The sequence below is a fragment of the Dendrobates tinctorius genome, unplaced genomic scaffold (assembly GCF_039654945.1).
Source record: "Dendrobates tinctorius isolate UK_male_01 unplaced genomic scaffold, ASM3965494v1 ptg000501l, whole genome shotgun sequence".
Classification (NCBI taxonomy): Eukaryota; Metazoa; Chordata; class Amphibia; order Anura; family Dendrobatidae; genus Dendrobates; species Dendrobates tinctorius.
The window spans coordinates 888,192-960,280 of record NW_027362160.1 but is presented as its reverse complement, the minus strand read 5'-3'; the positions used below and the strand labels follow the sequence as shown (position 1 = coordinate 960,280).

The 72,089-nt window shown below is 48.9% G+C and overlaps 1 protein-coding gene across 1 annotated transcript; it reads left to right on the top strand.

Moving 5' to 3' along the window:
* Positions 1-26,840: 26,840 nt before the first annotated feature.
* On the top strand, positions 26,841-51,043 carry MYMX (myomixer, myoblast fusion factor). Its single transcript, XM_073564899.1, has 4 exons — positions 26,841-26,882; positions 48,269-48,358; positions 49,917-50,144; positions 50,584-51,043. Exons 1-4 carry the CDS (start codon positions 26,841-26,843, stop codon positions 50,605-50,607), a joined length of 384 nt encoding a protein of 127 aa, XP_073421000.1. The 3' UTR covers positions 50,608-51,043.
* The last annotated feature ends 21,046 nt before the right edge of the window (positions 51,044-72,089 follow it).

Sequence of the window (72,089 nt, the reverse complement as noted above, 5' to 3'; positions counted from 1 at the left end):
TTACAATAATGCCACACTTCAGGTCAGTGGACACATTACACTAATGCCCCACTTCAGGTCAGCGGACACATTACAATAATGCCACACTTCAGGTCAGTGGACACATTACACTAATGTCCCACTTCAGGTCAGCGGACACATTACACTAATGTCCCACTTCAGGTCAGCGGACACATTACAATAATGCCACACTTCAGGTCAGTGGACACATTACACTAATGCCCCACTTCAGGTCAGCGGACACATTACAATAATGCCACACTTCAGGTCAGTGGACACATTACACTAATGTCCCACTTCAGGTCAGTGGACACATTACAATAATGCCCCACTTCAGGTCAGCGGACACATTACAATAATGCCACACTTCAGGTCAGTGGACACATTACACTAATGTCCCACTTCAGGTCAGCGGACACATTACACTAATGTCCCACTTCAGGTCAGCGGACACATTACAATAATGCCACACTTCAGGTCAGTGGACACATTACACTAATGTCCCACTTCAGGTCAGTGGACACATTACACTAATGCCCCACTTCAGGTCAGTGGACACATTACACTAATGTCCCACTTCAGGTCAGCGGACACATTACAATAATGCCACACTTCAGGTCAGTGGACACATTACACTAATGTCCCACTTCAGGTCAGTGGACACATTACACTAATGTCCCACTTCAGGTCAGCGGACACATTACAATAATGCCACACTTCCAGTCAGCGGACACATTACACTAATGCCCCACTTCAGGTCAGCGGACACATTACACTAATGCCCCACTTCAGGTCAGCGGACACATTACACTAATGCCCCACTTCAGGTCAGCGGACACATTACACTAATGCCCCACTTCAGGTCAGCGGACACATTACAATAATGCCCCACTTCCAGTCAGCGGACACATTACAATAATGCCACACTTCAGGTCAGTGGACACATTACACTAATGCCCCACTTCAGGTCAGCGGACACATTACAATAATGCCCCACTTCAGGTCAGCGGACACATTACAATAATGCCCCACTTCCAGTCAGCGGACACATTACAATAATGCCACACTTCAGGTCAGTGGACACATTACACTAATGTCCCACTTCAGGTCAGCGGACACATTACAATAATGCCACACTTCAGGTCAGTGGACACATTACACTAATGTCCCACTTCAGGTCAGCGGACACATTACACTAATGCCACACTTCAGGTCAGTGGACACATTACACTAATGTCCCACTTCAGGTCAGTGGACACATTACACTAATGTCCCACTTCAGGTCAGTGGACACATTACACTAATGTCCCACTTCAGGTCAGCGGACACATTACAATAATGCCACACTTCAGGTCAGTGGACACATTACACTAATGTCCCACTTCAGGTCAGCGGACACATTACAATAATGCCACACTTCAGGTCAGTGGACACATTACACTAATGTCCCACTTCAGGTCAGCGGACACATTACACTAATGCCACACTTCAGGTCAGTGGACACATTACACTAATGCCCCACTTCAGGTCAGCGGACACATTACACTAATGTCCCACTTCAGGTCAGTGGACACATTACAATAATGCCACACTTCAGGTCAGCGGACACATTACAATAATGCCACACTTCAGGTCAGTGGACACATTACACTAATGTCCCACTTCAGGTCAGCGGACACATTACAATAATGCCACACTTCAGGTCAGTGGACACATTACACTAATGTCCCACTTCAGGTCAGCGGACACATTACACTAATGCCACACTTCAGGTCAGTGGACACATTACACTAATGCCCCACTTCAGGTCAGCGGACACATTACACTAATGCCCCACTTCAGGTCAGCGGACACATTACAATAATGCCCCACTTCCAGTCAGCGGACACATTACAATAATGCCCCACTTCCAGTCAGCGGACACATTACACTAATGCCCCACTTCAGGTCAGCGGACACATTACAATAATGCCCCACTTCAGGTCAGCGGACACATTACAATAATGCCCCACTTCAGGTCAGCGGACACATTACAATAATGCCCCACTTCAGGTCAGCGGACACATTACAATAATGCCCCACTTCAGGTCAGCGGACACATTACACTAATGCCCCACTTCAGGTCAGCGGACACATTACAATAATGCCCCACTTCAGGTCAGCGGACACATTACACTAATGCCACACTTCAGGTCAGCGGACACATTACAATAATGCCCCACTTCAGGTCAGCGGACACATTACAATAATGCCACACTTCAGGTCAGTGGACACATTACACTAATGTCCCACTTCCAGTCAGCGGACACATTACAATAATGCCCCACTTCAGGTCAGCGGACACATTACAATAATGCCACACTTCAGGTCAGTGGACACATTACACTAATGTCCCACTTCCAGTCAGCGGACACATTACAATAATGCCACACTTCAGGTCAGTGGACACATTACACTAATGCCCCACTTCAGGTCAGCGGACACATTACACTAATGCCCCACTTCAGGTCAGCGGACACATTACAATAATGCCCCACTTCCAGTCAGCGGACACATTACAATAATGCCACACTTCAGGTCAGTGGACACATTACACTAATGTCCCACTTCAGGTCAGCGGACACATTACACTAATGTCCCACTTCCAGTCAGCGGACACATTACAATAATGCCCCACTTCCAGTCAGCGGACACATTACAATAATGCCCCACTTCCGGTCAGCGGACACATTACACTAATGCCCCACTTCAGGTCAGCGGACACATTACAATAATGCCCCACTTCAGGTCAGCGGACACATTACACTAATGCCACACTTCAGGTCAGTGGACACATTACAATAATGCCACACTTCAGGTCAGTGGACACATTACACTAATGTCCCACTTCCAGTCAGCGGACACATTACAATAATGCCACACTTCAGGTCAGTGGACACATTACACTAATGCCCCACTTCAGGTCAGCGGACACATTACACTAATGCCCCACTTCAGGTCAGCGGACACATTACAATAATGCCACACTTCAGGTCAGTGGACACATTACACTAATGTCCCACTTCCAGTCAGCGGACACATTACAATAATGCCACACTTCAGGTCAGTGGACACATTACACTAATGCCCCACTTCAGGTCAGCGGACACATTACACTAATGCCCCACTTCAGGTTAGCGGACACATTACAATAATGCCCCACTTCAGGTCAGCGGACACATTACACTAATGCCCCACTTCAGGTCAGCGGACACATTACAATAATGCCACACTTCAGGTCAGTGGACACATTACACTAATGTCCCACTTCCAGTCAGCGGACACATTACAATAATGCCACACTTCAGGTCAGTGGACACATTACACTAATGCCCCACTTCCAGTCAGCGGACACATTACAATAATGCCACACTTCAGGTCAGTGGACACATTACACTAATGTCCCACTTCCAGTCAGCGGACACATTACAATAATGCCACACTTCAGGTCAGTGGACACATTACACTAATGCCCCACTTCAGGTCAGCGGACACATTACACTAATGCCCCACTTCAGGTCAGCGGACACATTACAATAATGCCCCACTTCAGGTCAGCGGACACATTACACTAATGCCCCACTTCAGGTCAGCGGACACATTACAATAATGCCACACTTCAGGTCAGTGGACACATTACACTAATGTCCCACTTCCAGTCAGCGGACACATTACAATAATGCCACACTTCAGGTCAGCGGACACATTACACTAATGCCCCACTTCAGGTCAGCGGACACATTACAATAATGCCCCACTTCCAGTCAGCGGACACATTACAATAATGCCACACTTCAGGTCAGTGGACACATTACACTAATGTCCCACTTCAGGTCAGCGGACACATTACACTAATGTCCCACTTCCAGTCAGCGGACACATTACAATAATGCCCCACTTCCAGTCAGCGGACACATTACAATAATGCCACACTTCCAGTCAGCGGACACATTACAATAATGCCCCACTTCCAGTCAGCGGACACATTACACTAATGCCACACTTCAGGTCAGCGGACACATTACACTAATGCCACACTTCAGGTCAGCGGACACATTACAATAATGCCCCACTTCAGGTCAGCGGACACATTACACTAATGTCCCACTTCCAGTCAGCGGACACATTACAATAATGCCCCACTTCCAGTCAGCGGACACATTACAATAATGCCACACTTGAGGTCAGCGGAAACATTACAATAATGCCCCACTTCCGGTCAGCGGACACATTACACTAATGTCCCACTTCCAGTCAGCGGACACATTACACTAATGCCACACTTCAGGTCAGCGGACACATTACACTAATGCCACACTTCAGGTCAGCGGACACATTACACTAATGTCCCACTTCCAGTCAGCGGACACATTACACTAATGCCCCACTTCAGGTCAGCGGACACATTACAATAATGCCACACTTCCGGTCAGCGGACACATTACAATAATGTCCCACTTCCAGTCAGCGGACACATTACAATAATGCCACACTTCCAGTCAGCGGACACATTACACTAATGTCCCACTTCCAGTCAGCGGACACATTACAATAATGCCACACTTCAGGTCAGCGGACACATTACACTAATGCCACACTTCAGGTCAGCGGACACATTACACTAATGCCACACTTCCAGTCAGCGGACACATTACAATAATGCCACACTTCCGGTCAGCGGACACATTACACTAATGCCCCACTTCAGGTCAGCGGACACATTACACTAATGCCCCACTTCCAGTCAGCGGACACATTACACTAATGCCACACTTCCAGTCAGCGGACACATTACAATAATGCCACACTTCAGGTCAGCGGACACATTACACTAATGCCCCACTTCCGGTCAGCGGACACATTACAATAATGCCACACTTCCAGTCAGCGGACACATTACACTAATGCCACACTTCCAGTCAGCGGACACATTACAATAATGCCCCACTTCCGGTCAGCGGACACATTACAATAATGCCACACTTCCAGTCAGCGGACACATTACACTAATGCCACACTTCCAGTCAGCGGACACATTACACTAATGCCCCACTTCCGGTCAGCGGACACATTACAATAATGCCCCACTTCCGGTCAGCGGACACATTACACTAATGCCACACTTCAGGTCAGCGGACACATTACACTAATGCCACACTTCCAGTCAGCGGACACATTACAATAATGCCACACTTCCGGTCAGCGGACACATTACACTAATGCCCCACTTCAGGTCAGCGGACACATTACAATAATGCCACACTTCCAGTCAGCGGACACATTACACTAATGCCACACTTCAGGTCAGCGGACACATTACAATAATGCCCCACTTCCGGTCAGCGGACACATTACACTAATGCCCCACTTCAGGTCAGCGGACACATTACAATAATGCCACACTTCCAGTCAGCGGACACATTACACTAATGCCCCACTTCAGGTCAGCGGACACATTACAATAATGCCCCACTTCCAGTCAGCGGACACATTACAATAATGCCACACTTCAGGTCAGCGGACACATTACAATAATGCCCCACTTCAGGTCAGCGGACACATTACACTAATGCCACACTTCAGGTCAGCGGACACATTACACTAATGCCCCACTTCAGGTCAGCGGACACATTACAATAATGCCCCACTTCCAGTCAGCGGACACATTACACTAATGCCCCACTTCAGGTCAGCGGACACATTACAATAATGCCACACTTCCAGTCAGCGGACACATTACACTAATGTCCCACTTCAGGTCAGCGGACACATTACACTAATGCCCCACTTCAGGTCAGCGGACACATTACAATAATGCCCCACTTCAGGTCAGCGGACACATTACACTAATGCCCCACTTCAGGTCAGCGGACACATTACAATAATGCCACACTTCCGGTCAGCGGACACATTACACTAATGCCCCACTTCCAGTCAGCGGACACATTACACTAATGTCCCACTTCAGGTCAGCGGACACATTACAATAATGTCCCACTTCAGGTCAGCGGACACATTACAATAATGCCACACTTCCAGTCAGCGGACACATTACACTAATGCCCCACTTCCAGTCAGCGGACACATTACACTAATGTCCCACTTCAGGTCAGCGGACACATTACAATAATGCCACACTTCAGGTCAGTGGACACATTACACTAATGCCCCACTTCCAGTCAGCGGACACATTACACTAATGTCCCACTTCCAGTCAGCGGACACATTACAATAATGCCACACTTCCAGTCAGCGGACACATTACACTAATGTCCCACTTCCAGTCAGCGGACACATTACACTAATGTCCCACTTCAGGTCAGCGGACACATTACACTAATGCCACACTTCCAGTCAGCGGACACATTACACTAATGCCCCACTTCCAGTCAGCGGACACATTACACTAATGTCCCACTTCAGGTCAGCGGACACATTACAATAATGCCACACTTCAGGTCAGTGGACACATTACAATAATGCCACACTTCCAGTCAGCGGACACATTACAATAATGCCACACTTCAGGTCAGCGGACACATTACAATAATGCCACACTTCCAGTCAGCGGACACATTACACTAATGTCCCACTTCAGGTCAGCGGACACATTACAATAATGTCCCACTTCAGGTCAGCGGACACATTACAATAATGCCACACTTCCAGTCAGCGGACACATTACACTAATGTCCCACTTCCAGTCAGCGGACACATTACACTAATGCCACACTTCAGGTCAGCGGACACATTACACTAATGCCCCACTTCCAGTCAGCGGACACATTACAATAATGCCACACTTCCAGTCAGCGGACACATTACACTAATGCCACACTTCCAGTCAGCGGACTCATTACAATAATGCCACACTTCCAGTCAGCGGACACATTACAATAATGCCCCACTTCAGGTCAGCGGACACATTACACTAATGTCCCACTTCAGGTCAGCGGACACATTACACTAATGTCCCACTTCAGGTCAGCGGACACATTACAATAATGCCACACTTCCAGTCAGCGGACACATTACAATAATGCCACACTTCCAGTCAGCGGACACATTACAATAATGCCCCACTTCAGGTCAGCGGACACATTACACTAATGTCCCACTTCAGGTCAGCGGACACATTACACTAATGTCCCACTTCAGGTCAGCGGACACATTACAATAATGCCACACTTCAGGTCAGCGGACACATTACACTAATGCCCCACTTCCAGTCAGCGGACACATTACACTAATGCCCCACTTCCAGTCAGCGGACACATTACAATAATGCCACACTTCCAGTCAGCGGACACATTACACTAATGCCCCACTTCCAGTCAGCGGACACATTACACTAATGCCCCACTTCCAGTCAGCGGACACATTACACTAATGTCCCACTTCCAGTCAGCGGACACATTACACTAATGTCCCACTTCCAGTCAGCGGACACATTACAATAATGCCACACTTCCGGTCAGCGGACACATTACACTAATGTCCCACTTCCAGTCAGCGGACACATTACACTAATGTCCCACTTCAGGTCAGCGGACACATTACAATAATGCCCCACTTCCAGTCAGCGGACACATTACACTAATGTCCCACTTCCAGTCAGCGGACACATTACACTAATGTCCCACTTCCAGTCAGCGGACACATTACAATAATGCCACACTTCCGGTCAGCGGACACATTACACTAATGTCCCACTTCCAGTCAGCGGACACATTACACTAATGCCACACTTCCGGTCAGCGGACACATTACACTAATGTCCCACTTCCAGTCAGCGGACACATTACACTAATGCCACACTTCAGGTCAGCGGACACATTACAATAATGTCCCACTTCCAGTCAGCGGACACATTACAATAATGCCACACTTCCAGTCAGCGGACACATTACACTAATGTCCCACTTCAGGTCAGCGGACACATTACACTAATGCCCCACTTCAGGTCAGCGGACACATTACACTAATGCCCCACTTCCAGTCAGCGGACACATTACACTAATGTCCCACTTCAGGTCAGCGGACACATTACACTAATGCCCCACTTCAGGTCAGCGGACACATTACACTAATGCCCCACTTCCAGTCAGCGGACACATTACACTAATGTCCCACTTCAGGTCAGCGGACACATTACACTAATGCCCCACTTCAGGTCAGCGGACACATTACACTAATGCCCCACTTCCAGTCAGCGGACACATTACACTAATGCCCCACTTCAGGTCAGCGGACACATTACAATAATGTCCCACTTCCAGTCAGCGGACACATTACAATAATGCCCCACTTCAGGTCAGCGGACACATTACAATAATGTCCCACTTCCAGTCAGCGGACACATTACACTAATGCCCCACTTCCAGTCAGCGGACACATTACACTAATGTCCCACTTCAGGTCAGCGGACACATTACACTAATGCCCCACTTCAGGTCAGCGGACACATTACACTAATGCCCCACTTCCAGTCAGCGGACACATTACACTAATGCCCCACTTCAGGTCAGCGGACACATTACAATAATGTCCCACTTCCAGTCAGCGGACACATTACAATAATGCCCCACTTCAGGTCAGCGGACACATTACAATAATGTCCCACTTCCAGTCAGCGGACACATTACAATAATGCCACACTTCCGGTCAGCGGACACATTACAATAATGCCCCACTTCAGGTCAGCGGACACATTACACTAATGTCCCACTTCCGGTCAGCGGACACATTACACTAATGTCCCACTTCAGGTCAGCGGACACATTACACTAATGCCCCACTTCAGGTCAGCGGACACATTACACTAATGCCACACTTCAGGTCAGCGGACACATTACACTAATGCCACACTTCCGGTCAGCGGACACATTACAATAATGCCACACTTCCAGTCAGCGGACACATTACAATAATGCCACACTTCCAGTCAGCGGACACATTACACTAATGCCCCACTTCCAGTCAGCGGACACATTACACTAATGCCCCACTTCCGGTCAGCGGACACATTACACTAATGCCACACTTCCAGTCAGCGGACACATTACACTAATGCCACACTTCAGGTCAGCGGACACATTACACTAATGCCACACTTCCGGTCAGCGGACACATTACACTAATGCCACACTTCCAGTCAGCGGACACATTACAATAATGCCACACTTCCAGTCAGCGGACACATTACACTAATGCCACACTTCCAGTCAGCGGACACATTACACTAATGTCCCACTTCAGGTCAGCGGACACATTACAATAATGCCCCACTTCCAGTCAGCGGACACATTACACTAATGTCCCACTTCCAGTCAGCGGACACATTACACTAATGTCCCACTTCCAGTCAGCGGACACATTACAATAATGCCACACTTCCGGTCAGCGGACACATTACACTAATGTCCCACTTCCAGTCAGCGGACACATTACACTAATGCCACACTTCCGGTCAGCGGACACATTACACTAATGCCCCACTTCAGGTCAGCGGACACATTACAATAATGTCCCACTTCCAGTCAGCGGACACATTACAATAATGCCACACTTCCAGTCAGCGGACACATTACACTAATGCCACACTTCAGGTCAGCGGACACATTACAATAATGTCCCACTTCCAGTCAGCGGACACATTACAATAATGCCCCACTTCCAGTCAGCGGACACATTACACTAATGCCACACTTCAGGTCAGCGGACACATTACAATAATGTCCCACTTCCGGTCAGCGGACACATTACACTAATGTCCCACTTCCAGTCAGCGGACACATTACACTAATGCCACACTTCCGGTCAGCGGACACATTACACTAATGCCCCACTTCCAGTCAGCGGACACATTACACTAATGCCACACTTCAGGTCAGCGGACACATTACAATAATGTCCCACTTCCAGTCAGCGGACACATTACAATAATGCCACACTTCCAGTCAGCGGACACATTACACTAATGTCCCACTTCAGGTCAGCGGACACATTACACTAATGCCCCACTTCAGGTCAGCGGACACATTACACTAATGCCCCACTTCCAGTCAGCGGACACATTACACTAATGCCCCACTTCAGGTCAGCGGACACATTACACTAATGCCCCACTTCAGGTCAGCGGACACATTACAATAATGTCCCACTTCCAGTCAGCGGACACATTACAATAATGCCCCACTTCAGGTCAGCGGACACATTACACTAATGTCCCACTTCCAGTCAGCGGACACATTACAATAATGCCACACTTCCGGTCAGCGGACACATTACACTAATGTCCCACTTCAGGTCAGCGGACACATTACACTAATGCCCCACTTCAGGTCAGCGGACACATTACACTAATGCCACACTTCAGGTCAGCGGACACATTACACTAATGCCACACTTCCGGTCAGCGGACACATTACAATAATGCCACACTTCCAGTCAGCGGACATATTACACTAATGCCCCACTTCCGGTCAGCGGACACATTACACTAATGCCCCACTTCCGGTCAGCGGACACATTACACTAATGCCCCACTTCCGGTCAGCGGACACATTACACTAATGCCCCACTTCCGGTCAGCGGACACATTACACTAATTCCCCACTTCCAGTCAGCGGACACATTACACTAATGCCCCACTTCCAGTCAGCGGACACATTACACTAATGCCCCACTTCCGGTCAGCGGACACATTACACTAATGCCCCACTTCAGGTCAGCGGACACATTACACTAATGCCCCACTTCCGGTCAGCGGACACATTACACTAATGCCCCACTTCCAGTCAGCGGACACATTACACTAATGCCCCACTTCCGGTCAGCGGACACATTACACTAATGCCCCACTTCCGGTCAGCGGACACATTACACTAATGCCCCACTTCCGGTCAGCGGACACATTACACTAATGCCCCACTTCCAGTCAGCGGACACATTACACTAATGCCCCACTTCCGGTCAGCGGACACATTACACTAATGCCCCACTTCCGGTCAGCGGACACATTACACTAATGCCCCACTTCCGGTCAGCGGACACATTACACTAATGCCCCACTTCCGGTCAGCGGACACATTACACTAATGCCCCACTTCCGGTCAGCGGACACATTACACTAATGCCCCACTTCCGGTCATCGGACACATTACACTAATGCCCCACTTCCGGTCAGCGGACACATTACAATAATGCCCCACTTCCGGTCAGCGGACACATTACACTAATGCCCCACTTCCGGTCAGCGGACACATTACAATAATGCCCCACTTCCGGTCAGCGGACACATTACACTAATGCCCCACTTCCGGTCAGCGGACACATTACACTAATGCCCCACTTCCGGTCAGCGGACACATTACACTAATGCCCCACTTCCGGTTGGACCACCAAGATGGAGGAGCGCCCCACTTCCGGTGACGCTTTGTATGCGGCATCGCCTCTTATTCCTATCAGCGAACAAAGCGCTGACCGGCGCAGCCACAACAAAGGAGACACCCATCACTACAGGAGCCAAAAAATAAGTTAACCCCTTTCTAAACCGCGTCACAAGGGCGCATCAATAGGAAATAGTGGTCCATCAAATATAGAAGGGTAAGCAGCAGGGAGTGTTCACATGACAAGTCACTGAAGTGAAATGACAACAGGAGAGACATATATGAGTGTATACATCTGTATATAAATCTGCAACTCCTGATAATAGGCGACCAAATAGTGATTTAGGCTTAATAACGTTCCTAAATGTGGGTGAAAAAGGAAAGAGGGAAAAAAGGAGGAATTCAAATAAAACCGTTCTAATTGATTTGTTCATTGCGGCCCTTAGGTGCTGCCGTGTCCAAATAAAAGGTCCACTTGGCCTCACGTTGGTCCCAGTTGCCTCCTCTCTGTGGTTTACAGACCCTGTCAATGGCAGTGAAGCTGAGGTGCGCGATCTGGCCATCATGTGCACCATGAACATGTCTGGAAATCGGCGTGTCCCTTTTATGTGTGACATCTCCCACACGTTCGCCAAACCTCCTCCTACATTCACGGATTGTTTTGCCGCCATATTCCAGTCCACATTTACAGGTGACCTTATAAATGACGCCCTTGGTGCTACAGTTCATAAAATGTTTAATAGAGTAATTCTTCCCAGTCACATTACTCACAAAATCCCTACTTGCTCCAGTGTGTGAGCCGGCCACACACTGACCACATGTGAAGCAACCCGTGACGTCACTGTGGAGCCACGTTCTATTCACAGGGGTAGAGAAATGGCTCCACACCACTCTGTCATTCAAGGACCGTGCCTTCCTACATGTGATCATAGGGGAATCACTCCGATAAGGGGAGAGGTCACTGTCCATCTGTAAGAGGGACCAATGCTTCTTGATGATGTTCCTCACAGGAATTGCACCATTGTCATAAGTTGTAATAAATCTAAGGGCATCATTCTCCAGAGGTTTCTTATTACTGGTGTTCAATAATTCAGAACGCATCCGACTCTTAGCTCCTCGGTAGGCCTGGTTTAACACCTTTTTGGGATAACCCCTATTCAGGAATCTATCCCTTAAGTCCCTAGCTTGGGACTCAAACGTCGACATATCAGAGCAGTTCCTCCGGATTCTGAGATCTTGTCCCTTAGGGATGGCTCTCTTTAAATGTTGGGGTGGTGGCTCCCCCAATGTAGTAGGGAATTAGTGGAAGTGGGTTTTCTATACGTTGAAGTCCCCACTTCTCCTTTCTCATTTTTCTCAATCAGAATATCAAGGAACGGCAATCTTGATGTCTCAAAAACAGCAGTAAAAAACAGGCCTATATCATTATGGTTAAGACCAGCCACAAATTCATCAAATTCCTCAACTGAGCCCCCCCCACACAATGAATAGATCGTCTATGTACCGTGTCCATAGCTCAGGGACATGGCACATAGATGAACCTTCATCTAACTCACCACCAAAATCCAAAGTCTCCTCCCACCAGCCAAGGAGGAGATTCGCATAAGCCGGTGCACAGTGGCTCCCATAGCAGTCCCCCTCAGCTGGTGGTAGACCTTATGGTTAAAGACAAAGAAGTTTCTGGTTAAACAAAACCGAAGGAGCTCCAATATGAAAGATCATGTTCTTGGAATTGAAACCCTCTTGTGTTCAAAAAATATCTAACCGCTTCCAAACCATGTACATGCGGAATAGATGAGTACAGCGCCTCAACATCTATACTTGCCAGAGAAGCTTTAGGATCTACACTAAGCCCCTCTAATCGACGGAGGAGGTCCGGTGTGTCCTTAACAAAAGACCGTAATGAAGAAACAAAAGGGGATAAAATCTGATCCAGATAAATCCCGACATTCTGACAGAGACTGCCCACTCCTGATACCATTGGCCTACCCTTAAGAGGACTAAACCCCTTATGAATTTTGGGTAAGCAATAGAAGGTGGCAGTGACTGGATGATTCGGGAATAAAAACTCAGTCTTATTAATGATCTTTTTGCTTAGGGCCTCTGCTAGAATTTGTCGCAGTTCTTCTCGATAAATATTCATGGGCTTGTGTGCCAGAACCTCATGAGTATCACTGTCAGGATCGTGTCACACAATTGTTGGTGATGATCCACCCCCAGGATGACCACATTGCCTCCCTCATCAGAGGGTTTGATCACGATGCCATCATCCCGCTCCAAACGCACAATTGCCTCCATTTCCTCCTTAGAACAGTTAAAGGGACAATAAAATGATTTGCTCTACACTTGTGACGCTGGTGTGGGCGGAGTGATCGCCGATTTCGGCTGCTGAACCAATGACGGACGCTTGATATTCCAGATATGGGAGTCTTTGTGCGACACTTTGATTATGGCATGGTGGATGGTTTGAGGTCTTCTTACCATATAAATCTGCCCTCCGCCCTCCACTCTCTGCAGACAGCACTGAGCACAGGAGGATCTATTGAGCTTTAGCACTATGGCAGTTTGTAACAAGTTAGTCCCCTGAAGATTTACTTGGATGAAACACGTCGGGACGCTCTTCTAAGGGAAAGTGCAGGGCATGTGCAGTACAGGGCGAGCTGTGGACTGTGCCCTTGTCAGGGCGGGAGTCTGGGGGTCCGATGATGGCTGGTTCTGGAGGGAAGTGACGGTATTGTCCTCCCATCGCCGCCTCCCTGTGTGTATACAGAGTGTCCCTGGAGACTCCTGGCGTCCGCATAAACCGGTGAGATCGTTCCTGGTTTTATATCTCATCTTCTTGCATCACGTGGCTATAAACCTTTTTGGTTTAGTCAGAAAAAAAAAAAAAAATATATATATATATATATATATATACGCAATTGGCGATGGCATCGTGTGCGACTTGTTAACCCTTTATACAAACTGTTGCCTGACATGATATATTAGCAGCATTTTATATCCTGACTGATGCGTTTGGGAGGTTCCAAGTCTCCTCCAGGGATTACCCATTAAACTGGCCTCCTTTTATAATCACTACTTGGTGACATTATTGTTTTGGAGCTTTTACGTTACATATAATAAAAGTTATATTTTATCCTCACTTATTGCTGTGTAGATATACATTTGTGGGGTGAGAGATATGTGTCATTGGCATTGTTTGCTGCATTTGTAGACTGGACTTTGCTAAAAAACATTTAAAAAAGCCAGCACAGGTCTGGAAGAACATTCTTTGGACAGATGAGACCAAGATCAACCTCTACCAGAATGATGGAAAGAGAAAAGTATGGTGAAGGCGTGGTACAGCTCATGATCCAAAGCATACCATACCACCTGTAAAACACGGCGGAGGCAGTGTGATGGCTTGGGCATGCATGGCTGCCAGTGGCACTGGGTCACTAGTGTTTATTGATGATGTGACACAGGACAGAAGCAGCCGAATGAATTCTGGAGGTATTCAGAGCCATACTGTGTGCTCAGATCCGGCCAAATGCAGCCAAACTGATTGGTCGTCGTTTCATACTAAAGATGGACAATGACCCAAAACATAAAGCCAAAGCAACCCGGGAGTTTATTAAAGCAAAGAAGTGGAATATTCTGGAATGGCCAAGTCAGTCACCGGATCTCAACCCAATTGAGCATGCATTTCACTTGTTAAAGACTAAACGTCAGACAGAAAGGCCCACAACCAAACAGCAACTGAAAACCACCGCAGTGAAGGCCTGAAAACCACCGCAGTGAAGGCCTGAAAACCACCGCAGTGAAGGCCTGGCAGAGCATCAAAAAGGAGGAAACACAGCGTCTGGTGATGTCCATGAGTCCAAGACTTCAGGCAGTCATTGCCAACAAAGGGTTTTCAGCCAAGTACTAGAAATGAACATTTTATTTACAATTATTTAATCTGTCCAATTACTTTTGGTCCCTTTAAAAACAGGGTGGCACATGTTAAGGAGCTGAAACTCCTAAACCCTTCATCCAATGTGAATGTGGAGACCCTCAAATGAAAGCTGAAAGTCTGAACTTCAACTGCATCTGAATTGTTTTGTTTAAAATTCATTGTGGTAATGTCTAGAACCAAAATTAGAAAAATGTTGTCTCTGTCCAAATATATATGGACCTAACTGTATATTTGGGGACACTGCACCTACGAGGGGTCCTATATATCAGAAGAGGGCATGGCGACTATAGGGGGTTCTGTATATGGGAGCACTGCACCTACGAGAGGTCCTGTATATGGGGGCACTGGTACTATAGGGGGTCCTGTATATGGGGGCACTGCACCTACGAGAGGTCCTGTATATGGGGGCACTGGTACTATAGGGGGTCCTGTATATGGGAGCACTGCACCTATGAGGGGTCCTATATATGGGGGCACTGGTACTATAGGGGGTCCTGTATATGGGGGCACTGCACCTACGAGGTCCTATATATGGGGGCACTGGTACTATAGGGGGTCCTGTATATGGGGGCACTGCACCTACGACAGGTCCTATATATGGGGGCAACTGGTACTATAGGGGGTCCTGTATATGGAGGCACTGGTACTATAGGGGGTCCTGTATATGGGTGCACTGCACCTACGAGAGGTCCTATATATGGGGGCACTGGTACAATAGGGGGTCCTGTATATGGGGGCACTGCACCTACGAGGGGTCCTATATATGGGGGCACTGGTACTATAGGGGGTCCTGTATATGGGGGCACTGCACCTACGAGGGGTCCTATATATGGGGGCACTGGTACTATAGGGGGTCCTGTATATGGGGGCACTGCACCTACGACAGGTCCTATATATGGGGGCAACTGGTACTATAGGGGGTCCTGTATATGGAGGCACTGGTGCTATATGGGGTCCTGTATATGGGGGCACTGCACCTACGAGAGGTCCTATATATGGAGGCACTGGTACTATAGGGGGTCCTGTATATGGGGGAACTGCACCGACGAGAGGTCCTATATATGGGGGCACTGGTACTATAGGGGGTCCTGTATATGGGGGCACTGGTACTATAGGGGGTCCTGTATATGGGGGCACTGCACCTACGACAGGTCCTATATATGGGGGCAACTGGTACTATAGGGGGTTCTGTATATGGAGGCACTGGTGCTATATGGGGTCCTGTATATGGGGGCACTGCACCTACGAGAGGTCCTATATATGGGGGCACTGGTACTATAGGGGGGTCCTGTATATGGGGGAACTGCACCGACGAGAGGTCCTATATATGGGGGCACTGGTACTATAGGGGGTCCTGTATATGGGGGCACTGCACCTACGAGGGGTCCTATATATGGGGGCACTGCACCTACGACAGGTCCTATATATGGGGGCAACTGATACTATAGGGGTCCTGTATATGGGGGCACTGCACCTACGACAGGTCCTATATATGGGGGCACTGGTACTATAGGGGGTCCTGTATATGGGGGCAACTGGTACTATAGGGGGTCCTGTATATGGGGGCACTGCACCTACGACAGGTCCTATATATGGGGGCAACTGGTACTATAGGGGTCCTGTATATGGGGGCACTGCACCTACGACAGGTCCTATATATGGGGGCAACTGGTACTATAGGGGGTCCTGTATATGGAGGCACTGGTGCTATATGGGGTCCTGTATATGGGGGCACTGCACCTACGAGAGGTCCTATATATGGGGGCAACTGGTACTATAGGGGGTCCTATATATGGGGGCACTGGTACTATAGGGGGTCCTGTATATGGGGGCACTGTATCTACGAGAGGTCCTATATATGGGGGCACTGGTACTATTGGGGGTCCTGTATATGGGGGCACTGCACCTACGAGGGGTCCTATATATGGGGGCACTGCACCTACGACAGGTCCTATATATGGGGGCAACTGATACTATAGGGGTCCTGTATATGGGGGCACTGCACCTACGACAGGTCCTATATATGGGGGCACTGGTACTATAGGGGGTCCTGTATATGGGGGCAACTGGTACTATAGGGGGTCCTGTATATGGGGGCACTGCACCTACGACAGGTCCTATATATGGGGGCAACTGGTACTATAGGGGTCCTGTATATGGGGGCACTGCACCTACGACAGGTCCTATATATGGGGGCAACTGGTACTATAGGGGGTCCTGTATATGGAGGCACTGGTGCTATATGGGGTCCTGTATATGGGGGGCACTGCACCTACGAGAGGTCCTATATATGGGGGCAACTGGTACTATAGGGGGTCCTATATATGGGGGCACTGGTACTATAGGGGGTCCTGTATATGGGGGCACTGTATCTACGAGAGGTCCTATATATGGGGGCACTGGTACTATAGGGGGTTCTGTATATGGGGGCACTGCACCGACGAGGGGTCCTATAAATGGGGTACTGGTACTATACGGGGTCCTGTATATTGGGGCACTGCACCTACGAGAGGTCCTATATATGGGGGCACTGATACTATAGGGGGTCCTGTATATGGGGGCACTGGTACTATAGGGGGTCCTGTTTATGGGGGCACTGGTACTATAGGGGGTCCTATATTTGGGGGCACTGCACCTACAAGGGGTCCAATATATCAGAACAGGGCGTGGTGACTATAGGAGGTCCTGTATATTGGGGGGGTCAGTGACAATAGAATGGCCTATACATGGAGGGCAGTAGGCAGCTATTGGAGGCCCTGTATATGGGGGTTGCCGGACTCCTCCATCCTTGGAGCTTCTTCCACCACAGTTTTGGCTTTGGACACAGTGACGGGAATGTTCCCGGAGATCCCCCTTTAATGTTGGAGTCTGCGCCAGTAACGGGGGCCGCATTCTGCAGAGATTCCCCCCATTACAGAGCAGTGAATGGCTGGATGCCTGCTACACCCTGTGGTCAGAGGCTTCACAGATGGTCGTGGTGAGGGCACAGCTGCCGCTGCCTGACTGATGGAAGGAGGAGGAGGACAGCTGTGACCGCACAATGATCCGATTGTTCCTCAGCTGCTGCGAGATGTAAATATAGAACCTGTGTCCAGGGGCGGCTGACGAGGAGGGCGAGTGTCAGCTCTGTGGGCACCAGGAACCGGACCCTCAGTGTACAAGGCCCTGAGAGTGAGAAGGGACCTCAAATACTGAGACCTGGACACAACTGATATCTGGGGAGCGGCGATGTCATCTCTGTATAATATAACTGATATCTGGGGAGCGGCGATGTCATCTCTGTATAATATAACTGATATCTGGGGAGCGGCGATGTCTCCTCTGTATAATATAACTGATATCTGGGGAGCGGTGATGTCTCCTCTGTATAATATAACTGATATCTGGGGAGCGGTGATGTCACCTCTGTATAATATAACTGATATCTGGGGAGCGGTGATGTCTCCTCTGTATAATATAACTGATATCTGGGGAGCGGTGATGTCTCCTCTGTATAATATAACTGATATCTGGGGAGCGGTGATGTCTCCTCTGTATAATATAACTGATATCTGGGGAGCGGTGATGTCTCCTCTGTATAATATAACTGATATCTGGGGAGCGGTGATGTCACCTCTGTATAATATAACTGATATCTGGGGAGCGGTGATGTCTCCTCTGTATAATATAACTGATATCTGGGGAGCGGTGATGTCTCCTCTGTATAATATAACTGATATCTGGGGAGCGGTGATGTCTCCTCTGTATAATATAACTGATATCTGGGGAGCGGTGATGTCTCCTCTGTATAATATAACTGATATCTGGGGAGCGGTGATGTCTCCTCTGTATAATATAACTGATATCTGGGGAGCGGTGATGTCTCCTCTGTATAATATAACTGATATCTGGAGAGCGGCGATGTCTCCTCTGTATAATATAACTGATATCTGGGGAGCGGCGATGTCTCCTCTGTATAATATAACTGATATCTGGGGAGCGGCGATGTCTCCTCTGTATAATATAACTGATATCTGGAGAGCGGTGATGTCTCCTCTGTATAATATAACTGATATCTGGGGAGCGGCGATGTCTCCTCTGTATAATATAACTGATATCTGGGGAGCGGCGATGTCTCCTCTGTATAATATAACTGATATCTGGGGAGCGGTGATGTCTCCTCTGTATAATATAACTGATATCTGGGGAGCGGTGATGTCTCCTCTGTATAATATAACTGATATCTGGGGAGCGGCGATGTCTCCTCTGTATAATATAACTGATATCTGGAGAGCGGCGATGTCTCCTCTGTATAATATAACTGATATCTGGGGAGCGGCGATGTCTCCTCTGTATAATATAACTGATATCTGGGGAGCGGCGATGTCTCCTCTGTATAATATAACTGATATCTGGAGAGCGGAGATGTCTCCTCTGTATAATATAACTGATATCTGGAGAGCGGCGATGTCTCCTCTGTATAATATAACTGATATCTGGAGAGCGGCGATGTCTCCTCTGTATAATATAACTGATATCTGGGGAGCGGTGATGTCACCTCTGTATAATATAACTGATATCTGGAGAGCGGTGATGTCTCCTCTGTATAATATAACTGATATCTGGGGAGCGGTGATGTCACCTCTGTATAATATAACTGATATCTGGGGAGCGGTGATGTCTCCTCTGTATAATATAACTGATATCTGGAGAGCGGCGATGTCTCCTCTGTATAATATAACTGATATCTGGGGAGCGGCGATGTCTCCTCTGTATAATATAACTGATATCTGGGGAGCGGCGATGTCTCCTCTGTATAATATAACTGATATCTGGAGAGCGGTGATGTCTCCTCTGTATAATATAACTGATATCTGGGGAGCGGTGATGTCACCTCTGTATAATATAACTGATATCTGGGGAGCGGTGATGTCACCTCTGTATAATATAACTGATATCTGGGGAGCGGCGATGTCTCCTCTGTATAATATAACTGATATCTGGAGAGCGGTGATGTCTCCTCTGTATAATATAACTGATATCTGGGGAGCGGTGATGTCTCCTCTGTATAATATAACTGATATCTGGGGAGCGGTGATGTCTCCTCTGTATAATATAACTGATATCTGGGGAGCGGCGATGTCTCCTCTGTATAATATAACTGATATCTGGGGAGCGGCGATGTCTCCTCTGTATAATATAACTGATATCTGGAGAGCGGTGATGTCTCCTCTGTATAATATAACTGATATCTGGGGAGCGGCGATGTCTCCTCTGTATAATATAACTGATATCTGGGGAGCGGCGATGTCTCCTCTGTATAATATAACTGATATCTGGAGAGCGGCGATGTCTCCTCTGTATAATATAACTGATATCTGGGGAGCGGTGATGTCACCTCTGTATAATATAACTGATATCTGGGGAGCGGTGATGTCTCCTCTGTATAATATAACTGATATCTGGGGAGCGGTGATGTCTCCTCTGTATAATATAACTGATATCTGGAGAGCGGTGATGTCTCCTCTGTATAATATAACTGATATCTGGGGAGCGGTGATGTCTCCTCTGTATAATATAACTGATATCTGGGGAGCGGTGATGTCTCCTCTGTATAATATAACTGATATCTGGAGAGCGGTGATGTCTCCTCTGTATAATATAACTGATATCTGGGGAGCGGTGATGTCTCCTCTGTATAATATAACTGATATCTGGGGAGCGGTGATGTCTCCTCTGTATAATATAACTGATATCTGGGGAGCGGTGATGTCTCCTCTGTATAATATAACTGATATCTGGGGAGCGGTGATGTCTCCTCTGTATAATATAACTGATATCTGGGGAGCGGCGATGTCTCCTCTGTATAATATAACTGATATCTGGAGAGCGGTGATGTCTCCTCTGTATAATATAACTGATATCTGGGGAGCGGTGATGTCTCCTCTGTATAATATAACTGATATCTGGGGAGCGGTGATGTCTCCTCTGTATAATATAACTGATATCTGGGGAGCGGCGATGTCTCCTCTGTATAATATAACTGATATCTGGGGAGCGGTGATGTCTCCTCTGTATAATATAACTGATATCTGGGGAGCGGTGATGTCTCCTCTGTATAATATAACTGATATCTGGGGAGCGGCGATGTCTCCTCTGTATAATATAACTGATATCTGGGGAGCGGTGATGTCTCCTCTGTATAATATAACTGATATCTGGGGAGCGGTGATGTCTCCTCTGTATAATATAACTGATATCTGGGGAGCGGTGATGTCTCCTCTGTATAATATAACTGATATCTGGGGAGCGGTGATGTCTCCTCTGTATAATATAACTGATATCTGGGGAGCGGCGATGTCTCCTCTGTATAATATAACTGATATCTGGGGAGCGGCGATGTCTCCTCTGTATAATATAACTGATATCTGGGGAGCGGTGATGTCTCCTCTGTATAATATAACTGATATCTGGGGAGCGGCGATGTCTCCTCTGTATAATATAACTGATATCTGGGGAGCGGCGATGTCTCCTCTGTATAATATAACTGATATCTGGGGAGCGGCGATGTCTCCTCTGTATAATATAACTGATATCTGGGGAGCGGAGATGTCTCCTCTGTATAATATAACTGATATCTGGGGAGCGGCGATGTCTCCTCTGTATAATATAACTGATATCTGGGGAGCGGTGATGTCTCCTCTGTATAATATAACTGATATCTGGGGAGCGGTGATGTCTCCTCTGTATAATATAACTGATATCTGGGGAGCGGCGATGTCACCTCTGTATAATATAACTGATATCTGGGGGAGCGGTGATGTCTCCTCTGTATAATATAACTGATATCTGGAGAGCGGTGATGTCTCCTCTGTATAATATAACTGATATCTGGAGAGCGGTGATGTCTCCTCTGTATAATATAACTGATATCTGGAGAGCGGCGATGTCACCTCTGTATAATATAACTGATATCTGGGGAGCGGTGATGTCTCCTCTGTATAATATAACTGATATCTGGAGAGCGGTGATGTCACCTCTGTATAATATAACTGATATCTGGGGAGCGGTGATGTCTCCTCTGTATAATATAACTGATATCTGGGGAGCGGTGATGTCTCCTCTGTATAATATAACTGATATCTGGAGAGCGGCGATGTCTCCTCTGTATAATATAACTGATATCTGGAGAGCGGTGATGTCTCCTCTGTATAATATAACTGATATCTGGGGAGCGGTGATGTCTCCTCTGTATAATATAACTGATATCTGGGGAGCGGTGATGTCTCCTCTGTATAATATAACTGATATCTGGGGAGCGGCGATGTCTCCTCTGTATAATATAACTGATATCTGGAGAGCGGTGATGTCTCCTCTGTATAATATAACTGATATCTGGAGAGCGGCGATGTCACCTCTGTATAATATAACTGATATCTGGGGAGCGGCGATGTCTCCTCTGTATAATATAACTGATATCTGGAGAGCGGTGATGTCACCTCTGTATAATATAACTGATATCTGGGGAGCGGTGATGTCTCCTCTGTATAATATAACTGATATCTGGGGAGCGGTGATGTCTCCTCTGTATAATATAACTGATATCTGGAGAGCGGCGATGTCTCCTCTGTATAATATAACTGATATCTGGGGAGCGGTGATGTCTCCTCTGTATAATATAACTGATATCTGGGGAGCGGTGATGTCTCCTCTGTATAATATAACTGATATCTGGGGAGCGGTGATGTCTCCTCTGTATAATATAACTGATATCTGGGGAGCGGCGATGTCTCCTCTGTATAATATAACTGATATCTGGAGAGCGGTGATGTCTCCTCTGTATAATATAACTGATATCTGGGGAGCGGCGATGTCTCCTCTGTATAATATAACTGATATCTGGGGAGCGGTGATGTCACCTCTGTATAATATAACTGATATCTGGGGAGCGGCGATGTCTCCTCTGTATAATATAACTGATATCTGGGGAGCGGCGATGTCTCCTCTGTATAATATAACTGATATCTGGGGAGCGGTGATGTCACCTCTGTATAATATAACTGATATCTGGGGAGCGGCGATGTCTCCTCTGTATAATATAACTGATATCTGGGGAGCGGTGATGTCTCCTCTGTATAATATAACTGATATCTGGGGAGAGGCGATGTCTCCTCTGTATAATATAACTGATATCTGGGGAGCGGTGATGTCTCCTCTGTATAATATAACTGATATCTGGGGAGCGGTGATGTCTCCTCTGTATAATATAACTGATATCTGGGGAGCGGTGATGTCTCCTCTGTATAATATAACTGATATCTGGGGAGCGGTGATGTCTCCTCTGTATAATATAACTGATATCTGGGGAGCGGTGATGTCTCCTCTGTATAATATAACTGATATCTGGAGAGCGGTGATGTCTCCTCTGTATAATATAACTGATATCTGGGGAGCGGTGATGTCTCCTCTTATTAGGAGTAATGATACTTCTTGGATATCGGTCAGACGCTTCTCTAATTAGGATTCTGGAGGAATAGAGGAGGGGACAGGAGGGTCTTGTGGTGTCTTTCGCCCCTCTGTGCCATTTGGGCCGAGCGCTGTTATTTGTGGGTGACATTTCCCTCATATTTGGCTGGATTTAGTCCCCAGGTGCGGCTCCACTGTGGGGCACGGTCCGGATGGCCGTGCACATATCTATGGCCGCCTGTGAATCTCGTCTGCACATCTCAATCACTTCTTCCACAATATAAGGCCTCGGAGTCCCGAATATATCTGTCCTGGTTAACACACAGCAACCAATCACAGCGCACCTTTCATTCTTTATAATGATCTGATAAATTGTAAGCAAAGTTGTGATTGGTTGCTATAGGAAACTAGGCAGATCTTCCTCTGTGTGAGGCCCAGGGCCTGTAATAAAAGGAGGCTGCCGTCACTACTGAGGAGTAAGAGCGGCCCTCGGTCATTGTCCCTGTGGTATAGCTGTAGCCCCCGGTCATTGTCCCCTGTGGTATAGGTGCGGCCCTCGGTCATTGTCTCCGTGGTATAGCTGCGGCCCCCGGTCATTGTCCCCTGTGGTATAGGTGCGGCCCTCGGTCATTGTCCCCGTGGTATAGGTGCGGCCCTCGGTCATTGTCCCCATGGTATAGCTGCGGCCCCCGGTCATTGTCCCCTGTGGTATAGGTGCGGCCCTCGGTCATTGTCCCCTGTGGTATAGGTGCGGCCCCCGGTCATTGTCCCCTGTGGTATAGATGCGGCCCCCGGTCATTGTCCCCTGTGGTATAGGTGCGGCCCCCGGTCATTGTCCCCTGTGGTATAGGTGCGGCCCTCGGTCATTGTCCCCGTGGTATAGGTGCGGCCCTCGGTCATTGTCCCCTGTGGTATAGCTGCGGCCCCCGGTCATTGTCCCCTGTGGTATAGGTGCGGCCCCCGGTCATTGTCCCCTGTGGTATAGGTGCGGCCCCCGGTCATTGTCCCCTGTGGTATAGATGCGGCCCCCGGTCATTGTCCCCTGTGGTATAGGTGCGGCCCCCGGTCATTGTCCCCTGTGGTATAGGTGCGGCCCTCGGTCATTCTCCCCGTGGTATAGCTGCGGCCCCCGGTCATTCTCCCTGTGGTATAGCTGTGGCCTCCGGTCATTGTCCCCATGGTATAGGTGCGGCCCCCGGTCATTGTCCCCTGTGGTATAGGTGCGGCCCTCGGTCATTGTCCCCTGTGGTATAGGTGCGGCCCCCGGTCATTGTCCCCATGGTATAGGTGCGGCCCCCGGTCATTGTCCCCGTGGTATAGGAGCGGCCCTCGGTCATTGTCCCCTGTGGTATAGCTGTGGCCTCCGGTCATTGTCCCCATGGTATAGGTGCGGCCCCCGGTCATTGTCCCCTGTGGTATAGCTGCGGCCCCCGGTCATTGTCCCCTGTGGTATAGCTGCGGCCCCCGGTCATTGTCCCCTGTGGTATAGCTGTGGCCTCCGGTCATTGTCCCCATGGTATAGGTGCGGCCCTCGGTCATTCTCCCCTGTGGTATAGGTGCGGCCCCCGGTCATTGTCCCCTGTGGTATAGCTGCGGCCCCCGGTCATTGTCCCCTGTGGTATAGCTGCGGCCCCCGGTCATTGTCCCCTGTGGTATAGCTGTGGCCCCCGGTCATTGTCCCCATGGTATAGGTGCGGCCCTCGGTCATTCTCCCCTGTGGTATAGGTGCGGCCCCCGGTCATTGTCCCCTGTGGTATAGCTGCGGCCCCCGGTCATTGTCCCCATGGTATAGGTGCGGCCCTCGGTCATTCTCCCCTGTGGTATAGGTGCGGCCCTCGGTCATTGTCCCCTGTGGTATAGCTGTGGCCTCCGGTCATTGTCCCCATGGTATAGGTGCGGCCCTCGGTCATTCTCCCCTGTGGTATAGGTGCGGCCCCCGGTCATTGTCCCCTGTGGTATAGCTGCGGCCCCCGGTCATTGTCCCCTGTGGTATAGCTGCGGCCCCCGGTCATTGTCCCCTGTGGTATAGCTGTGGCCTCCGGTCATTGTCCCCGTGGTATAGGTGCGGCCCCCGGTCATTGTCCCCTGTGGTATAGCTGCGACCCCCGGTCATTGTCCCCCGTGGTATAGCTGCGACCCCCGGTCATTCTCCCCTGTGGTATAGCTGTGGCCTCCGGTCATTGTCCCCTGTGGTATAGCTGTGGCCTCCGGTCATTGTCCCCGTGGTATAGGTGCGGCCCCCGGTCATTGTCCCCTGTGGTATAGGTGCGGCCCTCGGTCATTCTCCCTTGTGGTATAGCTGCGACCCCCGGTCATTGTCCCCTGTGGTAGAGCTGCGGCCCCCGGTCATTGTCCCCTGTGGTATAGCTGCGGCCCCCGGTCATTGTCCCCTGTGGTATAGTTGCGACCCCCGGTCATTGTCCCCCGTGGAATAGCTGCGACCCCCGGTCATTCTCCCCTGTGGTATAGCTGCGGCCCCCGGTCATTGTCCCTGTGGTATAGCTGCGGCCCCCGGTCATTGTCCCCGTGGTATAGCTGCGGCCCCCGGTCATTCTCCCCGTGGTATAGCTGCGGCCCCCGGTCATTCTCCCTGTGGTATAGCTGCGGCCCCTGGTCATTCTCCCCGTGGTATAGCTGCGGCCCCCGGTCATTCTCCCCGTGGTATAGCTGCGACCCCCGGTCATTCTCCCCTGTGATATAGGTGCGTCCCCCCCCCCGGTTATTCTCTACTGTGCCATTCATCAGTAGATGGAACTAAGAGGGGCGAGGGCAGCACCCCCAACCAGATCCCACTTGCACTCAGTGTATGTATGTAATTTGCGTGTATATGTATACACACAGTGGCATGTAAAAGTTTGTGCACCCCTGGTAACAGTTCCTGTTATTGAAGATGATCTGCACACATACGTCTGGTCATTGTAGTCACGGAGGTTGATGTTATTCTCACCGGTCCACACGACTTGTTTCCACAATGTAAACACATAGAGAGGAGGCTGCCAGCACTCGCTGAACTAGGACGCCCGTTCAGGATGCAAGGAACCCGCTTGGAAAACGGCAGCAATCAAAAGAAGGTGAGAACAGCGTCCGATCCAGGGGTCGTAGCAGAAAAACAGCTTTATTCCGCCATGATAAAATGCGACGTTTCCACCAGCAATAGGCCGGCTTCAATAGTGTGGAGCCACAACAAGCACCAATCGCCCTCACGTCACAGCCGCACATAAAATATTCACAAAAAAGCACAAATAACCTAAATCTAATATCTACAAGGTCCTAATCCATTACACTCAGTGCAAACAACATGCAAATCTCCATACATAATGTGTTATCGCAGGGTCGACAAGTAGGAAACCTGCGTCCCCATCTCCATGGTGGAAGCACTGAGACCGGATGTTCCTCCATGTATAAACCCATCATAACGATCCAATCATATTCACTGACAATAGCAGCCCATCGGTATCTACGGCTGTCTCTCAGCACCTCCATGTCTGTATGCCTACCGACCCCGCAGAGCTTTCTCCTCCCAGCGGCCATGCAGCGCACACGTCACCAGCCAGCCGGCGACTTACCCAAAGTGCACCGTCCAAGTACGCGGGTGCGCGCCGTCACCGGAGAAGCATTGCTCCATAAAGGAAGCGACATGGCAGCAAAAAAGCATCTCATAGCAAAAAGGAAAAATTATATACAGCTCTGCAAAAAATAAAAGACCACTTCTAAATTCTATATACCGTATATACACTCACTGGCCACTTTATTAGGTACACCTGTCCAACTGTGTGTTAAGACTTAATTTCTAATCAGCCAATCACATGGCGGCAACTCAGTGCATTTAGGCATGTAGACATGGTCAAGACAATCTCCTGCAGTTCAAACCGAGCATCAGTATGGGGAAGAAAGGTGATTTGAGTGCCTTTGAACGTGGCATGATTGTTGGTGCCAGAAGGGCTGGTCTGAGAATTTCAGAAACTGCTGATCTACTGGGATTTTCACGCACAACCATCTCTAGGGTTTACAGAGAATGGTCCGAAAAAGAAAAAAAATCCAGTGAGCGGCAGTTCTGTGGCCGGAAATGCCATGTTGATGCCAGAGGTCAGAGGAGAATGGGCAGACTGGTTCGAGCTGATAGAAAGGCAACAGTGACTCAAATTGCCACCCGTTACAACCAAGGTAGGCAGAAGAGCATCTCTGAACGCACAGTGCGTCGAACTTTGAGGCAGATGGGCTACAGCAGCAGAAGACCACAATGGGTACCACTCCTCTCAGCTAAGAACAGGAAACTGAGGCTAAAATTTGCACAAGCTCATCGAAATTGGACAGTAGAAGATTGGAAAAACGTTGCCTGGTCTGATGAGTCACGATTTCTGCTGCGACATTCGGATGGTAGGGTCAGAATTTGGCGTAAACAACATGAAAGCATCGATCCATCCTGCCTTGTATCAACGGTTCAGGCTGGTGGTGGTGGTGTCATGGTGTGGGGAATTTTTTCTTGGCACTCTTTGGGCCCCTTGGTACCAATTGAGCATCGTTGCAACGCCACAGCCTACCTGAGTATTGTTGCTGACCATGTCCATCCCTTTATGACCACAATGTACCCAACATCTGATGGCTACTTTCAGCAGGATAATGCGCCATGTCATAAAGCTCGAATCATCTCAGATTGGTTTCTTGAACATGACAATGAGTTTACTGTACTCAAATGGCCTCCTCAGTCACCAGATCTCAATCCAATAGAGCATCTTTGGGATGTGGTGGAACGGGAGATTCGCATCAGGGATGTGCAGCCGACAAATCTGCGCCAACTGTGTGATGCCATCATGTCAATATGGTCCAAAATCTCTGAGCTTCCAGCACCTTGTTGAATCTCTGCCACGAAGAATTGAGGCAGTTCTGAAGGCAAAAGGGGGTCCAACCCCTTACTAGCATGGTGTACCTAATAAAGTGGCCAGTGAGTGTATGTAAACAATTAATTATTCAATTCATGATCGGTATTCTTACTGAAAAATAATAATAATGCATTTTTTACATATATATATATACATATATATATTTCATCTTCTCACAGTACTAGTGTGAATTTTGGAACCACTTCTCTGGTATAATCCCTCCTTCAGATGAAGGCTCCCGCTTTCCCTCTTTGTGCTGGTGATCTGGGGTTGGATTCTCAGAATCTCGTAGGTCACAGCCCGTCCTCGGTGGGTTTGGTCGTGGATCTTCTCTGATGTTTGCTCCCTGGTGTCACGATGTGACTGGCCCTGCGTGATGCGACCTGACGATCGGTTGGTCACCAAACAACAAAACAAAACAAGGGGACACCGGGGACACAATTACAATGGTGGGCCCTGCAATAGGGAACGGGGAAAGAGACACCTCCTGCACTCTCCTGAGGCTGTGTCCCTGAATTCTCCTGATGTCCCTATACGGCTTCTTTCAAACCGTCGCCGAGCAGGATACCTCAGCCCTCACTCACCCTGCACCTAACCCTCAGTAGGGAATTGGTAAGTGCAGACACTGGTTCCACCGCTGTACTAATATAACACCAAGGAAAATGACAGACAGGGAAAACAAACAACTTAGCTTTCTCTGCTGCCAATGCTCCTGAACTCCGCTTTCAGCAGAAGCACCACCAGATAGGCTGCAGAAAGCACTGCTCCAGCGAGCTCCTCTCTTCTCAAAGGTTGGTTTGCAAAGGACCTGTATTACCAACAGTCAGCTGGTGTACCAGGTGACCTTATATAGGAAGGCGGGAGTGGTCTCCACCAGCAGACTAAACCTATAGTAACACCAGCGGCCACTGGGGGGCAAAAACTGATATTAACCCCCGAGGGCCAGAAAGGAAAAAGGATTATATCAGAGAATCCAGAATCTGACAGATCCACCTGGTAATTGGGAACGTTGCACTTGTGGGCGGCTTATTAATAAGCAGCCTGACGTCTAATAGGAGCACTAATATCCCAGGAAATCATTCATGGATGTGTTCAGCACTGATTTTTTGATGATATATTTTTTATTCCTGTAATCTGTGATTGGGATAAGATTCCCTCTCCGGAATTCTGTTATCTCCTATTCTCTGATAAAAAAGAGTCATAAAATAATTGCACAATTGATACAAAAAACACTTTATATATATATATATAATTTTTTTTTTGCTTTTTTAATAAATTAATAAATGATTATATTTTACTCCTGATGGTGGTAATCTCAGCCTTGTAAATGCGTTCTTTATTCAGCTCTTCCTCTCGTTTTCTGATCGGAGTTGGGGCTCCGTCGTCGGATCGGTCGGTGGCGCTCGGTCCGCACAGAGTCTTTGGCGCGGGCTCGTGCCTGCAGTTGCTCCTCTTCATTCTTTCTTTTCTTCTTGTAAATCCAGTGTTATCGATGGGATTGATGTTATTCCTTTGTGTTGTATGTTTCCTCTGGAGCTGTCACGTGCTGTTCTATGTGTCATGGACTCTGGCGCTGCTGGACGTGGGAGCCACAGTATGACGTCATGTTGTAGGCTTACGGCAGCTCCTGAGCAAGAAGAAGACCAAGCCCCGCACGTTACCCCCTACACGCCTGCACCGCTTCATGGTGATCACAGCCCTTCCTCAGGACGGTCTATACACATACAGGGTCTGTTATGTATAGGAGGCACATGGAGACGCCGCCATTCAAAAAACCGCCACACCCAGTGGGCGAGGAATCAGACTTAACCCCTTAACGCCCAATGACGGACATAACCCATCATTGGACATCTCCCCCGCTTTGAGGTGGGCTCCGGCGGTGAGCCCGCATCAAAGCTGCAACATAACAGCTGTTTTGAACATCAGACATTTGCCCACAATAGGCGCAGGCGGAATCGCAATCCACCCGCACCTGTTAACTAGTTAAACGCTGCTGTCAAACACTGACAGCGGCATTTAACCGGTGCCTCCAGCCGTGCAGCTGGAAATGGGTGCATTGCTGACCCCCGTCACATGATCGGGGGTCAGCGATGTGTTGGCATAACAACCAGAGGTGTCCTGGAGACCTCTATGGTTGTTGATGCCTGATTGCTATGAGCATCACCCGGTGGTCGGTGCTCATAGCAATGCTGTAAAGCTGCTACATATGGGTGATCTGACCATCGCCTCTATGTAGCAGAGCCGATCGCGCTATCGCAGCTTCTAGCCTCCTATGGAGACTATTGAGGCATGGCAAAAGTAATAAAAAATGTTTTTAAAAATATGAAAAAACTAAAGTGCAGATCACTCCCCTTTCGCCCCATTCAAAATAAAACAAAAAAAACCCAAACATACACATATTAGGTATCGCCGTGTTCAGAATCGCCCGATCTATCAATGAAAAAAGGATCAACTGGATCGCTAAACGGCGTAGCGGGAAAAAAAATCAAAACGCTAGAATTACTTTTTTTGGTCACTGTGACAGTGCATTAAAATGCAATAACGTGCGATGAAAAGATCGTATCTGCACAAAATGGTATCATTAGAAACGTCACCTCGGTGCACAAAAAATAAGCCCCCACCCGACCCCAGATCACAAAAAGTGGAGACGCTGCAGGTCTCGAAAAATGGCGCAATTTTTTTTTTTTTAGCAAACTTTGGAATTTGTTTTTGTCACCACTTAGATAAAAGGGAACAAAGACATGTCTGGTGTCTGTGAACTCGCAGTCACCTGGAGAATCAGAATGGCAGGGCAGCTTTAGCATTTGGTGAACCTAGCAAAAAAACAAACAAAAAACAAGGGTGGGACTGCACTCTTTTTGCAATTTTGCCGCACTTGGAGTTTTTTTCCCGTTTTCTAGTACATGACATGCTGAAACCAATGATGTCGTTCAAAAGTACAACTCGTCCCAGAAATAATAAGTCCTCACATATTGATGGAAAAATAAAAAAGTTGTGGCTCTGAGAAGGGGAGCGAAAAATGAAAATGCAAAACCAAAAATACCGCTGGTCGTTAAGGGGTTAAACTCATATATACATCATAAAACATAATGGAGCATATCACTTGTAATCATTGCTCATACAATAAGAATCTAAATACAGAGAAACACAATAAAAAAGTAGCTAAATAAATGCATAACTCTGTAAGCTGGGGGAGAGCGTGAACCCGTGGTGTTAACCCCTTCATCCTTTGTCAGGACCCTGCTACTGATGCTTTACACCATTGAGCCGCGGGTGGATTGGATCTCCTTATTGGGTGGAAGTTTCCCGAGAGTCTGTGCAATCAAAGTGATAATAGTGGAAAAAACACACACAAAAAAAAAATATAAATATATATGTATAAAATTTTCTCGACCATTTTCTAGAAAAATAAATAAAAACAAACCGAGAATAACCACAATGACCGGATGTCACCTCTTCATAACATCTATCACTATAAAGTGCAGAGGGGAAGGAGCAGAACCCATAGGAAGAGCCTAATCCGTGAACCATCCGCTGCTTCACCGAGTCCTCGGGATTCCTAGTGTTCCGCTTGTGGAGCCAGAAGATCTCTCCTGTTAAGAGTCTGGACTCGGCTGGGGTTATCAAGGGCGGCATGGTCAGTAGGGATCACCCTGGAGGCGATCCTTTTCCTGGGTCGGCCGTGCTGTAGAATCCTTCTTTTAGATTACACCTGTGCAAGCTTATGCTTTTATGCAGCGGTGGCGTTGTCCGGCCCACATAGCATTTCTGTATATCGCACACAGGACACTGTATATCGCACACAGGACGCTGTATATCGCACACAGGACGCTGTATATCGCACACAGGACGCTGTATATCACTGTATATCACACACAGGACGCTGTATATCGCACACAGGACGCTGTATATCGCACACAGGACGCTGTATATCGCACACAGGACGCTGTATATCGCACACAGGACGCTGTATATCGCACACAGGACGCTGTATATCGCACACAGGACGCTGTATATCGCACACAGGACATTGTATATCGCACACAGGACGCTGTGTATCACACACAGGACGCTGTATATCACTGTATATCACACACAGGACGCTGTATATCGCACACAGGACGCTGTATATCGCACACAGGACGCTGTATATCGCTGTATATCGCACACAGGACGCTGTATATCGCACACGACGCTGTATATCGCACACAGGACACTGTATATCACACACAGGACGCTGTATATCACACACAGGACGCTGTATATCACTGTATATCACACACAGGACGCTGTATATCGCACACAGGACGCTGTATATCGCACACAGGACACTGTATATCGCACACAGGACGCTGTATATCACACACAGGACGCTGTATATCACTGTATATCACACACAGGACGCTGTATATCGCACACAGGACGCTGTATATCGCACACAGGACGCTGTATATCGCTGTATATCGCACACAGGACGCTGTATATCGCACACAGGACGCTGTATATCGCACACAGGACACTGTATATCGCACACAGGACGCTGTATATCACACACAGGACGCTGTATATCACTGTATATCACACACAGGACGCTGTATATCGCACACAGGACGCTGTATATCGCACACAGGACGCTGTATATCGCTGTATATCGCACACAGGACGCTGTATATCGCACACGACGCTGTATATCGCACACAGGACACTGTATATCGCACACACGACGCTGTATATCACACACAGGACACTGTATATCGCACACAGGACGCTATATATCGCACACAGGACACTGTATATCGCACACAGGACGCTGTATATCACACACAGGACACTGTATATCGCACACAGGACGCTGTATATCACACACAGTACGCTGTATATCGCACACACGACGCTGTATATCACACACACGACGCTGCATATCACACACAGGACGCTGTATATCGCACACAGGACGCTGTATATCGCACACAGGACGCTGTATATCGCACACAGGACGCTGTATATCGCTGTATATCGCACACAGGACGCTGTATATCGCACACACGACGCTGTATATCACACACAGGACACTGTATATCGCACACAGGACGCTGTATATCACACACAGGACGCTGTATATCGCACACAGGACGCTGTATATCGCACACAGGACGCTGTATATCGCACACAGGACACTGTATATCGCACACAGGACGCTGTATATCACACACAGGACGCTGTATATCGCTGTATATCACACACAGGACGCTGTATATCACACACAGGACGCTGTATATCGCACACAGGACGCTGTATATCGCTGTATATCGCACACAGGACGCTGTATATCGCACACACGATGCTGTATATCGCACACAGGACACTGTATATCGCACACACGACGCTGTATATCACACACAGGACACTGTATATCGCACACAGGATGCTGTATAACGCACACAGGACACTGTATATCGCACACAGGACGCTGTATATCGCACACAGGACACTGTATATCGCACACAGGACGCTGTATATCACACACAGGACGCTGTATATCGCACACAGGACGCTGTATATCGCACACACGACGCTGTATATCACACACAGGACGCTGTATATCACACACAGGACACTGTATATCGCACACAGGACGCTGTATATCGCACACAGGACGCTGTATATCGCACACAGGACGCTGTATATCGCACACAGGACACTGTATATCGCTGTATATCGCACACAGGACGCTGTATATCGCACACACGACGCTGTATATCACACACAGGACACTGTATATCGCACACAGGACGCTGTATATCGCACACAGGACGCTGTATATCACACACAGGACGCTGTATATCGCACACAGGACGCTGTATATCGCACACAGGACGCTGTATATCGCACACACGACGCTGTATATTGCACACAGAACGCTGTATATCGCAGACAGGACGCTGTATATCGCTGTATATCGCACACAGGACGCTGTATATCGCTGTATATCGCACACAGGACGCTGTATATCGCACACACGACGCTGTATATCACACACAGGACGCTGTATATCACACACAGGACACTGTATGTCGCTGTATATCGCACACAGGACACTGTATATCGCACACAGGACGCTGTATATCACACACAGGACGCTGTATATCGCACACAGGACACTGTATATCGCACACAGGACGCTGTATATCGCACACAGGACGCTGTATATCAAACACAGGACGCTGTATATCACACACAGGACACTGTATATCGCTGTATATCGCACACAGGACACTGTATATCGCACACAGGACACTGTATATCACACACAGGACACTGTATATCGCACACAGGACGCTGTATATCACACACAGGACGCTGTATATCGCTGTATATCGCACACAGGACGCTGTATATCGCACACAGGACGCTGTATATCGCTGTATATCACACACAGGACACTGTATATCGCTGTATATCGCACACAGGACGCTGTATATCGCACACAGTACACTGTATATCGCACACAGGATGCTGTATATCGCACACAGGACGCTGTATATCACACACAGGACTCTATATCGCTGAATATCGCACACAGGACGCTGTATATCGCACACACGATGCTGTATATCGCACACAGGACGCTGTATATCACTGTATATCGCAAACAGGACGCTGTATATCGCACACAGGACGCTGTATATCGCACACAGGATGCTGTATATCGCTGTATATCGCACACAGGACGCTGTATATCGCACACAGGACGCTGTATATCGCACACAGGACAATGTATATCGCACACAGGACGCTGTATATCACACACAGGACGCTGTATATCGCACACAGGACACTGTATATCGCACACAGGACGCTGTATATCGCTGTATATCGCACACAGGACGCTGTATATCGCTGTATATCGCACACAGGACGCTGTATATCGCTGTATATCGCACACAGGACGCTGTATATCGCACACACGACGCTGTGTATCACACACAGGACGCTGTATATCGCTGTATATCGCACACAGGACGCTGTATATCGCACACAGGACGCTGTATATCGCACACAGGACACTGTATATCGCTGTATATCGCACACAGGACGCTGTATATTGCACACAGGACACTGTATATTGCACACAGGACGCTGTATATAACACACAGGACGCTGTATATCGCACACAGGACACTGTATATCGCACACAGGACGCTGTATATCGCTGTATATCACACACAGGACGCTGTATATCGCACACACGACGCTGTATATCGCACACAGGACGCTGTATATCGCTGTATATCGCACACAGGACACTGTATATCGCACACAGGACGCTGTATATCACACACAGGACGCTGTATATCGCACACAGGACACTGTATATCGCACACAGGACGCTGTATATCGCTGTATATCGCACACAGGACGCTGTATATCGCTGTATATCGCACACAGGACGCTGTATATCGCTGTATATCGCACACAGGACGCTGTATATCGCACACACGACGCTGTGTATCACACACAGGACGCTGTATATCGCTGTATATCGCACACAGGACGCTGTATATCGCACACAGGACGCTGTATATCGCACACAGGACACTGTATATCGCTGTATATCGCACTCAGGACGCTGTATATTGCACACAGGACACTGTATATTGCACACAGGACGCTGTATATAACACACAGGACGCTGTATATCGCACACAGGACACTGTATATCGCACACAGGACGCTGTATATCGCTGTATATCACACACAGGACGCTGTATATCGCACACACGACGCTGTATATCGCACACAGGACGCTGTATATCGCTGTATATCGCACACAGGACACTGTATATCGCACACAGGACGCTGTATATCGCTGTATATCGCACACAGGACGCTGTATATCGCTGTATATCGCACACAGGACGCTGTATATCGCACACAGGACGCTGTATATCGCACACAGGACGCTGTATATCGCTGTATATCACACACAGGACGCTGTATATCGCACACAGGACGCTGTATATCGCTGTATATCGCACACAGGACACTATATCGCTGTATATCGCACACAGGACGCTGTATATCGCACACAGGACGCTGTATATCGCACACAGGACGCTGTATATCGCTGTATATCGCACACAGGATGCTGTATATCGCTGTATATTGCACACAGGACACTGTATATCGCTGTATATCACACACAGGAAGCTGTATATCGCTGTATATCGCACACAGGACGCTGTATATCGCTGTATATCGCACACAGGACACTGTATATCTCTGTATATCGCACACAGGACGCTGTATATCGCACACAGGACGCTGTATATCGCACACAGGACGCTGTATATCGCTGTATATCACACACAGGACGCTGTATATCGCACACAGGACGCTGTATATCGCTGTATATCGCACACAGGACACTGTATATCGCTGTATATCGCACACAGGACACTGTATATCGCTGTATATCACACACAGGACGCTGTATATCGCACACAGGACGCTGTATATCACACACAGGACGCTGTATATCGCACACAGGACGCTGTATATCGCACACAGGACGCTGTATATCGCTGTATATCACACACAGGACGCTGTATATAGCACACAGGACGCTGTATATCGCTGTATATCGCACACAGGACGCTGTATATCGCTGTATATCGCACACAGGACACTGTATATCACTGTATATCACACACAGGACGCTGTATATCGCTGTATATCGCACACAGGACACTATATCGCTGTATATCGCACACAGGACGCTGTATATCGCACACAGGACGCTGTATATCGCACACAGGACGCTGTATATCGCTGTATATCACACACAGGACGCTGTATATCGCTGTATATCGCACACAGGATGCTGTATATCGCTGTATATCGCACACAGGACACTGTATATCGCTGTATATCACACACAGGACGCTGTATATCGCTGTATATCGCACACAGGACGCTGTATATCGCTGTATATCACACACAGGACGCTGTATATCGCTGTATATCGCACACAGGACGCTGTATATCGCACACAGGACGCTGTATATCGCTGTATATCGCACACAGGATGCTGTATATCGCTGTATATCGCACACAGGACACTGTATATCGCTGTATATCGCACACAGGACGCTGTATATCGCACACAGGACGCTGTATATCGCACACAGGACGCTGTATATCGCTGTATATCACACACAGGACGCTGTATATCGCACACAGGACGCTGTATATCACACACAGGACGCTGTATATCGCTGTATATCACACACAGGACGCTGTATATCGCACACAGGACGCTGTATATCGCACACAGGACGCTGTATATCGCTGTATATCGCACACAGGACACTGTATATCGCTGTATATCACACACAGGACGCTGTATATCGCACACAGGACGCTGTATATCACACACAGGACGCTGTATATCGCACACAGGACGCTGTATATCGCACACAGGACGCTGTATATCGCACACAGGACGTTGTATATCGCTGTATATCACACACAGGACGCTGTATATCGCACACAGGACGCTGTATATCGCTGTATATCGCACACAGGACGCTGTATATCGCTGTATATCGCACACAGGACACTGTATATCGCTGTATATCACACACAGGACGCTGTATATCGCTGTATATCGCACACAGGACACTATATCGCTGTATATCGCACACAGGACGCTGTATATCGCACACAGGACGCTGTATATCGCACACAGGACGCTGTGTGGGATGAATGGGATGAAGCTGAATGGGAGGAGACACAGATTAGATATTAGAAAAAACTTTTTGACAGTTAGAGTGATCAATGAGTGGAACAGGCTGCCACGAGAAGTGGTGAGTTCTCCTTCAATGGAAGTCTTCAAACAGAGGCTGGACAGACATCTAACTGGGATGATTTAGCGAATCCTGCTTTGAGCAGGGGGTTGGACCAGATGGCCCAGGAGGTCCCTTCCAACTCTACGATTCTATGATTCTATGATTCTGTATATCGCTGTATATCACACACAGGACGCTGTATATCGCTGTATATCGCACACAGGATGCTGTATATCGCTGTATATCACACACAGGACGCTGTATATCGCTGTATATCGCACACAGGACGCTGTATATCGCTGTATATCACACACAGGACACTGTATATCGCTGTATATCGCACACAGGACGCTGTATATCGCACACAGGACGCTGTATATCGCTGTATATCGCACACAGGATGCTGTATATCGCTGTATATCGCACACAGGACACTGTATATCGCTGTATATCACACACAGGACGCTGTATATCGCTGTATATCGCACACAGGACGCTGTATATCGCTGTATATCGCACACAGGATGCTGTATATCGCACACAGGACACTATATCGCTGTATATCGCACACAGGATGATGTATATCGCACACAGGACACTATATCGCTGTATATCGCACACAGGACGCTGTATATCGCACACAGGTCGCTGTATATCGCACACAGGATGCTGTATATCGCTGTATATCACACACAGGACGCTGTATATCGCTGTATATCGCACACAGGATGCTGTATATCGCTGTATATCGCACACAGGACGCTGTATATCGCTGTATATCACACACAGGACGCTGTGTATCGTTGTATATCGCACACAGGACGCTGTATATCGCTGTATATCGCACACAGGATGCTGTATATCGCACACAGGACACTATATCGCTGTATATCGCACACAGGATGATGTATATCGCACACAGGACACTATATCGCTGTATATCGCACACAGGACACTATATCGCTGTATATCGCACACAGGACGCTGTATATCGCACACAGGACGCTGTATATCGCTGTATATCACACACAGGACGCTGTATATCGCTGTATATCGCACACAGGATGCTGTATATCGCTGTATATCGCACACAGGACACTGTATATCGCTGTATATCACACACAGGACGCTGTATATCGCTGTATATCGCACACAGGACGCTGTATATCGCTGTATATCACACACATGACGCTGTATATCGCTGTATATCGCACACAGGACGCTGTATATCGCACACAGGACGCTGTATATCGCTGTATATCGCACACAGGACACTGTATATCGCTGTATATCACACACAGGACGCTGTATATCGCTGTATATCGCACACAGGACGCTGTATATCGCACACAGGACGCTGTATATCGCTGTATATCGCACACAGGACACTGTATATCGCTGTATATCACACACAGGACGCTGTATATCGCTGTATATCGCACACAGGACGCTGTATATCGCTGTATATCACACACAGGACGCTGTATATCGCTGTATATCGCACACAGGACACTGTATATCGCTGTATATCACACACAGGACGCTGTATATCGCTGTATATCACACACAGGACACTGTATATCGCTGTATATCACACACAGGACGCTGTATATCGCACACAGGACGCTGTATATCTCTGTATATCGCACACAGGACACTGTATATCACTGTATATCACACACAGGACACTGTATATCGCTGTATATCACACACAGGACACTGTATATCGCTGTATATCACACACAGGACGCTGTATATCGCTGTATATCGCACACAGGACGCTGTATATCACACACAGGACACTGTATATCGCTGTATATCGCACACAGGACGCTGTATATCGCACACAGGACGCTGTATATCGCTGTATATCGCACACAGGACACTGTATATCGCTGTATATCACACACAGGACACTGTATATCGCTGTATATCACACACAGGACTCTGTATATCGCTGTATATCGCACACAGGACGCTGTATATCGCTGTATATCACACACAGGACGCTGTATATCGCTGTATATCGCACACAGGACGCTGTATATCGCTGTATATCACACACAGGATGCTGTATATCGCACACAGGACACTATATCGCTGTATATCGCACACAGGATGCTGTATATCGCACACAGGACACTATATCGCTGTATATCGCACACAGGACACTATATCGCTGTATATCGCACACAGGACGCTGTATATCGCACACAGGACGCTGTATATCGCACACAGGACGCTGTATATCGCTGTATATCACACACAGGACGCTGTATATCGCTGTATATCGCACACAGGATGCTGTATATCGCTGTATATCGCACACAGGACGCTGTATATCGCTGTATATCACACACAGGACGCTGTATATCGCTGTATATCGCACACAGGATGCTGTATATCGCTGTATATCGCACACAGGACGCTGTATATCGCTGTATATCACACACAGGACGCTGTGTATCGCTGTATATCGCACACAGGACGCTGTGTATCGCTGTATATCGCACACAGGACGCTGTATATCGCACACAGGACGCTGTATATCGCACACAGGACGCTGTATATCGCTGTATATCACACACAGGATGCTGTATATCGCACACAGGACACTATATCGCTGTATATCGCACACAGGATGCTGTATATCGCACACAGGACACTATATCGCTGTATATCGCACACAGGACACTATATCGCTGTATATCGCACACAGGACGCTGTATATCGCACACAGGACGCTGTATATCGCACACAGGACGCTGTATATCGCTGTATATCACACACAGGACGCTGTATATCGCTGTATATCGCACACAGGATGCTGTATATCGCTGTATATCGCACACAGGACGCTGTATATCGCTGTATATCACACACAGGACGCTGTATATCGCTGTATATCGCACACAGGACGCTGTGTATCGCTGTATATCGCACACAGGACGGTGTATATCGCTGTATATCGCACACAGGATGCTGTATATCGCACACAGGACACTACACTCACTGGCCACTTTATTAGGTACACCTGTCCAACTGTGTGTTAAGACTTAATTTCTAATCAGCCAATCACATGGCGGCAACTCAGTGCATTTAGGCATGTAGACATGGTCAAGACAATCTCCTGCAGTTCAAACCGAGCATCAGTATGGGGAAGAAAGGTGATTTGAGTGCCTTTGAACGTGGCATGATTGTTGGTGCCAGAAGGGCTGGTCTGAGAATTTCAGAAACTGCTGATCTACTGGGATTTTCACGCACAACCATCTCTAGGGTTTACAGAGAATGGTCCGAAAAAGAAAAAAAATCCAGTGAGCGGCAGTTCTGTGGCCGGAAATGCCTTGTTGATGCCAGAGGTCAGAGGAGAATGGGCAGACTGGTTCGAGCTGATAGAAAGGCAACAGTGACTCAAATTGCCACCCGTTACAACCAAGGTAGGCAGAAGAGCATCTCTGAACGCACAGTGCGTCGAACTTTGAGGCAGATGGGCTACAGCAGCAGAAGACCACACTGGGTACCACTCCTCTCAGCTAAGAACAGGAAACTGAGGCTACAATTTGCACAAGCTCATCGAAATTGGACAGTAGAAGATTGGAAAAACGTTGCCTGGTCTGATGAGTCTCGATTTCTGCTGCGACATTCGGATGGTAGGGTCAGAATTTGGCGTAAACAACATGAAAGCATGGATCCATCCTGCCTTGTATCAACGGTTCAGGCTGGTGGTGGTGGTGTCATGGTGTGGGGAATTTTTTCTGGGCACTCTTTGGGCCCCTTGGTACCAATTGAGCATCGTTGCAACGCCACAGCCTACCTGAGTATTGTTGCTGACCATGTCCATCCCTTTATGACCACAATGTACCCAACATCTGATGGCTACTTTCAGCAGGATAATGCGCCATGTCATAAAGCTCGAATCATCTCAGATTGGTTTCTTGAACATGACAATGAGTTCACTGTACTCAAATGGCCTCCTCAGTCACCAGATCTCAATCCAATAGAGCATCTTTGGGATGTGGTGGAACGGGAGATTCGCATCAGGGATGTGCAGCCGACAAATCTGCGCCAACTGTGTGATGCCATCATGTCAATATGGTCCAAAATCTCTGAGGAATGCTTCCAGCACCTTGTTGAATCTCTGCCACGAAGAATTGAGGCAGTTCTGAAGGCAAAAGGGGGTCCAACCCCTTACTAGCATGGTGTACCTAATAAAGTGGCCAGTGAGTGTATATCGCTGTATATCGCACACAGGATGCTGTATATCGCACACAGGACGCTGTATATCGCTGTATATCGCACACAGGACGCTGTATATAGCTGTATATCGCACACAGGACGCTGTATATCGCACACAGGACTCTGTATATCGCTGTATATCGCACACAGGACACTATATCGCTGTATATCGCACACAGGACGCTGTATATCGCACACAGGACGCTGTATATCGCTGTATATCACACACAGGACGCTGTATATCGCTGTATATCACACACAGGACGCTGTATATCGCTGTATATCGCACACAGGACGCTGTATATCACACACAGGACGCTGTATATCGCTGTATATCGCACACAGGACGCTGTATATCGCACACAGGACGCTGTATATCGCTGTATATCGCACACAGGACACTGTATATCGCTGTATATCACACACAGGACGCTGTATATCGCTGTATATCGCACACAGGACGCTGTATATCGCTGTATATCACACACAGGACGCTGTATATCGCTGTATATCGCACACAGGACGCTGTATATCGCTGTATATCGCACACAGGACACTGTATATCGCTGTATATCACACACAGGACACTGTATATCGCTGTATATCACACACAGGACGCTGTATATCGCACACAGGACACTGTATATCGCTGTATATCGCACACAGGACACTGTATATCGCTGTATATCACACACAGGACACTGTATATCGCTGTATATCACACAAAGGACACTGTATATCACTGTATATCACACACAGGACGCTGTATATCGCTGTATATCGCACACAGGACACTGTATATCGCTGTATATCGCACACAGGACGCTGTATATCGCACACAGGACACTGTATATCGCTGTATATCACACACAGGACACTGTATATCGCTGTATATCACACACTGGACGCTGTATATCGCACACAGGACACTGTATATCGCTGTATATCGCACACAGGACACTGTATATCGCTGTATATCACACACAGGACACTGTATATCGCTGTATATCACACAAAGGACACTGTATATCGCTGTATATCACACACAGGACGCTGTATATCGCTGTATATCACACACAGGACACTGTATATCGCTGTATATCGCACACAGGACGCTGTATATCGCACACAGGACGCTGTATATCGCTGTATATAGAATCATAGAATCGTAGAGTTGGAAGGGACCTCCTGGGCCATCTGGTCCAACCCCCTGCTCAAAGCAGGATTCGCTAAATCATCCCTGTTAGATGTCTGTCCAGCCTCTGTTTGAAGACTTCCATTGAAGGAGAACTCACCACTTCTCGTGGCAGCCTGTTCCACTCATTGATCACTCTAACTGTCAAAAAGTTTTTTCTAATATCTAATCTGTCTCCTCCCATTCAGCTTCATCCCATTGCTTCTAGTCTTTCCTTGTGCAAATGAGAATAAAGTTGATCCTTCTACAATGTGACAGCCCTTTAGATATTTGTAGACAGCTATTAAGTCTCCTCTCAGTCTTCTCTTTTGCAAACTAAACATTCCCAAATCCTGCAACCTTTCCTCATAAGACAGGGTTTGCAGACCGGTCACCATTCTGGTCGCTCTTTTCTGAACTTGCTCCAGTTTGTTGATGTCTTTTTTAAAATGTGGTGCCCAAAACTGGACACAATATTCCAGATGAGGTCTGACCAAAGAGGAGTAGAGGGAAATAATGACTTCACGTGATCTAGACTGTATGCTTCTGTTAATACATCCTAGAATTGCATTTGCCTTTTTTGCTGCTGCATCACACTGTTGACTCATATTCAGTCTGTGATCTATTAGTATACCCAAGTCTTTTTCACATGTGCTGTCACTTAGCCCTATTCCTCCCATTCTATATATGCTTTTTTCATTTTTATTGCCCAGATGTAGTACTTTGCATTTCTCCCTGTTAAAAACCATTCTGTTAGTTGCTGCCCACTTCTCCAGTTTATTTAAATCTTTTTGAATCCTCTCTCTCTCTTCTCTTGTATTAGCTATCCCTCCTAGCTTTGTGTCATCAGCAAATTTAATCAGTTTACCCTCAATTCCTTCATCTAAATCGTTGATAAAGATGTTGAACAATACAGGGCCCAGGACAGAGCCCTGTGGTACCCCACTTGAGACATTCTTCCAACTGGATGTGCAGCCATTTACGACCACTCTTTGGGTCACTGGTCGCTGGTCGCACACAGGACACTGTATATCGCTGTATATCACACACAGGACGCTGTATATCGCTGTATATCACACACAGGACACTGTATATCGCTGTATATCACACACAGGACACTGTATATCGCTGTATATCACACACAGGACACTGTATATCGCTGTATATCACACACAGGACGCTGTATATCGCTGTATATCGCACACAGGACGCTGTATATCGCTGTATATCACACACAGGACGCTGTATATCACTGTATATCGCACACAGGACACTGTATATCGCTGTATATCACACACAGGACGCTGTATGTCGCACACAGGACACTATATCGCTGTATATCGCACACAGGATGCTGTATATCGCTGTATATCACACACAGGACGCTGTATATCGCACACAGGACACTGTATATCACACACAGGACACTGTATATCGCTGTATATCGCACACAGGACGCTGTATATCGCTGTATATCGCACACAGGACGCTGTATATCGCTGTATATCACACACAGGACGCTGTATATCACTGTATATCGCACACAGGACACTGTATATCGCTGTATATCACACACAGGACGCTGTATGTCGCACACAGGACACTATATCGCTGTATATCGCACACAGGATGCTGTATATCGCTGTATATCACACACAGGACGCTGTATATCGCACACAGGACACTGTATATCACACACAGGACACTGTATATCGCTGTATATCGCACACAGGACGCTGTATATCGCTGTATATCGCACACAGGACACTGTATATCGCTGTATATCACACACAGGACGCTGTATATCGCACACAGGACACTGTATATCACACACAGGACGCTGTATATCGCTGTATATCGCACACAGGACGCTGTATATCGCTGTATATCGCACACAGGACACTGTATATCGCACACAGGACACTATATCGCTGTATATCACACACAGGATGCTGTATATCGCACACAGGACACTGTATATCGCTGTATATCACACAGGACGCTGTATATCGCACACAGGACGCTGTATATCGCACACAGGACGCTGTATATCGCTGTATATCGCACACAGGACGCTGTATATCGCTGTATATCGCACACAGGACACTGTATATCGCACACAGGACGCTGTATATCGCTGTATATCACACACAGGATGCTGTATATCGCACACAGGACACTGTATATCGCTGTATATCACACACAGGACGCTGTATATCGCACACAGGACACTATATCGCTGTATATCGCACACAGGACGCTGTATATCGCTGTATATCACACACAGGACGCTGTATATCGCTGTATATCATACACAGGACGCTGTATATCGCACACAGGACACTATATCGCTGTATATCGCACACAGGACGCTGTATATTGCTGTATATCACACACAGGACGCTGTATATCGCACACAGGACACTATATCGCTGTATATCGCACACAGGACGCTGTATATCGCTGTATATCGCACACAGGACACTGTATATCGCTGTATATCATACACAGGACGCTGTATATCGCACACAGGACACTATATCGCTGTATATCGCACACAGGACGCTGTATATTGCTGTATATCACACACAGGACGCTGTATATCGCTGTATATCGCACACAGGACGCTGTATATCGCTGTATATCGCACACAGGACGCTGTATATCGCACACAGGACGCTGTATATCGCTGTATATCACACACAGGACGCTGTATATCGCTGTATATCGCACACAGGACGCTGTATATCGCTGTATATCGCACACAGGACGCTGTATATCGCACACAGGACGCTGTATATCGCTGTATATCACACACAGGACGCTGTATATCAGACACAGGACGCTGTATATCGCTGTATATCGCACACAGGACGCTGTATATCGCTGTATATCACACACAGGACGCTGTATATCGCTGTATATCACACACAGGACGCTGTATATCCCTGTATATCGCACACAGGACGCTGTATATCGCTGTATATCGCACACAGGACGCTGTATATCGCTGTATATCACACACAGGATGCTGTATATCGCTGTATATCGCACACAGGACGCTGTATATTGCTGTATATCGCACACAGGACGCTGTATATCGCTGTATATCGCACACAGGACGCTGTATATCACACGCAGGACGCTGTATATCGCACACAGGACGCTGTATATCGCTGTATATCACACACAGGACGCTGTATATCGCTGTATATCACACACAGGACGCTGTATATCGCACACAGGACGCTGTATATCGCACACAGGACGCTGTATATCGCTGTATATCGCACACAGGATGCTGTATATCGCTGTATATCGCACACAGGACGCTGTATATCGCTGTATATCACACACAGGACGCTGTATATCAGACACAGGACGCTGTATATCGCTGTATATCGCACACAGGACGCTGTATATCGCTGTATATCACACACAGGACGCTGTATATCGCTGTATATCACACACAGGACGCTGTATATCCCTGTATATCGCACACAGGACGCTGTATATCGCACACAGGACGCTGTATATCGCTGTATATCACACACAGGACGCTGTATATCGCTGTATATCACACACAGGATGCTGTATATCGCTGTATATCACACACAGGACGCTGTATATCGCTGTATATCACACACAGGACGCTGTATATCGCTGTATATCACACACAGGACGCTGTATATCGCACACAGGACGCTGTATATCGCTGTATATCACACACAGGACGCTGTATATCGCTGTATATCACACACAGGACGCTGTATATCGCTGTATATCACACACAGGACGCTGTATATCGCTGTATATCGCACACAGGACGCTGTATATCGCTGTATATCACACACAGGACGCTGTATATCGCTGTATATCACACACAGGACGCTGTATATCGCTGTATATCGCACACAGGACGCTGTATATCGCTGTGTATCACACACAGGACGCTGTATATCGCTGTATATCACACACAGGACGCTGTATATCGCTGTATATCGCACACAGGACGCTGTATATCGCTGTATATCACACACAGGACGCTGTATATCACACACAGGACGCTGTATATCGCACACAGGACGCTGTATATCGCACACAGGACGCTGTACGTTACACACCGTGTGTTCTCTCCTGTGCTCATTAATATTTGGGGTTTTGTTTCCTTCTCCTACTAATATCAGGAGGCTGAAGGTTGGGAGCAGCTACAGGGGGCTGTGGGGTCTGCCGATGATCAGCCTCTCCCGCAGGGCCCCACCGCCCACCCACCCCGGCAGCGTAGGGGTTAATCCTCAGCTGTTCCCCCATCACAGGGGGCGGCGGGGTATAAAGGCCGGGAGCCCCCGGGGTCGGAGCACAGCCGCACACAGGGTCTGCAGAGACGGCGCCGCGTGACTGAGGAGGTGAGTGAGGCCGCGGGGACTCTGGAGCGGGAGGACTGGGCGCCGCGCTGGGAGGACTGGGCGCCGCGCTGGGAGGACTGGGCGCCGCGCTGGGAGGACTGGGCGCCGCGCTGGGAGGACTGGGCGCCGCGCTGGGAGGACTGGGCGCCGCGCTGGGAGGACTGAGCGCCGCGCTGGGAGGACTGGGCGCCGCGCTGGGAGGACTGGGCGCCGCGCTGGGAGGACTGAGCGCCGCGCTGGGAGGACTGGGCGCCGCGCTGGGAGGACTGAGCGCTGTGCTGGGAGGACTGGGCGCCGCGCTGGTTTTGGCTGATACTACTGCCCGGCTGTGAGAGGTGCACCTGGCACACTGTGACGCCCCCTCAGCTGTGTGCAGGGCCAGGCTTCATTCCTGCTCTTCTTTCACAGTTATTGGCGTTTAGGCCGTGTGCACACGCTGCGGATTCTGCTGAGGTGTACAGAACCATGATTCCCTATGGGAATAAAAAACTGCTGTGCAGATGATGCAGATTTTTCCGCGCGGTTTTCCTGCAGTTTTCAAACCGCAGAAAGAATTGACATGTGACTTCTTTCTGCAGATTCCGCTGCGGTTTGCCATCTCCTCCATTGTAGAGATGAAAATCCGCAGCGTGTGCACGTAGCCTTAGACTCTGGGAGAAAATCCATCAGGAAGTTGCGGGATCCGACCCCCAGTAACCAGGATCCCATCAGAAGAGCTTTATACAGGGGGCATATTATCCGGGCAGAGGTTGCGGGGGGCCTCAGTCCAGCGATCGGGGGGCCTCATCACAGCGGCCAGTGCGGTACATAAGGGGTTAACAGGGAAGATGGAAGAAGTTGGTGATGTCATCAGAAAAGACTGCGAGACTCGAATACAGCGGCGTCTGTAATACCGGGGTGTAGCGGGCGGGCGTCTGTAATACCGGGGTGTAGCGGGCGGCCGTCTGTAATACCGGGGTGTAGCGGGCGGCCGTCTGTAATACCGGGGTGTAGCGGGCGGCCGTCTGTAATACCGGGGTGTAGCGGGCGGGCGTCTGTAATACTGGGGTGTACCGGGCGGGCGTCTGTAATACTGGGGTGTAGCGGGCGGGCGTCTGTAATACCGGGGTGTAGCGGGCGGCCGTCTGTAATACCGGGGTGTAGCGGGCGGCCGTCTGTAATACCGGGGTGTAGCGGGCGGCCGTCTGTAATACCGGGGTGTAGCGGGCGGCCGTCTGTAATACTGGGGTGTAGCGGGCGGCCGTCTGTAATACTGGGGTGTAGCGGGCGGCCGTCTGTAATACTGGGGTGTAGCGGGCGGCCGTCTGTAATACCGGGGTGTAGCGGGCGGCCGTCTGTAATACCGGGGTGTAGCGTGCATTATATATTGGCTATATCGGGGGGTGCTGTATGATGCATTGGGGAGATCGGGGTGCGCTATATAATGCGTGTGCGCCCCTGGGGAGGTGCAATGTGATGTGTGTTCTTCCCCGAGGATGTCGGGGGGCTCCGTATGCCGCGTGTGTGCCCTCTGGGGGTTTGGGGCGATTGTAAGCCTATGATGTCTCCTGTTTTGCAGGTTCCGCACACTATGCCCGCTCCGCTCCTGCTGCTCCGCACTGTGCTGCTCCGGGCTCTAAGCTCTCGGACGGTGGTGTCCGGAGCTCGGCAGCTTCGTCGGGGGGCGCACTGGGCCGGGGGTCGTCTCTCCCTCCTGCTTCGGAGACTCTGGAGGTATCTGACATCCGACCAGTTCCGGGAAGCTGTGCTCAGCTGTGTCCTGTACCTGCTCAGCCTGGCCAGGAAGGTGGGTGAGGGGCCCCGGGGACCCAGGGAGGGGCAGAGACACTGATCCACATGCTTTATGCCTCCATTAGCCCTCTGTGTCTGTACTGTTACACACTTAACACTATGGCTGGTCCATACAATCAGGGCAACTGTTACCACCCACCTTTCGTGTCTCCCTCTTTCCTCATAGACTGTAAGCTTGCGAGCAGGGCCCTCACTCCTCTTGGTATCTGTTATGATCTATGTGATTATTGTTATGCTGTAATGTCTATTGTCTGTACAAGTCCCCTCTGAAATGTAAAGTGCTGCGGAATATGTCGGCGCTATAGAAATACAATGTATTCTTATTATGGGGTCACCGATCGTCGGCGAGCCTCCTTCATGTGAGCGCAGCAGATGGTGGTTGACACCAGACAGAGTAGAGGTCGGGGTTTTCATCTTGTACACTCTTTCCTCAGGAGACCACCACAAGCCGCCCGTGACCCCCCGACCAGCAGCAGAGCCGCCGCCATGAGGAAGCCGCAGCCATTCTCTATAGGAATGAGGCTGTCCAGCCCGAAGTGTCGCGATGTGGACACCGCCTTCAAGTCCCGGCACATCGGCGAGCGCGTGTCTCCTCACTTGGCCCAGTTCCCTCCTCCATCGCCTGCCCGGGTGGCCGCCCGCACTCCGGTGGTTTGTGTGACAGATGCGGGATCACTGGTGCGCGCCATCAATAAGATCACCCTGTCTGGAGAGGCGGAGGGCGCGACGGCGCGGGGGGAGGGGACGGTGGACCCCCTTCAGCTTCTCGCCAGAACGTCACATGGGAACTGTAATAACAATAACAGCTGTGGACTCGGACCCCTCCCCTCTGATTTCCCAGGGAGGGATCTGAGAACTACATTGGGTGCAGCGGAGAGTCACAAGACGGCCAAGGTAAGGGGGCTCCACCACCAAGATGGCCGCCTCTAGGGCAGCACCGGACATTAGCATGAGGCTGGCGGCCGAGAGCAGGGAGCATTGTGTCCGGCTGAGCAGCAGGCGGGAAGGGTGGATCCATTGTTACACCTCCGGGGTCACGCCCAGGATTGGGGAGCATCGGGGGTGCACTCTGATAATACTGTAACTCCTCTCACACCCAGCAGGCGACTGCCCACTACAGCTGAAGTGCAGCTCTGGAGAACAAACTGCTGCTCTGCCACATGCTAGATAATAGGAAACGAACACAAATGACCGAATTTACAACTCAAAAATTGATTAAAAAATATATCTGTATCAATACAGAAACTATAAGGGTGGGGAGAAACAGATGCTCGGGGGGGGGGCAAGAAAGGACGCGACGGGAACAGCGGAAAGAAGTATTTTGTATAACCAATTAAAGCTGAGAGATTTGTGCATGAATCGCTGCCAACGAGAAAATGTGCTCTATAAAAATACATATGATGATAGTGATAACAGTGAGTGGGTCTTCATAGAAAATATGAAATGGAATAACAATCAGGGAAAAATAATAATAAAAGACAACAAGAATCCCCTAAAAAAGGAGTTTACACAGGATAAATGACTGAGATATTGATGCATAACCAGTGACCACCAAACAATGATATCATAAATCTAAAGTGTAAATGCAAATAAAGTGCTGCCTGATGAAGGCAAGCGCCGAAACGCGCGTCGGGGTGGATGCATCCCTGGGACAGCACGTGGGTCTCCATCACCACCTTTCTAGTAGGTACTTACCTTTTTGTCACTTGTCACATTTCCTGCTTTTTCATTTATCTTTTGCACTAGCGCTGAATAATCACCGGCAGCACCAGAGATAGATGTTCCTGTTGGCACCTTAGACACACGTTATCAACGATCACAGGCAGCGCTTCATTTGCACTTTAGATTGATGATATATTGATACATACAGTGCCTACAAGTAGTATTCAACCCCCTGCAGATTTAGCAGGTTTGATAAGATGCAAATAAGTTAGAGCCTTCAAACTTCACACAAGAGCAGGATTTATTAACAGATGCATAAATCTTACAAACCAAAAAGTTATGTTGCTCAGTTAAATTTTATTAAATTTTAAACATACAAGTGTGGGTCAATTATTATTCAACCCCTAGGTTTAATATTTTGTGGAATAACCCTTGTTTGCAATTACAGCTAATAATCGTCTTTTATAAGACCTGATCAGGCCGGCACAGGTCTCTGGAGTTATCTTGGCCCACTCCTCCATGCAGATCTTCTCCAAGTTATCTAGGTTCTTTGGGTGTCTCATGTGGACTTTAATCTTGAGCTCCTTCCACAAGTTTTCAATTGGGTTAAGGTCAGGAGACTGACTAGGCCACTCCAACACCTTGATTTTTTGCCTCTTGAACCAGGCCTTGGTTTTCTTGGCTGTGTGCTTTGGGTCGTTGTCTTGTTGAAAGATGAAATGACGAACCATCTTAAGATCCTTGATGGAGGAGCGGAGGTTCTTGGCCAAAATCTCCAGGTAGGCCGTGCTATCCATCTTCCCATGGATGCGGACCAGATGGCCAGGCCCCTTGGCTGAGAAACAGCCCCACAGCATGATGCTGCCACCACCATGCTTGACTGTAGGGATGGTATTCTTGGGGTCGTATGCAGTGCCATCCAGTCTCCAAACGTCACGTGTGTGGTTGGCACCAAAGATCTCGATCTTGGTCTCATCAGACCAGAGAACCTTGAACCAGTCTGTCTCAGAGTCCTCCAAGTGATCATGAGCAAACTGTAGACGAGCTTTGACATGACGCTTTGAAAGTAAAGGTACCTTACGGGCTCGTCTGGAACGGAGACCATTGCGGTGGAGTACGTTACTTATGGTATTGACTGAAACCAATGTCCACACTGCCATGAGATCTTCCCGGAGCTCCTTCCTTGTTGTCCTTGGGTTAGCCTTGACTCTTCGGACAAGCCTGGCCTCGGCACGGGAGGAAACTTTCAAAGGCTGTCCAGGCCGTGGAAGGCTAACAGTAGTTCCATAAGCCTTCCACTTCCGGATGATGCTCCCAACAGTGGAGACAGGTAGGCCCAACTCCTTGGAAAGGGTTTTGTACCCCTTGCCAGCCTTGTGACCCTCCACGATCTTGTCTCTGATGGCCTTGGAATGCTCCTTTGTCTTTCCCATGTTGACCATGTATGAGTGCTGTTCACAAGTTTGGGGAGGGTCTTAAATAGTCAGAAAAGGCTGGAAAAAGAGATAATTAATCCAAACATGTGAAGCTCATTGTTCTTTGTGCCTGAAATACTTCTTAATACTTTAGGGGAACCAAACAGAATTCTGGTGGTTTGAGGGGTTGAATAATAAATGACCCTCTGAATAAACTTTTCACAATTTAAAAAAAAATTAAACAAAGAAATAACATTCTTTTTTGCTGCAGTGCATTTCACACTTCCAGGCTGATCTACAGTCCAAATGTCACAATGCCAAGTTAATTCCGAATGTGTAAACCTGCTAAATCTGCAGGGGGTTGAATACTACTTGTAGGCACTGTAACCACCAAAGAATGAGATCAGTCATTCATCCCGTGTAAACTCCTTTTTTAGGGGATTCTTGTTGTCTTTTATTATTATTTTTCCCTGATTGTTATTCCATTTCATATTTTGTATGAAGACCCCCTCACTGTTATCACTATCATCATATGTATTTTTATAGAGCACATTTCCTCGTTGGCAGCGATTCATGTACAAATCTCTCAGCTTTAATTGGTTATACAAAATACTTCTTTCCGCTGTTCCCATCGCGTCCTTTCTTGTCCCCCCCGAGCATCTGTTTCTCCCCACCCTTATATTTTCGGTATTAATACAGATATATATTTTTTTAATCAATCTTTGAGTTGTAAATTCGGTCATTTGTCTTCGTTTATCATTTCCATGTTGCACCTTAGATAACAGACATTAGGCCCGGTCTTATAATGTGGCATAGGCCTCACTTATACTGTGCCCGGCTCTTGAGTCTTTAAACCCAAATGCTAGATAATACCAGAGCTGAGGCAGCGGTGGAGGGGTCTGCGTGTCAGGGGGTCTATGTGCTGGAGGGGACCTGCGTGTCAGGGGGTCCATGTGCTGGAGGGGACCTGCGTGTCGGGGGGTCCATGTGCTGGAGGGGGCCTGCGTGTCGGGGGGGTCCATGTGCTGGAGGGGGCCTGCGTGTCGGGGGGGTCCATGTGCTGGAGGGGGTCTGCGTGTCGGGGGGGTCCATGTGCTGGAGGGGGCCATGTCCTGTCACGTACCCACTTCTCAGCACGTGACTTCGGGTTGTGCCTGCAAGGGTTAATCTACCTCCTGTCACTCAGTCCAGCATTCACCCTCTGTCCTATGCTGCAATGGGAGCCTAAATCACAGCCCGACACAGACCACGCACCCCGCTCATACACGCTGCCACCACTCACCGAACACACGGGCGATGAGTCCCGGAAATATTACTACTATCCGCCAATCACCAGGAGCGCACACTAAGGCTGTGGATTCATTACAGCAACAAGGCTCAGACTTATTAAAGTTTTAAGCTTTAATAGGAAAGGTGCAGAGCTCACAATAAAAGGATATGGAAATAAAAAGTGACAAATATGCAAAACAGTAATAAAATGGAGAAAACTTACAGAAATATCCAAACCTTGCAGTCTGTTGTTCTGCTCCCTGAGGGGGGATGAATATGGAATGGCTCACACCAGCTTGGCTGTCCCTCATCTGTGAACATGTAACTTATAGATTTAACCTGGAGATCAGATTTCTGGACCAGCCTCTCATGTTAATATTCTAATTCCTGGATTGTGACTGGACCACGGCGACTCTACCAGTGAATACATTATCTTTCTCTGAACGCTGTTTGTATAACTTTTCTTTCTTATAGTAAATAGATATTGTCAGGGTGTCATTTGGCGTCTCCCTTCACAGGCACCAGAAGGTGTGAAATGTTTCCACTGTCTTTTTCTCAGGATAACATAGGTCATGACCTTTGTGAAGAGCTGCAGCCTAGAACAGATGCTAAGTTACTGCTCGTCATACATCCATACATATACATATGTCACTACATGTCCCAAACCCAGAGTGCCCTAACCTCACCCGAGACGTACGCCCCAAATGATTAGCCCCTGACGTCTTGAATCTATACACATCTCTCACTCTGCAGCCCTGTAGGCGGTGGGGACACACTACAGCTTGTAGTGACTCATCCTCCAGTCACTTCCAGAGCAGTGGTCACTATTCTGCTATTACATCAGGTTTTATCCTCAAAAGCAGAATCTGGAGGTGACTGGAGGATAAGACATGATGTAACAGCAGAATAGTGAGTGCAGCTCTGGAGGTGACTGGAGGATAAGACACGATGTAACAGCAGAATAGTGAGTGCAGCTCTGGAGGTGACTGGAGGATAAGACGTGATGTCAGTTTAGGGTGCATATATTGATCTGGGGCTTTGCTCTAGTCTCACACCAGTCTGTCATCCGTGGTTGGGGTCTCTGAGGAATGGAATATTACTGATGGCAGATGATTCCTGACTTTTGGGTGCGTAGACCTGGGGTTCTTTTCTGGGGTATCCGTCAGTGATGATGCTCTGGTGTCTCTTGCAGGGTGATGATGGTGAGGTGATGGCGCCGTCTGCTAGGAGCCTTCTTATCGGGGCAGGAAAGGCCTGCAGTGAGCCCCCCGACACCACCCAGCTCCTCCAGGAGATCCAGCAGGTATAATGCACGTTCCTTCTCCTAGGAGGCGAAGCTGCAGATTGTGAGCTCTTGTGCCAATTGCTGCCGAGCTGAAGCAGAGTAGTGGGAACTGTGACGTCACTCCTGTGTGTACAGCTGATATGGGGGACCCTGGGTGTACTGAGGGGGTCTGTTACTATATATCAGTCTGCAGTCAGTGGATACAACTGTAACAAACCCACAGCTGTGTAAAGCCAAGCCGCGGAGAGACGACTGTAGGACAGGAGACTACAATCTATTACTCCCTGTTATCAGTCATTACTGGGGAGGAGACTGTAGGACAGGAGACTACAATCTATTACTCCCCGTTATCACCCATTACTGGGGAAGGAGACTGTAGGACAGGAGACTACAATCTATTACTCCCCGTTATCAGCCATTACTGGGGGAGGAGACTGTAGGACAGGAGACTACAATCTATTACTCCCCGTTATCAGCCATTACTGGGGAGGAGACTGTAGGACAGGAGACTACAATCTATTACTCCCCGTTATCAGCCATTACTGGGGGAGGAGACTGTAGGACAGGAGACTACAATCTATTACTCCCCGTTATCACCCATTACTGGGGAGGAGACTGTAGGACAGGAGACTACAATCTATTACTCCCCGTTATCAGCCATTACTGGGGGAGGAGACTGTAGGACAGGAGACTACAATCTATTACTCCCCGTTATCAGCCATTACTGGGGAGGAGACTGTAGGACAGGAGACTACAATCTATTACTCCCCGTTATCAGCCATTACTGGGGAGGAGACTGTAGGACAGGAGACTACAATCTATTACTCCCCGTTATCACCCATTACTGGGGGAGGAGACTGTAGGACAGGAGACTACAATCTATTACTCCCCGTTATCAACCATTACTGGGGAGGAGACTGTAGGACAGGAGACTACAATCTATTACTCCCCGTTATCACCCATTACTGGGGGAGGAGACTGTAGGAGAGGAGACTACAATCTATTACTCCCTGTTATCAGCCATTACTGGGGGAGGAGACTGTAGGACAGGAGACTACAATCTATTACTCCCCGTTATCAGCCATTACTGGGGAGGAGACTGTAGGACAGGAGACTACAATCTATTACTCCCCGTTATCAGCCATTACTGGGGAGGAGACTGTAGGACAGGAGACTACAATCTATTACTCCCCGTTATCACCCATTACTGGGGAGGAGACTGTAGGACAGGAGACTACAATCTATTACTCCCCGTTATCACCCATTACTGGGGAGGAGACTGTAGGACAGGAGACTACAATCTATTACTCCCCGTTATCACCCATTACTGGGGGAGGAGACTGTAGGAGAGGAGACTACAATCTATTACTCCCTGTTATCAGCCATTACTGGGGGAGGAGACTGTAGGACAGGAGACTACAATCTATTACTCCCCGTTATCACCCATTACTGGGGAGGAGACTGTAGGACAGGAGACTACAATCTATTACTCCCCGTTATCACCCATTACTGGGGGAGGAGACTGTAGGAGAGGAGACTACAATCTATTACTCCCTGTTATCAGCCATTACTGGGGGAGGAGACTGTAGGACAGGAGACTACAATCTATTACTCCCCGTTATCAGCCATTACTGGGGAGGAGACTGTAGGACAGGAGACTACAATCTATTACTCCCCGTTATCAGCCATTACTGGGGAGGAGACTGTAGGACAGGAGACTACAATCTATTACTCCCCGTTATCAGCCATTACTGGGGGAGGAGACTGTAGGACAGGAGACTACAATCTATTACTCCCCGTTATCACCCATTACTGGGGAGGAGACTGTAGGACAGGAGACTACAATCTATTACTCCCCGTTATCGGCCATTACTGGGGAGGAGACTGTAGGACAGGAGACTACAATCTATTACTCCCCGTTATCAGCCATTACTGGGGGAGGAGACTGTAGGACAGGAGACTACAATCTATTACTCCCCGTTATCAACCATTACTGGGGGAGGAGACTGTAGGACAGGAGACTACAATCTATTACTCCCCGTTATCAGCCATTACTGGGGAGGAGACTGTAGGACAGGAGACTACAATCTATTACTCCCCGTTATCAGCCATTACTGGGAGTGCTGAGAAGAGGGTAGAATAGTCACCATCGCTCTGCTGACCCCATAACTGCAGGGTTCAGACTGGTAGCTGCAGACACTGTGCTCCCACCAGGAGCTTCATGGTCGAGCAGCTGCATGCAGCCGTACATCACCAAGCCCAATGCCGAGTGTCGGATGGAATGGTGTCTCTGAAGGACACATGTTCTGTGCAGTGACGGGTCGCACTCCTCTATGTGTGTCTGATGGACCTTTCCTGTTCCTCATGATGGCTCCCAGAGCAGGTGGTCCACAGACTGGTGGTCGGTAAAGCTCCTGGAGGTAGACGGTGAGGGGGCTCATACTTTTCCCCGTGCAGTGTGTCAGTAATAGATGCTGTCTACATGGCTGCGTGTTCTCCTGGTTTTCCTCGCAATGCCTTCATACTTATCTTCCACAGGCAGAGAGCTGGGCGCGGTGTAAATGGCAGGACCTGACTGATGGGGACGACACCTTCCCCCCGACCCTAACTCAGAGAGACATCCCGGCCTTTGAGAGCAAAGTGCTGAAGCTGAGCCAGGTGCGTGCATGAGACGCCCCCGATGACACCGTGGTCCCCCGTTATGTCGTATCCCCTTATTATAACAAAAGGGAACAGTGGATTCTGCAAATGAGGAAAAACGAAACAACGTTTCTTATCAGTATCGGCGTCTCCCCTGTGACCCCCACAAATCGCCACTTTCTTTGAGTCCTTAGTTTCATTGTTGAGGAGAGAATGTTTGAGTGTATATTATACAGTGCGGGTGCATATATACAGAGCCTTTTGAAAGTCTTCACGCCCCATGAAATTTTACAAACATATCTTATTGGGGTTTTCTGTGATACAACACAAAGTAACAAGTACTTGTGACGTGTAATGGAAATGATACGGGGTGTACTAATTATTGAAAAAATATAAATCTGTGAATTGTTCTGTCCATTAGTTTTCACCCCCCTGATTCCCCTAAATTACATCCTGAGTGACCAGTCGCCCCAGAAGTCACCCTGCGTACTCCTGGGGGTGATTTCTCCTCAGTATGAACACGGCTGTTGTGTGAAGGCCTCAGAGGTTTGTGTGAGAACATCAGGGATCAAACTGCATCATGGAAACCAAGGAGCCCACCAGACAGGTCAGGGATAAAGAGGAGAGCAGGAAAGCAGGGTTAGGTTATAAAAAAAAAAAAAAACATAGTCCAAGATCTGAACATCTCACAGAGCACTGCTCAATCCATCATCCAAAAATGGAGGGAGTATGGCCTAACCGACAACCTACCAAGTTGTGGCCGTCCATCTAACCTGACATCTCAAGCAAGGAGAGCACTAAAGAGAGAAGCAGCCAAGAGGCCCATGGTCACAGGAGGAGCCGCAGAGATCCACAGCTAAGGGGAAGAATCCGCAGAACAAATACTAGTCGTTCACGTCACAAATCTGGGCTTTATGGAACAGTGGCATTTAGAAAGACATTGTGGAAGCCATAGGAAGTCCCATGTAGGAGACACAGCGAACATGTGGAAGACGGGGCTCTGGTCAGATGAGACCAAAGGAGAACTTTTGGGTTAAATGCAAAACGTTAAGTGTGGTGTAAAACTAACACAGCACATTACCCTGAAAACACCAACCCCACTGTCACACATGGTGGAGGCAAGGTGGGAGAAACAGACACCAAAAGATTGCAGGAGAGAAAGGTGGAGAGACAGACCCCAAAAGCCTGCAACGGTGATTGCAGAGAAAGGTGGTCCTACAAAGGACTGACTTGTGGCTGAATATTAATGCACGGCACAGTTGTCAGCTTTATATGTTCACAATAATTAGTACATCTCGTATCATTTCATTGTTACTTTGTATCACAGAAAATCCCAATAAGATACATTTATGTTTGTTGCTGTAATGTGAAAAATGTGGAAAAGTTCACGGGGTGTGAAAATTTTTTCAAGGCAGTGTTTGCATAGATTTATATATTCCTACACTGCTACCCCCTGATTATATTATTATTTTTTTTTAATTCATTTATTAACCAAGAAAGAGAAACCACATGTACATATAGGTATACACCAGAATAATTGTAGGTAAATAGCAATGCACTCATTAAGTTGTGTCACAGGTCTGTGAGTTATGGCTTAGATAGGGAATTATTAAACAGGTGAACAGAAGCATTGTCAGGCTCTATGTCTTACAGTACATATCACAAAAGCACCGCCAATCTAATAAACGACAACCTAACCCGCTGCCTGGTACATTACATTGGAAAACCATGTGATGCCATAAACCCATCTTCATGCATTTCACCTATAACCGTGGCGGTGGTACCGAGCCCCCACTCCCCGATGTAGTGAGAGGAGTTCCATCTGTCCCAGATTTTATCACATTTCCCCTCACAGCCCCTGTTTTGATAAAGTGTTCGCTCATATCGGATGACCGAGTTTACCAGGTCAATCCAGGCTCAGAGAGAGGGGTGCGACCCTCCCATCCAACGTAGCGCCAGCACCTTCCTAGCCTAGAAAGATCCTACCACAGTGTCCCCAATTCTCCTCATCTAGCACCCTGAATAAACTGATGGACCAAGAGGAACAGGAATTTGCACCAAGCATGATAGCAGTGATGTCACTTCAGACCAGTATGAGAGGACAATGGGGCATCCCCACACCATGCGTACAAAGCTTCCATTGTATGACACCTCAAACACTCCGAGGATTGGAGACGACCCATCCTGAACAGTCGCGATGGGGTCAGATATGGCTGGTGTAAGATATATAATGGAGTCTATAATTGATAGATGGAGATTCCAGAATCTCCTCCCAATCCTCAGCATCAGGAATGAGGCCGCCCCACTCCCCCCTAACCATCGTTATAGCTCCCGCAGACAACATGTACAGAGCAGAGAGGAGGCCCCGAGGGCCGGGGATATAAGGATTCCCATTAAAGGCAGAGAGGAGATGGGTTGGGTCCTACATGAATACCGTAAATGCCACTGGACAGCTGATCTGAGTTGAAGATAGAGGAAGAATTGAGATCTAGGGACATTATATTTAAGTTGGATTTGTTCAAAAGACATAAGGATATGACCTTCATATAGGTCTTTTATCAAAGAAACACCATGTGAGATCCAAAAGCCGGCGGACGGGTGGTTCAACAGCAGCAGTAAATAGTTATTGCTCCATAGCGGCATTTCAGCTATAGTGCCCTCAAAGCGGATCACTTTTCTGATCCGTCTCCAGACCGACCTCGCTAAACGGAGCAGAGGTAACAATCGGGGGGGCAATAAGATTATCTGCTTCTAACAATCCTAGCGGGCAGTCAATCTCTGCAGCATGGATGAGATGATGTTCCGAGTAAGGTCGATTATTCTCCGGCATCCACTTACTCAAAGCTTTAATCTGTCCTGGCAGGTAGTGTAAATAAGCATCCGGCAATGCCGCTCCCCCCATCCGGCAGTGCCGCTCCCCCCCATCCGGCAGTGCCGCTCCCCCCCATCCGGCAGTGCCGCTCCCCCCATCCGGCAGTGCCGCTCCCCCCCATCCGGCAGTGCCGCTCCCCCCCATCCGGCAGTGCCGCTCCCCCCCCACCCGGCAGTGCCGCTCCCCCCCATCCGGCAGTGCCGCTCCCCCCCACCCGGCAGTGCCGCTCCCCCCATCCGGCTAGACCTCTGCACAGTGGATAAGTTTGGGTCTAGATTTCCCTCGTAGAAAGGACGTGGTCAGGGAGTTCAGATTGGTGAAGATGACTTTAGGAGCCAGCACCGCACTATGCTGGAGGGAGGAATGAAGTTTGGGAAGTAGAATCATTTCATTAGATTAATACGGCCGGGAACAGATAGCGGAAGGTTACTCCATGAGGCGAATGTGAGTTTGACCAGTTCCAGTAATGGGAGGATATTAAGTTGTAGGTCAAGATCACTCTTTTAGATATATTAATTCCTAAATATTTAAAGTGAGACACTACGGGCAAAGGGGACAGAGAGCTAAGATGGGTCGCAGGGCCATGTGAGAGGGGCAAGAGAGCGGATTGTTCCAGTTAATATATAGACCGGAGTTTATCTATGGTAGTAATCACATGGGGCAACGTCTCGTCCGTTTTATCCATGAACACCACCATGTCGTCAGCGTATAAACCAGTAGTATCTAGACGATCTGCTGTATTTATACCCCTAATACTGGGAGAGGACCTTATACATATTGGTAACGCTTCTATAGCGAGGGCAAAGAGGGCCGGGGAGAGGGGGCAACCCTAGAAAGAGAAAAGGATTCCGATACGGAGTTATTGATGACTATACGAGCTTTAGGTTTTTCGTGTATTACACCAATCCATTTTTGGAATTTAGCACCAAAGCCATACCTCTGTAAACATGCAGACAAGAACGGCCATTCAAGGGAATCGAAGGCTTCAGCTGCGTCCAGCGACGCCAGGGCCCAATTATTATCCGGTACCAGGGAGCTATATTGAATCACTGACTGGACCCTCCTGATATTGATGGAGGTGCTCTTACCAGGCATGAAGCCCGTCTGGTCCAGGAGCCTTCCCAGGGGCCATAGCCATCATAGCATTTCTAATTTCCTCTATAGTAAAATCAGCGTCCAAAAAGGCCCGCTGGGTAGTATCCAGTATGGGGAATTCTACATCTGATAGATAATTCAGGCATTGTGGGGTATCAAGACCACTCGTTGAATTATATAATGTTGTATAATGCTCATAAAAACAGTGAAGTATGTCTTCAGTTGAGGTCACTATTGAATTATCCAATGTTCGGATCTGGAGTATGGTGTTAGATGTGTTATGCTGATGCACTAGAAAAGCCATAAATTTACCTGCCTGATTCTTATTATATTATTATTATTTATGTTAGGGATGGCGGAATGCACTAAATAATAAATAAGTGCGTTCGCCGCCCGGGATCCACCGTGCAGAAGGTGTTACACTGCTGCTATGTAATGGCAGAAGCACTATATGACGGTATAACGCACGCGGGTTGAACGTCACCCGGAGTGAAATCTCTGTTCCTTCACAGAGACGCCGAGGTGTTAAACACAAAGGCTGAGCCTGTTGACGTCACAGGACTCGGTGGAATGCATGCACGGTATATGGTCACAGGACTTGACCCAAAACACAGAGTCCACGTCCGTCTAGACCTACCGTGCGTGCGGCGTCGCTACCATGGACGCCCAGAAGAGCTGCTGACTGCAGAGCGGCGACAGACACTGCCGCTATACGACAATGCCCGGTAGCAGGCGCACTGTCAGACGCTAGCACTGTGGAGGATGCGTATTGTGGCCTGTAGCTTGCCACTGACTGGCGCTGACTCTATCACTAGTTCCCTATCCACACACGTAATATCTGAGGGAGGGGAATCTTAATGAGTCATTTGCAAGTCCATGCATCCATCATCATTCACACAGTAGCAACTAGAGTCTATACTAGCGCATGGCCGAGCTAACCTTTTATAGCTGGGACCTTCCGGAAGCTTCCAGACCCCTGAGATGGACCAATCAGATCAGGAGAAGGACCTGTGCATGTGACTCCCGATCTCCAATGGGAGATCGTCTCGCAAGCATGCTCAGTGGAGTGACAGAAGGACTTAGCCTCTGGAACGGCTTGCTGCTGAGCAGCCTGCGTTGCTATTGCTGGCCCAGAGCTGGTCTGAGCATAGCATCGGGAATGACGGGACTGCTGAGCAAGCTCCTCTGATCCTCGATGGAGAATGGGAGACCGCTGAATGTGAGGCACTGGATCCCTGCTGTGCAGTTGCAGGAACCCGACGCCTAACAACCTATTTCTATAGCCCCATTGATTCCATGGTGCTGCACATGAGAAGGGGATACATACAAATTACAGATATCACTTACAGTAAACAAACTAACAATGACAGACTGATACAGAGGGGAGAGAACCCTGCCCTTTCGGGCTCACATGCTACAGGGTGGTGGGGAAGGAGACAGTAGGTTGGTGGGTTGCAGCAGGAACCTTAAAGAGCCCTACCAGCTGTTTCCCCATGATTCTGGCCCAAAACATGACTCCTCCACCTCCTTGCTGACGTCGCAGCCTTGATGGGACATGGTGGCCATCCACCAACCATCCACTACTCCATCCATCTGGACCATCCAGGGTTGCTCGACACTCATCAGTAAACAAGACTGTTTGAAAATTAGTCTTCATGTATGTCTGGGCCCACTGCAACCATTTCTGCTTGTGAACACTGTTTAGGGGTGGCCGAATAGTAGATTTATGCACCACAGCAAGCCTTTGAAGGATCCTACACCTTGAGGTTCGAGGGACTCCAGAGGCACCAGCAGCTTTAAATATCTGTTTGCTGGTTTGTAATGGCTTTTTAGCAGCTGCTCTCTTAATCCGATGAACTTGCCTGGCAGAAACCTTCCTCATTCTGCCTTTATCAGCACAAACATGTCTGTGCTCAGAATCAACCACAAATCTCTTAACAGTACAATGATCACGTTTAAGTTTTTGGGAAATATCTAATGTTTTCATCTCTTGACCAAGGCAATGCACTATTTGATGCTTTTCAGCAGCAGAGAGATCCTTTTTATTTCCTAAATTCCTTGAAACCTGTGCCCTGCTTAATAATGTGGAGCATCATTCTTAAGTAGCTTTCCTTTAATTGAGCTCACATGGTAAACTAATTATCACAGGCATTTGAGATTGATTTCAGTGATCCAAAGAGCCCTGATACACAATACCATCTATGAGTTTATTTGATAAACAAAAAATTACTTATTTATCACACTTAAATCCAATTTGCATAATAATTTGGAACACAGTGTATTGTCATAGCTGTGCCAGAGGTGGCAGCAGGAAGCAAACCCACGGAGCTGGTCTGGACAGAGCGCCTGGACTGACGAGTTTGCTGAGCAACCTCTGCGGCTGGAGAGGAATGGGAGACCGCTGGAAGTAAGGCTCGGGATTCTCGCTGTGCAGCAACAGAAATCCGATGTCTAACATTACCCCCCTCCTAGGGCCCCCTCCCCTCTGAGCCTCGCTGCGCTCAAACTCCGCAATGAGAAGAGGAGCGTGGATGTTCTCCACTGGCTCCCAGTTCCGAGCCTCTGGACCATGACCCTTCCAATCCACCAAATAAAACTTTTTGCCCCGCATCACCTTGCATCCCACGATGGCATTGACCTCAAACTCGTCCGAAGACAAGTCTGATGTCCCGGCAGATGACTCGGAGAACCGGGACAAGTGAACAGGCTTAAGGAGGGACACGTGGAATGTACCAGAGATAGCCAAGTGTGGTGGAAGGGCCAGACGGTAGACCACAGAGCTGATCTGCTCGAGGACCTTGAAGGGGCCAGTATAGCGTGGTGCGAACTTAGCAGACTCTACCCGCAGCCTGATGTTTCAGGCGGAGAGCCACACCAAGTCGCCAGGGGCAAAAGTCGGAGCAGGGCGCCGGTGTGCATCAGCGGAGGTCCTCATTCTCTCCTTGGAGGCCCGGATAGCATCCTGCGTGCGATCCCAAATGTCATGTGCCTCCACCGCCCAGTCTGCCACCCTAGAGTCGGTGGACGACACGGGCATGGGCACGGGGACGCGCCGATGTTGGCCGTAATTTAAGAGGAATGGGGTCTGACCGGTGGAGTCGGCCACAGCGTTGTTCAAGGCGAACTTCGCCCACGGCAGCAAGGGTGCCAAATCATCCTGCCTGGCCAAGACAAAATGTCGCAGATATGTCACCAGGGTCTGGTTGGCTCTCTCAACCCGTTAGTCTCGGGATGATAGGCTGAGGAGAGATTTAGAGATTTAGCTCTATGCTGAGCAGAGAACAGAGCTCTCTCCAGAACCGAGACGCAAACTGAGGACCCCGGTCACTGACAATCTTATCCGGCATGCCGTGCAGCCGGAAAACATGTTTAATAAACAACGCTGCCAGGCCCCGTGCCGAAGGCAGCCGAGAGAGTGGAACCAGATGCACAATCTTGGAGAAATGATCGGTGACCACCCAAATGATGGTGCTGCCACTAGACTTGGGCAGACCCACCACAAAGTCCATACCGACCATTTCCCAGGGCCTGTCAGCAACCGGCATAGGGTAAAGTAACCCAGCGGGCCGCTGCAGAGAGGGCCGATTCTGGGCGCAAGAGACGCACGCCCGTATATAGTCCCTGACGTCACGGGCCATATGCGGCCACCAGTACGTCCTCGCCAGAAGCTCAGACATCTGTTTGGTCCCAAAATGGACACCCAGCCTGGACGAATGAGCCCAAGAGAGGACCTCCGGTCGCAGATGGGCAGGGACAAAAGTCTTGCCGGAGGTACAGACTCGAGGGCGACCGGAGCCACGGTCCTCAGGCTCTCAGACAGGACTATCAGCCGAGGCTCCTCCTCCGATGACACCACGGAGCGGGAGAGAGCATCGGCACGGACGTTCTTCTCCCCGGAGAGAAAATGCAGGGTGAAGTGGAAACGGGAGAAGAACAAGGACCATCTGACCTGGCGAGAATTCAGCCGCTGGGCTGTTTGTAAATAGGCCAAATTCTTGTGGTCGGTGAACACCTGGAAAGGGTGGCGAGCCCCCTCCAGGAGGTGTCTCCACTCTGAAAAGGCCAATTTCATTGCTAGCAACTCCCGGTCCCCGATGGAATAATTCCTCTCCGCCGGTGTGAAGGTCTTGGAAAAGAAGAAGCATGGGTGCTTCCGACCTTGCGAGTCCTTCTGGAACAGGACCGCTCCAGCACCGACAGAAGAGGCATCCACCTCCAGAATGAAGGGTTTATCCACATCGGGGCGATGTAGAATGGGAGCGCTAGCGAAATGGGATTTAATAGAGGAGAAGGCCTTGGAGACCACAACTTGGGGTTTGCACCCTTCTTGGTGAGGGCTACCAAGGGCGCTACCAAAGTTGAGAAGTGGGGAATGAATTGGCGATAGTAATTTATGAACCCCATAAAGCGCTCCACCGCTTTGAGAGAATGGGGTTCCTGCCAATCCATCACCGCCTGTAGCTTGGCAGGATCCATGGCCAAACCCTGGGCTGAGATGATATAGCCCAAGAAAGGCAAGGACTCCTGCTCAAACACACACTTCTCCAACTTGACATAGAGGGAGTTTGCCCGCAGAAGGTCGAAAACTTTGCTAACATCTCTCCGGTGGGAGTCAATATCTGGAGAGTAGATGAGAATATCATCCAGACAGACTACTACCGAGGTGGTAAGCATATCCCAGAAGATATCGTTCACAAAGTCTTGGAAGACGGCTGGGGCATTACAGAGCCCGAAGGGCATCACCAGATATTCATAGTGCCCGTCTCTGGTGTTAAATGCCGTCTTCCATTCGTCCCCATCACGGATGCAAATCAGGTTGTAAGCCCCCCGCAGATCAAGTTTGGTAAACACTCTAGCTCCCCGTAGCCTATCAAACAGCTCCGATATCAGGGGTAGAGGATACTTATTTTTAACGGTGATGGCGTTAACACCCCTGTAATCGATGCAAGGTCATAGTTCCCCACTCTTCTGGACGAAGAAGAATCCCGCCCCCCGCTGGTGACACTGACTTCCTAATGAATCCTCTTGCCAGATTCTCCCTGATGTATTGAGACATGGCCTCTGTCTCCGAGAGAGGGAGGGGATAGACTCGACCCCGAGGAGGCTCAGCACCGGGCAAGAGGTCAATAGGACAGTCATAGGGGCGATGCGGTGGAAGTGTCTCCGCCACCTTTTTGGAGAACACGTCCGCATACTGTCGATAGTGTTTGGGAAGCAAGGAAAGATCTGCGGGGACCTCGGTGGAGGCAACCTGGACGCATTCCCTCAGACATCTACCCTCACATGACTTACTCCAATCAAGAATTCTCCCCGAGGACCACTCTATATGGGGAGAGTGATACCGCAACCAGGGGACCCCTAGAAGGACCTGGTCGATACCCTCGGGCATGACGAGGAGGGATATCGTCTCCTGATGAGATGGAGACACCGAGAGTAACAGTGGAGTGGTTTAGTGGGTAATCTGTGAGGGCAGAGTCGCGGCATTCACTACTCTGACGGTGACTGGTGTAGACATCATAACCAGGGGTATAGCGTGCCGTTGAGCGAAGGCAGATGACATAAAATTGCCCTCCGGAATCCACGCAAACCTCCACCGCCAGAGTGGAAGAACCAAACCCAAGTGTCCCCTTAAAGGACAACTTGGAGGAAAACGCTGCGGATTCTAGTGAGCCGCCTCCTACGGCCACCAGGGGCGAGCGTCTTCCCAGCCACTGTGGGCACTGGTTGGCAAAGTGACCAGACTGCCGGCAACCATGACAGATCACAGGCACTCGAGCGGGCCGGGGCCTGGATCCCTCGCGGGAAGCCCCCTGACGCTCGGATGCCCGATCGGGAGATTCCAGAGGTTTAGCAAAACTGGGTGCCAACCTAAACCTCTGCCTACACTGGGTCCACTCCAACCTTCGCTCGGCAAAGCGAAGGTCTATACGGGTGGAGACGATGATAAGCTCCTCCAGTGTAGCAGGAATCTCCCTGGTGGCCAGAGCGTCCTTCACATGGCCAGCCAAACCTCTCCAGAATGCCGGAATGAGGACCTTATCTGGCCACTCTAATTCCGAGGCCAGCGTCCGTAACTGGATGGCAAAGTGGCTGACCATGTACAAACCCTGTGACAATGCCAGCAGCCGGAGCGCGGTGTCATGGGTGACTCGCGGTCCCAGGAAGACATGCTTCAGAGTGTCCAGGAACCGAGAGGCACTCTGCAACGCATGATCACCACGCTCCCACAGTGGTGTGGCCCACTCCAAAGCCCTGCCCGACAAGAGGGAAATAATAAGACCCACTTTGGCCCGCTCGGAGGGGAATCGTGCTGCCAGCAGCTCCAGCTGTATCGAGCACTAGCTCACGAAACCCCTACAAGAGGCACTATCACCCGAGAACTTCTCGGGCAATGGGAGGCAGGACAAAGTCGGGGCAGGGACGGCAGTGGTCACACGGGAGACAGCCTCTGTGGCTGCCTGAACAGCGACTGCAGTAACATCCGCAGCTCAGGCTGGATGCTCGAGAGCCGCCAACCTGCTCTGCAGCTGCCAGATGTACTGCAGCAGTCGCTGTTCGTCCGCCATTACTAGCCAGACCCTGGCGCTAGGATGTTAGGGCTGGCGGAATGCACAAAATTATATAATAATAGTAGGTGCGTTCGCAGTCCGGGGTCCACCGTGCAGAGGTGGTACACTGCTGCTAAGTAATGGCGGAAGAATAGAGCGGCGTAAAAACAGTCACACGTGGGTTACGTCACCCAATGTGAACAGGTGCGAACTCTGTTAATGCACAGAGTCGCTCTACCACTGAACGTAAATGCCAGAGCCTGTTTAGCTCACAGAGCCCGGCCAATAGAGCGCACAGTGTACGGCCACAGAACTCTACCCCAAGGACACAGAATTAGAGTCCTTCTAGGCCCACTGAGCGCGTGGCGTCGCTGCCGCGAGCGCCGCTATAGACGTTGGCTATGAAGTGGAGCACGTGCACTGAGGCGTGCCGAGTCCCTGGTGAGGACTGATGCCTGACTCAACCTCTGTCCTACCTACACCTAAGCCTGGGTGCTAGCAGGCTAGGCTGCACAACACATGCGTACCAAGGGTAGGGGTTTCTTAATGAGTCATTCACCAGAGACATTCATACATGCTTACATCACTCACTCCACATAGTCTGTCAATACAGTCTTGTCCTAGCGCGTGGCCGAGCGGCCATGCGAACCTTTTATAGCCGCGAGCGTCCGGGACCTTCCTGGCTTCTCGGATGGACCAATCTGAGCAGGACCTGAGCACGTGACCTTCGATCTCCAATGGGAGATCACTACACGGGCATGCTCAGTGGCCCGACATGGGGACTTAGTCCCTGGAGAATCTCGCTGCTGAGCAGCATGTATTGTCATAGCTGTGCCAGAGGTGGCAGCAGCAAGCAAACCCACAGAGCTGGTCTGGGCAGAGCGCCGGGACCGATGAGTTTGCTGAGCAACCTCCTCTGCGGCTGGAGAGGAATGCGAGACCGCTGGAAGTAAGGCTCGGGATTCTCGCTGTGCAGCGACAGAAATCCGACGCCTAACAGTTTGGAGGCTGCCAACTGGTGGATGTCAATGGGGATGTTGACGTCAACCATGATGATAGTGGGGATGTCAGTAGAGAGAAAGTGAAGAAGATAGGTGGAGAACTGGTCAATAAAAGCAGTGGTCGGGCCCGGAGGTCGGTATATGATGGCCACTTGGAGGTTGGAGGGAGAGTAGATGCGGACAGAGTGGACTTCAAAAGAGGGGGAAGATTAGATAGGGAAGAGGTGGGATTGGGTTAAAGGGTGCAGTTAGAAGAAAGGAGAAGACCCACTCCTCCACCATGAAATACAAAAAAAAAACACAGTATGACAAACGTGCAAAAATACTCTGGTGTAAAAAATATATATAACAGCAAGTGCTAGTAAAAAGATAACAAAAACAGGGTATTTAGTTGATACATTTTTTGCAAAAAATGTATACTAAGCCACTCCACCAATGTCACGGTATACCCATCTCAGAGCAGTCCTATCTAATGTATTTAAAACCTGATCATGTGAACAGTACCTATATGAGCAGGATTCAGAAAGGCGCTGCCTGATGTGGGCACACTGTGCAAGACGGCTCTTTATGTGCATGTCTCACAAGAGATGGGCGGCAATCTCCCAACATTTGCATAAGCAAGAAACTAATAGATTAAAAACACATGAGACATGTACAAAAGTGAACAGGTTGGTAGGACAGTGTTCACACCACCCAAGACTGAAACACAAAAAATTAATGGGATGTATGAGCTGTGGGGGTCCAGGATTGGGAGATATGTCAGCAGCAGTGAGGAGAAGCAGAGAGAGGGAGAGCAGGTGGGAGAAGGAGAGTGGACGACTTTATGTTTTATTAGGAGCGATGTGAGGTTGAGGAGCAGGTCAGCAGAGGAGGTCAGGTGGGGAGGAAAGAGGGAAGGGGAGATGATAATTTGGTAGAGGGTGCTGGGGTTTGGGGATAGCGAAGGAGAGTGAGGATTAGTGGAGCAAACACTGTGAGGACATATGTAAACATGGTGAAGGAATAATATGGGTTAATAGAAAAGCTAGGTCCAAGTAATAAGAAGTGCTTACTAGGCCGACATACCCAAAAGAGACAGATTCATAGTGTGGGTCCTGACTCCTGCTGTGACTAACTGCCGTTAAAATAACTGCAGCTTCTCGATGCTTAGCTGTAGTGATACTTTTGCTGCAGGGACAAACGTGCCAGACCCCCACACGCCTGCCCCTCTTAGAAGGCTGCTAAATTTATAGTAGAGTAGAGGATCAGGTGAGAGGGATTATGGAAACTGGGATGGGATAAATTAGCAATTGGCTAGCACTCCAGGGGGAGGTTAGATGATCAAAGGCACAGGGCCTGGCTGCATACATATGCTGTAACACCTTGCACCAGAAAACATCTCTAGTGACCCCAACATGGATATACAGCAGTAAGTATTGAGTACAATGCAATGAATTTAGGAAAGATTCAGCAGGCACTGTTATATACCATTAAAGGAAATGTTGCAGGATGACAAACCGCAGAGGAGCTTGTACCATTAAAGGGAATGGCACGGCCTTCTCACTCATTACGTGATTTCCGCTCACTGGGACTCATCACTGTCATAATCCTCATTGCAGATGGCGGACGACATGTGCAGAACTCGTCTTCCCGCGGCGGCCACCGTCCACTCCCGGCTCCAGGCTCTGAAGGACCAATGGCTACTGCTTAAGGAAGCAGCCACCAATCAGAGTTGTGATGTGGGCGAGGCTAGCGCTCTGCAGGAATTTAATACGAAGGCGGATGAGCTGGAGATGTGGATGAGGCGGCAGGTGAGATCACTTGACCGGCTCCCGCCCAGGGTGTGGCAGCGATGTGTGTGGCCGCAGGATTATCCGTGTGACCGGGAGTCGCATCACGTGGCACAGGTGCTTGACATTCAAGCAGCAGAAAACCCATTTAGCAGAGGTTTTGGAAAGTCAGGAATATGCGGAGTTCAGAGACAATGGCGCATTCCCCGCTGGTCCCCAGATGTCTGCCTGCGAGCGGCTGTGAAGGCCGTGCTGTGCCATAGAGATCCTTCTGTTGTGCGGAAAGAGCTGGACGTGTGTGGCTGCGCCAGCCCTGGGAGCGAGTGGTGTCTGGAAGATGGTGGAGGGGAGGAAGCGCCCCATCTGAGGGCCGGAGACGCGCAC

What these genes read in the sequence shown, in the direction of transcription:
- MYMX (XM_073564899.1), top strand. Translation starts at nt 26,841, where the DNA reads ATGCAAGGAACCCGCTTGGAAAACGGCAGCAATCAAAAGAAG. An exon ending in ACGGCAGCAATCAAAAGAAG is followed by an intron (nt 26,883 to 48,268) that starts GTGAGAACAGCG and finishes CCCCCATCACAG; the next exon opens with GGGGCGGCGGGGTATAAAGG. An exon ending in GGCGCCGCGTGACTGAGGAG is followed by an intron (nt 48,359 to 49,916) that starts GTGAGTGAGGCC and finishes CCTGTTTTGCAG; the next exon opens with GTTCCGCACACTATGCCCGC.